A 61,625-nucleotide genomic window follows, 5' to 3' on the forward strand; every position below is an offset into this window, starting at 1 on the left:
TATTACCACCTGGTATCTCGAGATTATCTTGGAACTGCATAATTTCTTATGAGTTCTTCATCAAGTACTACATACTCACCGATTACAATTTTTCATGGGCTCGGAGTTATTGAACACTCAAAGACGCCGATAACTGAACCGAGTCCGCTCTACGGTTCAACAACTCTTCAGTAAGCTTCTATAAGTACGAGTTTGTACCCGATCACGCCATTCCTAGCCTGTTTGGCTATATCATTGTCGTGATGATTTTAACTGTGCTACCCGGTCCTTCTTCTCGGAGCACAATTTTCGACGATGAACTAACCTTACGTCGGTCCTCATCGTCATATCATTTCGCCTTGAACAACAAGCTTGGTTTCGAGTTTGTGTCGTACCCTTGGTTCCAATAACCTTTCACTTCATCATTACTTTGACTTGATGTCGTCGCCGATCGATTACATCTTCATGAACTCTCGCGACAAAGGTGTCGTGATCATCAACATTCTGAGCTCATCCATGATATCAATTGACCATCCTTGCCCTTGATGAATTGTATTATCATCGACCACCTTATGGCCTTCCCACCAACACAAGCTTGTTCATGCTTGGTGTTGTACCTTGAGTTCCTTGCTACCCAGCATTTAATCTTCCTTACCTCGGAAGTATTACCATCTCTTTTTGTCAAGAATGTGGTGGGAATTTCACCACCTCTTAAGAATTCTTGATAACAAAATGCTTCTTGCCATCTTCGTTCATTTCTTGGTCCCCGTGTTAATTCCAACAAGTGAACGGTGTTGTTTGGATTCTTTCCTTCTAGCAACCCTAAATTTTTTTGAAGTTAATGGTCGAAAGTTCATTCTTAGGCTATTGACTATTGAATCACCATTCTGACGTTGGTTGTGCAACCCAACCCATATTTCGGGTGCACCTTTCAACCAATGTTTAAATGTGTATGTTTTCCTCAAGCATACATCATTATACCATTTGATCTGACAAATGTTATCTCCTTGTTCACATAATTGTGGAAATCCATCTTTTGTTAATCTCGATGAATTGTCGCTGATTCCACCAGCCACCTCCTCATCCTCTCATTGGTTTACCGATGAACTCTTGTTTCGGAACTGGCTTCCATGGTTCATCTCCCGAGAATCTTCGATGTCATCTCGTCAATTTGTATCGCACCTTTTCTCCTCAAGCATCGTGAGCTTGAGGTATCATGACACCAATCGGATCTGAATCTCGGTCAGATATGATGGTAGGGACAACTTTCCAAGAGTTATGATGTTGGTCCTTTGATGACCTGGTAACATGATGTCATGCCTAGCACCCCCCCCCCCTGGGTGGAGGACCTATTGTTGTAGTATCCTTTTTAGCAAGTTTAGCCATTCTTCCATGAGGAAATTGTAAGACTTATTCTACAAGTTATTCCTGATGGATCCTTCGTGTTTCCAAAGTCTGATCTTCACCTGAAGACCATGTCAATGCTATCTCGAAGCATGTCAATGGTACTCCGATTTTCAACAGGAACATTTGAAGCACGATGCTAAATTTTATTTATCACTTATCCTAACACCGTTGTATGGGTAATATCATGAGATTCCTTCCCCCTTACCTAAATGGTTTTCTACTTTATATCCTGTCATGGATATCTTGCTCTGCTTGTCCTTGGGAAGGATATACCCTTGAAAAATATGTTTAAACATATTTTCCTTTCCATTGTTCTGTTTAATCTGATGATCATATTTTCCTTCCATTGGTTTGTTTAAACCTTTTCTATGATCTATATGATATAAGCAGTAATAATCCACTGCTTGTGCAAACGCCTCGATGTACAACTCTGTCGGTAAGACCTTGTTACTATTGTTGATGACATTCCGGTAACCACCGATGGACGGGAACCTTGCCTATTGGTCCGCCTCGTTTCAACGAGCAGAAAAATGGTTCTCTTCGTCCCTCGCCCTTGGTACCTATGTTGTTGCCGACATGACCCATAGACTCTCCTCTGACATGCCTTGCTTACATGATTGTGCAAGACGTCACCGCCTTTCCTACTTTTAACCCACATGGTGGGCCCATAACCCACAGTTCCACAGGATCGAAACCTGACTCTCCTGTACACCCTGTTGTCAGAGTTATTCCTCGTGCTTGACTATGTATGTAATTCACGGGCCACTTACCTGTTGATCTATTCTGGTATCGGACACAATACTTATTCCCGTTGCTCTGAACCCCTTTCGCACTCTGCTTCAGGCAATGAACGATTGCCTATCCGCTTGAAACTTCTTATCGCACTGTCTTACTTTGCTCTCGATGTGTGTCATTTGTTCAACTCGAGAGATACTCATATGTTCATTCTTGGGATACCCCCAGATGAATTTCCCTTATAACATCCTATCATTGTAGAGCTGCCCCGTACCTATTCGTAAGTACGATGGAGTTCCTGAAGAAAGCACGCCGACTTCATCATGTTGACCTAAAGCAGAGAAACAAAGACATCAATATATTGGACCGGCCTCTTCGAGAAGAGCAACCAAGACTGAGAAGAACCGTTAGAATTTCGTAACCTGAATTTTCCCGTTAGTCCCCCTCTTAAATCTCGGGACGAGATTTCTTGTAGTGGAGGAGAATTGTGACGCCCGGATGATTAGGCTACAATAATTCCATGCTAATGATGCCACATCACCTCGTTTACTGTTACTAATCTCGCGATGGTTCAGAAACGGTTCGAATTCAAATTTAAAATCGAGTCAAACAATTAAAGTTTTCAAAAGTCAAAACTAAAATGTGCTTAATGTGGCAAATAAATCATGGATATTATTGGTGGAGTAACAACATCTTTATAAAATATTTAAATACCCTAAAGTGATTAAAACAGCATCAAAACAATTAGTTATACTCCTAATATATTTTACCAAATATTAACTATTTTTTTATTCTGAGGTAAAACTTCTTAGAATAGTGGATTAATTTGACACACTATTTTTAGAGCTATTTTCATATTTTACTAAACCAAAAATATAGTGCAACTAAAATAAAACAGAAAGAAAATGAGAAAACAACAACAAAAGGAAAATAAAAGCCCCACCCCTCGCTGGGCCTCGGCCCAGCTGGCCACGGGGCTAGCCAGGCCGCCCAGCCGGCCCACTGTTACTGCTGCTCATGCTTAGCTACTGCTGCTCCTGCCGTTGCGTTGCCGTTGTCGCTGCGTCGTCCCCTTGTTGCTGGTGCGCCACCGCGCCCCGGCTCCCCTGCCGCCCGCGGGCCTGCTCGTTGCGGCCCCGCACTCCGTTTCCCTCCCACGCCGGCCGGCCACTGGCCTCGCCACGCCCGTGGCTGCCCCCCCTGCCTGCCGATCTGGGCGCTCGCCCAGTCGGGCGCCGATGCCCAGCGCCCACACCCGCGGCAACCGCACGCCCGTTAGCCCCCAGGGCCCTATGACAAAGGGGGCCCGCCCCCAGAACGTAAAAAAAAGTATATAAAAATAAATAAAACAATAATTAAAATAAAAATAATTTTAATTAATTAATTAACTAAATTAATTAAGTTAATTAACCTTAATTAATTAATCTAATTAACCTGTTAGCTTAATTAAACAGTAATTAGTTTAACTAAATCCTAATTAACCTAACAGAGTATGACAGGTGGGTCCCATTGGACCCACGCGTCAGTTTGACCCAGTCAACCCCTGTTGACTGCTGATGTCAGCATGACGTCATGCTGACGTCATAAATCCATTTTCCGAATTAATTAAATAATTAAATAAATTCCAGAAATTAATAAAATCTTTAGAAAATCATATCTTTTAATCCGTAACTCGGATTAAAATATTTTCAACATGAAAGTTGCTCAGAACGACGAGACGAACCCGGATACGTAGCCCGTTCGTCCACCACACACCCCTAACATATCAAACCCGCAACTTTCCCCCTCCGGTTCATCTATCAGAAAACACGAAACACCGGGAATACTTTCCCGGAGGTTTTCCCCCCTTCACCGGTATCACCTACTACCGCGTTAGGGCACACCGAACACCGCGTATTGCCTTGATATATTTTGTGGTGCTTTGTTTGCTCTGTATTCATTATTTCTTCCCCCTCTTCTCTCCGGTAGACTACGAGACCGACGCTGCTGCTGACCAGTTCGACTACGGAGTTGACGACCCCTCTCTCTTGCCAGAGCAACCAGGCAAGCCCCCCCCCCTTGATCACCAGATATCGCCTATTCTACTCTATACTGCTTGCATTAGAGTAGTGTAGCATGTTACTGCTTTCCGTTGATCCTATTCTGATGCATAGCCTGACATTGTTGCTACACCTGTTGATACCTTACCTGCAATCCTAAATGCTTAGTATAGGATGCTAGTTTATCATCATTGGCCCTACATTCTTGTCAGTCTGCCTTGCTATACTATCGGGCCGTGATCACCTGGGAGGTGATCACGGGTATATACTATACATACATACATACTATACAGATGGTGACTAAAGTCGGGTCAGCTCATTGAGTACCCGCAAGTGATTCTGACGAGGGGGCTGAAAGGACAGGTGGCTCCATCCCGGTAGAGGTGGGCCTGGGTTCCCGACGGCCCTCGACTGTTACTTTGTGGCGGAGCGACAGGGCAGGTTGAGACCACCTAGGAGATAGGTGGGCCTGGCCCTGTTCGGCGTTCGCGGATACTTAACACGCTTAACGAGATCTTGGTATTTGATCTGAGTCTGGCTACGAGCCTATACGCACTAACCATCTACGTGGGAGTAGTTATGGGTATCCCGACGTCGTGGTATCAGCCGAAGCACTTCAGACGTCAGCGACGGAGCGGCGCGCGCCGGATTGGAACGTAAGCCTGCTCTTGTATTAAGGGGGCTAGTTCCGCTTTCGGCCGCGTACGCAACGTGCAGGTGTGCTATGGGCGATGGGCCCAGACCCCTGTGCGCTTAGGTTTAGACCGGCGTGCTGGCCTCTCTGTTTTGCCTAGGTGGGGCTGCGACGTGTTGATCTTCCGAGGCCGGGCATGACCCAGGAAAGTGTGTCCGGCCAAATGGGATCGAGCGTGTTGGGCTATGTGGTGCACCCCTGCAGGGAAGTTAATCTATTCGAATAGCCGTGATCTTCGGTAACAGGACGACTTGGAGTTGTACCTTGACCTTATGACAACTAGAACCGGATACTTAATAAAACACACCCTTCCAAGTGCCAGATACAACCGGTGGTCGCTCTCTCTCAGGGATACGAGGAGAGGATCGCCGGGTAGGATTATGCTACTTGGAGATGCTACTTGGAGGACTTCGACCTACCCTCTTCTGCCTGTTGCAAGACGAAGGTGACCAGAAGCGTAGTCTTCGATAGGACTAGCTATCCCCCTCTTATTCTGGCATTCTGCAGTTCAGTCCACTGATATGGCCCTTTACACATATACCCATGCATATGTAGTGTAGTTCCTTGCTTGCGAGTACTTTGGATGAGTACTCACGGTTGCTTTCTCCCCCTTTTTCCCCCCTTTCTTTCGTTCTGGTTGTCGCGACCAGATACTGGAGTCCAGGAGCCAGACGCCACCGTCGACAACGACCCCTACTGCACCGGAGGTGCCTACTACTACGTGTTGCCCGCTGATGACGACCTGGAGTAGTTTAGGAGGATCCCAGGCAGGAGGCCTGCGCCTCTTTCGATCTGTATCCCAGTTTGTGCTAGCCTTCTTAAGGCAAACTTGTTTAACTTATGTCTGTACTCAGATATTGTTGCTTCCGCTGACTCGTCTATGATCGAGCACTTGTATTCGAGCCCTCGAGGCCCCTGGCTTGTATTATGATGCTTGTATGACTTATTTTATTTGTAGAGTTGTGTTGTGATATCTTCCCGTGAGTCCCTGATCTTGATCGTACACATTTGCGTGCATGAATAGTGTACGATTGAACCGGGGGCGTCACAAATAGGTAAGAATCATCTTTAGTTCACTGACCGAATATTCCCTTAAGAACGCTAGCTTTCGGCTTCACCTAGTCTGAGGTACACGTCCGGAGTACCCGGCAGTAACGATCGCAGAGGTGCTCCCCTTATTCCCTAGCCGAACTAACGGGAACGTAGGGCATAAACACAGGAGCCAGGCAACCTAGCTTGGCCAAAACTTAAGTCATATCGATGCATATAATGGTGAAGAAAAGGTACATATGGAAAAGCGACACATATGCAGTGGGCATGATGCCCGGAAGGTAATTATATTAAGCTTCTATATAAGAAGCCCCCAGGTATAGTGAGCGCGCATACTTGAGGATTTAGCGCGTCAAGAGTGTGTAGCCGAGTCACACTTAAAGCCTTAGGGCCATAAAAATAAAGAGAGAGCAAAAGGCGGAGGGAAGGGGACGAACACAAAGTTTGGCGCTAGGCGTAGAATCTTCGGAGTCTGGCCGCGTTCCATGGGTTCGGCTCGAGTCGATTATCTGATGCATCATGCAGACGGTATGCTCCTCCGGTGAGAACTTTATCAATGATGAAGGGACCCTCCCACTTGGGCTTGAGCTTGTCCTTTTTCTTCTCCGGTAGGCGTAGAATGAGTTCGCCAACGTTATAAGTTTTGGCCCGTACTTCTCTGCTTTGATACCTGCGAGCCAGTTGCTGATAGAATGCAGAACGGGCTTTTGCAACATCGCGCTCCTCCTCCAGGGCATCTAAGCTGTCCTGCCGATCAAGCTCGGCTTCTCTCTCTTCGTACATGCGCACTCGAGGTGAGTCATGAATGATATCACAGGGCAATACCGCCTCTGCGTCGTACACCATGAAGAATGGTGTGTATCCGGTAGTGCGATTTGGCGTGGTCCGCAGCCTCCATAGTATGGAGTCGAGCTCCTCGACCCAGTGCGTGTCTGATTCCTTCAGGGATCGCACTAGTCTGGGTTTGATGCCGCTCATAATAAGACCATTTGCTCGTTTGACTTGACCATTTGTTTGGGGGTGATAGACGGAGGCGTAATCGAGCTTAATGCCCATGTTGTCGCACCAAGTTTTCACCTCGTAGGGCTGTGAAGTTGGAGCCATTATCGGTGATGATGCTGTGGGGGACACCGTAACGGTGCATGACCCCTGATATGAAGTCTATCACTGGTTCGGATTCGGCCGTTTTAACTGGTTTGGCCTCTATCCATTTGGTGAATTTATCCACCATGACCAACAGGTATTTTTTCTTATGGCTTCCTTCTTTAATGGGTCCTACCATATCAAGCCCCCAGACCGCAAAGGGCCAAGTTATGGGGATTGTTTGGAGAGCAGTGGGCGGCATATGGCTTTGGTTGGCGAAGAGCTGGCAACCGACATAGTGTTGGATGAGGTCCTTTGCGTCTCCTCGGGCTGTCGGCCAGTAGAAACCTGCACGAAAGGCCTTGCTTACAAGGGCCCGAGCTGCGGCGTGGTGGCCGCCGAGTCCAGCATTTATTTCGGCCAAGAGCTGCCGCCCTTCTTCTTTGGAGATACATCTTTGAAGTACTCCGGTAGCGCTTTTCTTATAAAGCTCTCCCTCGTGGACCTTGTAGGCTTTAGAGTGCCGCATAATGCAACATGCCTCATTTTGGTCCTCGGGGAGTTCTTGCCTATTTAGGTAGGCTAAGAAGGATTCGGTCCATGGGGCGATGACAACCATGATTAGATGGGCCGAAGGTGTTATTTCGGTGGCGGAGCCTCCGATTATGTCAATGTGTTCGGGGTCTAGGGTTGTGGTCGGATCCGGACTAGTATTGCTGGTCTCCCCTTGCCACACCACGGATGGCTTGAATAGCCTTTCCAAGAAGATGTTGGGTGGGGCGGGGTCGCACTTAGCACCGATGAGGGCAAGGATGTCCGCCGCTTGATTGTTTTCTCGAACCACATGATGAAATTCAAGCCCCTCGAACCGAGCTGACATTTTGAGGACGGCATTACGGTAAGCCGCCATTTTTGGGTCCTTGGCATCGAAGTCTCCATTTATTTGAGATATTTCAAGGTTCGAATCCCCACGCACTTCTAGGCATTGGATGCCCATGGAGACTGCCATCCGAAGACCATGCAACAGAGCCTCGTATTCGCTGCATTGTTGGAGTCTGAGTATAGTATTTGGAGTATGTATTGGACTGTATCTCCGGTGGGGATGTCAGGACGACGCCCGCTCCTAGACCAGCTAGCATCTTAGAGCCATCAAAGTGCATGATCCAATTGGAGTATGCGCCGTACTCTTTAGGGAGTTTGGCCTCTGTCCATTCGGCGACGAAGTCAGCCAGTACTTGCGATTTAATGGCTTGCCGTGGTTTATATATAATGTCGAACGGGAGGAGCTCGATGGCCCACTTAGCAATCCGTCCCGTGGCATCACGGTTATTTATTATATCGTTGAGTGGTACTTCAGAGGCCACCGTGATTGAACACTCTTGAAAGTAGTGTCGTAGTTTTCGGGATGCCATGAAGACCGCGTATGCTATCTTTTGATAATGTGGGTACCGTGACTTGCATGGTGTTAGGACCTTGGATACGTGGTATACTGGCTTTTGAAGCGGGAACTTATGACCGTCCTCCTCTCGTTCGACGACAAGCACTACGCTTACAACTTGGTGTGTTGCAGCTATATATAACAGCATGGGTTCGCCAATGTTCAGTGCGGCCAAGATTGGGTTGCTGGCCAATAGGGCCTTTATCTCTTCCAGTCCGACCGTAGCCACATCCGTCCACTCGAAGTGTTCGGTGAGTGGAAGAAGGCGATAAAGAGGTAATGCCTTTTCTACCAATCGGGAGATAAAGCGGCTTAAGGCAGCCACGCATCCAGTTAATTTCTGGATTTGCTTGAGGTCTGTTGGGATAGCCAACTGTGACAAAGCTCGGATTTTAGCCGGGTTTGCTTCAATTCCTCTGTTGGAAACGATGAAGCCCAGGAGCTTTCCGGCGGGAATGCCGAAAACACATTTTTCCGGATTGAGCTTGATGTCATATGTTCGGAGGTTGTCGAACGTGAGCCTCAGGTCATCTATTAAAGATTCGACGTGGCTGGTCTTAATGACCACATCGTCCACGTATGCCTCAACTATTTTGCCGATTTGTTTTTCCAGGCATGTCTGAATCATGCGTTGGTAGGTTGCACCGGTGTTTTTGAGCCCGAAAGGCATGGTGTTGAAACAGAAAGGGTCGTATGGGGTGATGAATGCCGTTGCGGCTTGATCGGACTCCGCCATCTTGATTTGATGGTATCCGGAGTATGCGTCGAGGAAGCACAATGAGTCATGTCCTGCGGTAGCGTCCATGTTTTGATCGATGCGGGGGATGGGAAAGGGATCCTTGGGGCAAGCCTTACTGAGGTCCTTGAAATCGACACATAGGCGCCAGAATTTATCCTTTTTTGGTACCATCACCAGGTTTGCTAGCCAGTCCGGTTGTTTATTTCTCTGATGAATCTGGCTTCAAGTAACTTGGCTAGCTCCTCTCCCATAGCCTGTCGTTTAGGCCCTGAAAAGCGTTGTAGTGTCTGCTTGACCGGCTTGTATCCCTTCAATATGTTGAGGCTAGGCTCGGCCAGCCTACGTGGGATTCCTGGCATATCTGAAGGGTGCCAGGCGAAGATGTTCTAATTCTCGCGTAAGAATGCCCGCAGTGCGGTGTCGATTGTGGGGTTCAGCTGTGCCCCGATGGCTGCTGTTTTTGTAGAGTCCGTTGGGTAGACTTAGAATTTGATGATTTTGTCCGCAGGTTTGAAAAAGGTGGAGTTGGATCGCTTATCGAGTATCACGTCGTCCCTGTCCACTGTGGAGCGTAATGCAGTTAATTCTTTGACCGCGAGGACTTCAGATAATGCCTCAAGGGCCAGAGCAGCGGTTTTATTTTTGGCTCGAAGTGCTATGTCCGAATCACTTGCTAGAGTGATGATTCCGTTGGGCCCGGGCATCTTAAGCTTCATGTACCCATAATGGGGTATAGCTTGGAAGCTCACGAATGCGTCCTGCCCTAAAAGGGCGTGGTATCCACTACTGAACGGGGCCACTGGAATGTTATCTCTTTGGACCTGTAATTTTCCGGCATGCCGAATACCACATGGAGTGTGATTTTTCCCGCACATCGTGCCTCCTGACTAGGGATAATCCCTCGGAAGGTCGTGCTGCTTTGCTCAATGCGGCTCTTGTCTATTTCCATTTTGTTGAGAGTTTCCTCGTAGATGAGGTTTAATCCGCTGCCGCCGTCCATGAGCACTTTAGTAAGCCGGAACCGTCCACAATTGGACTAAGGACCAAAGCGGCTAGTGCTCGGACTGTTCGGAATTGAGGTTCGTCACTGGCATTGAAGGTTATAGCCGTGTCATTCCAGGGATTTATTGCTGCAACATGGCAGACTTCAGCAAGGCTGCGGAGTGCTCTCTTGCACCTGTTATTCGAGGCGAAAGTCTCGAAGACTATCAACACTGTATTGTTGTTTTCTGCGGGATGATGCTCTGCGGTATTGTTAATGAGGAGATCCTCGCCGCTCTTGGCCACCTGCCGAAGTATCCAACATGCTCTAAGGTTGTGTGTTGGTACGGTATCCGGTGTGGTGTGAATTTTGCATGGCCCATTGAGCCATCCCTCCAATACGGTTCCATGCCCTGTAGTGGGCTTTGGTTTCTTTGTGATTGGATCAGGTGACTTGCGAGAGTGCACCCTTTTGGTTTGGACGAGGGGTTTAGTGAGAGCCGGAGGATCCCAGAATTTTGCCTGGGTTTTCCAGGCGCTTTCCATCGCACAGTACTTCTGTACTATGGCTGCCAAGTCAGCGAAGTGTGATATGTCACGCGACTTATGGCATTAAGGATTCCTTGTCTGTGCAATTTTTGCAAAAGAATGAGATTGCATCTTCCTCGCGACAATCCTTGACCTTGCTCATTGCAAGGAGGAATCTGGCCCAAAAGTGATGTACTATCTCTTGGGATTGTTGTCTAATGTGGGAAAGATCGCTTGTATCTGGGTGGGTGGGTGGATTTACGTCCGGACCTTGACCCGATCCGAGACCCAGGGGCAGAGGAACTTCTGAATTGGCAGTTCGGGTTCGGGATGTTGTCCAATTTTTCTGGCCCGCAGTCCGATTCTAAGTTCAGAGTTTGGGTCATGTCCTCCCGCGAACGGGTATCCGGCTCGGAGAGCTCGGGAATGCGGACATAGTTCGTCCTCAAAATAGAGGAAGAATCGCTGCATTGCTCCTCCACCACCGCTATTTGATGGGTAACCGGCGGAGATTTAATCTCTCTTTGATCGGGTTTAAGCCCAATACAATCATAGTCCATAGCGACTCCCAGGGCGATGATGCGACCCAAGAGCTCGTTCAAGGATGAGAGTTCCATCAGATCCATCCGTTCGGCGTATTCCGAGCTGACGTGGAGGCTGCTTTCGATGACCCGAGAAGTCATCGTCGGCACGGCGGCCGAACGGGTGGTCATGATGAAGCCGCCCAGTTGGATAGTTTGGCCTAAAGCCAGGGCTCCCCCAGAGGCGATGTTGTTCTTCATAACAAGGCGAGCCATCAAACCTTTTTTTGACGTCACAGTGAAACTCTCAATGAAAGCACCAACGTCGGTGTCAAAACCGGCGGATCTCGGGTAGGGGGTCCCGAACTGTGCGTCTAAGGCTAATGGTAACAGGAGGTGGGAGACACGATGTTTACCCAGGTCCGAGCCCTCTCTATGGAGGTAATACCCTACTTCCTGCTTGATTGATCTTGATGATATGAGTATTACAAGAGTTGATCTACCATGAGATCGTAGAGACTAAACCCTAGAAGCTAGCCTATGATTCTGATTGTTGTCGTCCTACGGACTAAACCCTCCGGTTTATATAGACACCGGAGGGGGCTAGGGTTACACAAAGCCGGTTTCAGAGAAGCGGATCTACATATCCGAACTGCCAAGCTTGCCTTCCACGCAAAGGAGAGTCCCACCAGGACACGGGACAAAGTTTTCAATCTTGTATCTTCATAGTCCAACAGTCTGGCATAAGCATATAGTCCGGCTGTCCAAGGACCCCCTAATCCAGGACTCCATCACCGGCCTCCTCCCCCTCCTCCACTCCTTTATATACGGGGAGGGGGGCACCCCATAGACACACAAGTTGATCATTTATCTTTTAGCCGTGTGCGGTGCCCCCCTCCACCATAATCCACCTCGGTCATATCGTAGCGATGCTCAGGCGAAGCCCTGCATCGGTAACATCATCATCACTGTCATCACGCCATCGTGCTGACGATACTCTCCCTCGAAGCTCTACTGTATCATGAGTTCGTGGGACGTCACCGAGCTAAACGTGTGTAGGTCGCGGAGGTGTCGTACGTTCGGTACTAGGATCGGTCGATCGTGAAGACGTACGACTACATCAACCGCGTTGTCATAACACTTCCGCTTACGGTCTACGAGGGTACATGGACGACACTCTCCCCTCTCGTTGCTATGCATCAACATGATCTTGCATGTGCGTAGGAAAATTTTGAAATTACTACGTTCCCCAACATAGCCAACATCTCCAAGGTAGAACTTGCCGTCGGGGATGTTGATCCCATCAGGTCGACTCATGCTGTCAGTGAGAATGTTAGCATCATGCGCTGACCCCTCCCAGCCAGCCAACACATATGTGAACTTCAGACCAAAGTCAATAGCAGCAAGCACATTATGGCTTGTGTAGTGCTTCCTCCCCCTGTATGCTGCAGACTGTGACCTAGGAACTCTGGCAGTGACATGAGTACCATCTATTACCCCAATGCAATCCTGAAAATGGCATCACAAGCCTGTGTTAGTGCTCAACTTGAACAATACAAGCATATCAAGCCATGAATATCCTAAAAATTGTCAATGCTCACCTTGAAGTATGGATACCATCTTGGGCTTCCACGATCTTGGGTGGAGTCTGACCAGATGGTCTCCTAATCATCTCTCCTCTAAGCTCCCCAATAGCAAAAAACACTTGCTTGAAGTACCTAGAGATGGTCTCCTTTGATCTCCTGAACGTGTTGTGAATGACCATGAACCTCTGGTTATGGCCAACAACATGAAGGAACATGAGCACTTGCTCTTCCACACTGGTGTTGATGCTATCTTGTAGCAGCCCCCTACTCCTGAAGGTCTCGACAAGCCTGGCAAATGGTGATATTTTCATTCGAAGTATCCATAGAGCCTCGACGTCATTGCAGTTGTAGATGTAGTTCAGATTTTGGATCCTCTCTTGTTCCCGGGGAAACAATGGACCATAGCGGATCAAAGGTCCCTCAGCATGACGAACAACTCTCTGGTGCATGAACATGACCCATGCCTGAATCACACTAATCAGTGCCGCTGCCTGGATTATCACCCTCATCCGTGCGTCCATAACCTACTCGACATCGACGATTCGTTTAGTGGGAAATCGATCCTACACCTAGCTTAGCAGCCTAACTACTGAGCTAACAAAAGGGAGGGGGGTGCTGCTTACCGGCATTGGAGACAAGGACGGCGTAGGGGGGGCCATGGCACGGACTAGGTCGACCAGACGGTGGCCAATAGCAAGGGGAGCACCAGTTCCGCCGCAAACGCCGCCCCCTCTTCCGCCGCTGCCGCCGCCACCTCTATCGCAGTTCTGAAATCGCAGCTGCCGCCGGTGGTGAGGCAGTAGAGAAGAAAGGGGGGCAGTGGCTATGGGTGAGCAAGTGAAAGGGGGGTGAGGCTATCTAGATTTCCATCTCCCGCCATCCCCACTCGCCCTCGCCTCGCTCCCGCCCGTGCGAGCTCGCGCCGCACTCAGCCTGGCTCGCGAGAAACTGCCGATCCGAGCGTTTCCAGCGAGCCAGGCTCTGGGCTGCTTTGAGAAGCGTGCGATGCAGGCCCAATAGAAAAACCAGGCAACCAAACAGGCCTCTCCCTTCTCGTGCGGGTCTGGTTGGGCTCGATGCAGGCAACCAAACACGCCTCATACGTACTATTGCTCCGTTTTGTTTTCGACGAAAGTTCGCCGCCAGATCCGGCCGCTCACATTCATTAATCTGACTCCGCAGATGATTCATCCAAGATGCATTACCAAATTTATTGCGATGCAACGATTGTTACCTTAGGTGATTATTAGTATGAAGTCTCTTGCTTTTCTAGAAGTGTTTAATCCTTCATTATCAAATTACGTTTGTTGAAACTCACATGGTGTCTAAGTTTCGTGTCATTTTCCTAACGTAACCATGTACAATAGCTCAAAGAACATTATGCAGCCTACTGCCACTACTGATCTGTTTGGGCGACTAAACCCGAGCTCCCATGAGCTCGGTTGAACAATACAAAAAATAAAAATAAAATCTGATTTTTTTTGTGAAACATTGAGAAATGTTTTGATAGCTTGCAAAATTTCATCACTACATGACATTCGTGGAAAATGTGCCACATGGTGATGAAATTTTGCAGTCTAGAAAAAAATTATCTCAATATTTGACACAAAAAAAGGAATTTTCTGGATTTCTTTTATTTATTTTTTGATTTTTACTGTTTACCCAGCTCGGGGATCAGAACAGCCGCTTCCTCTGTTTGGGGCTGTTTGTGATATCAATTCTTTCCCATGTGAACTTCCAGTCTTCTATGCTTTGAGTCCTATTGTCTCTGCAACTTATACTGATATACCTCTTTCAGTTACTAACGAGTACTACAGATTGTCTGAAGAATTTAGTCGGGTGCGCATTTTTTGCCGGGCTATGGATACACCAATTTCTTTCTCTGTCTCATTTAAGAACGCTCATGTACGTTACCTCTTAATTCTACCAACTTTCTTTTTAAATTGCAAGATAGTGTCAATTATACGAGTTAAATGCACAAAACCACCACATTCGTGTTATGATTAGTGGAAAACCATCACTTTACGATCCGTGGCAAACTGCACCGCTCCGAAATTCTGATAGTGGCAAAAAACATTGAGCAAAAGATTGAGCTCATTTTGACGTGGCAAATCGGCCTCGTGGCGAGTCTGGAGACGGTGCAGGAGTAACGAGGTAAGAGGTCAATACGAGACATATACTCCCTCCGTTCCTAAATACTTGTCTTTCTAAAGATTTCAACAAATGACTACAACGAAGCAAAATAAGTGAATCTATACTCTAAAATATGTCTATATACATCTATATGTGTAGTCCATTTGAAATCTCTAGAAAGACACATATTTAGGAACGGAGGGAGTACTACTTATATATACAGGCACGTATAACATAATCATTGATACACATACACTGTCACATACAAGCATGCATAGTACATATGATATTTTCGAAAATGTATAACATAATCACTAATGCATTGGCATATACCAATTATTATGTAGCAACAAAATTAAATGTATTACGGAAATAAAATCAGGAAATTTCGGTCAACATAACATTGAAAGCATCTGAATCATCCATAACATGCCTAGCTTAAATGAAATTGCTAGTATTTTCTTTTTACAAAGAAGGGATCTCACCATCATGCATGACGGGTGTCGCGACCGAAAAACTGGGCAACACATGCCAGGTCGCGACATCGACATGCGAAGGGGACCTGGCTGTAGGGTAGATCAACCCCGTCACCACCCTAACCATGACAGCCCGGCATATAGTCGTGCACGATGGCGCGAGGGGTCCGACGTCCGATGACAAGGAGGACTACACTACACCAGAAACGGCTAGACAAAGGCGACCATGAGCGATCTGATGACTCTATTTTTTTGACTCATTTTAAAGCTCATTTATTGAATCATAACTCCTTATATCATGTCTCATCGAGTCATTCATACCATTTGTATGTCCATATGCATGATTGTCGATTTGCATTCATTTTAACATGAGCATTTTAGTTTTTGTTAATTTGAGCTATATTAAAGAGCTAGTTCGACAAGGCGGTCCATGTAACGGTTGTTTCTGTTTTTCTTCTCAGATTTTGGTCTTTATTCTGTTTTTTGCATATTTGTTTTTATATATTTTTTGCATTATACGATGAACAATTTTTAATATATGGTGATTTTTTTACATAAACTGAACTTGTTTATAAAACACATACTGGTCAATTTTATAAAATATTCTTCTTTTTTAATAGATTTTCAAAATATGTAGCTCCTAAAAAGTATTGGCCAGTTTTTTTGGGTGAAACAATGACTAAAAACGAAGAGAGAAAAACATAATTCCGCTCGCAGGGAATGGGCCACCCTATTTGCCCTGGCTTTCACCAAGACCTCATCTATAGGCTCGTTGGCTACTTGGTTCTGTTCTTTTTACGAGCTCCTCCGTTGGCATAAAAGAAAATGCACACAGATTCGAAGACAGTTCGTGAAATCAAAAAATATGCACAATTTTTTTTAAATATTGCGGATTTTTAAATATCCTGTGACCTATTACAGTATTTGCAAATTTAGAAAATGTGTGTGAACGATTTTTTAATGATTTTTTTAAATGTGAATTTAGGAAATTTTCATGATTTTTTTTGTGAATTTAAAAAATGTTCATTGGTTTTAAAAAATGTCCGCACCTTTTAAAAGATTCATTCATATGATAAAAATGTTTGTGAAGTATAAAAATGTTCATGAATTTTAAAAATAAGTACAACTTTTAGTAAAATCATGAATTTTAAAAATATCATGAATTTTTTAAAATGTCCACAAATACGAAAAAAATGTTCAAAAAATAAAAACAATTCATGGATTTAAAAGTGATCACAATTTTGGTGATCTTAAATTTAGAAAAAGAAGAAGAAGAGAAAAATAAACAAAATAGAAAAACAGAAAATAGAAAATAGAAAAACAAATATAAAAATGGAATACATCAAAGAGAAACAACAAAACCGGTGTGGAATGTCTAGAGCTTCCTAAAATAGGTGATGTTCCTGAAATAAGAAAAGAAGCACCGGGGTACACAGACCAAACCATTAGAGGAACAACACTTGCTACATGTGTGCATTTTGTATCAGAACACCTATATTGTACATGGAGAGTGTAAAATAGCATATCCCGTGAGTTGCCACATACATATTTGGTGATTTAAGTGTCATTGGTTGAGTTAACTTCCCTTAGAACAACTCTTATCCATCCCCAAAGTTAACTTTTTAAGAGGTGCGCCATGAAGAGGTGTACGCTCGAGTACTCTCAATTCTCAAGGTGTGCTCGACCAAGCTGTAGGCGTGCGTGCTCAAGACGAAGGTGTTGGGTGTCATGGCGCGACTTATGGGTGTGAAGCATGTGTCGATTTTGGGGCCACAATTACCATCTCTACCTCCATTGACATCGATGCTTGATGATTTGGAAAGCTTGTAACCTACCGCTACATGGGAGGAAACCACCAGACTTAAAGGAGATGAGAGCATTGGGTTTAGATATCTTAAGGTCTTCAATCAAGCGTCGTTTACAAGGCAGGCATAACGCCTACTTCAATTTCCAAACGGTTTGTGTGCTAGAATTATGAAGGCTAAATATTTCCCTTGTGGGTGTGTGCTAGACACAACCTTCCATCAAAATATGTTGCCAACTTGGCAAGGCATTCTGCATGGCTTGTACCTGTTGAAGGATGGTATCATTTGGAGGGAAAAAATTCCTATGAGATGGTTCATATTTTCATAGATAAGTTGGACCCCCATGTGTCCTCTTTATTTTAGGTAAAAGGAAGAAAACTATATTGATGTGGGTATCTGAATTGTTATTGTGTCATCCCATGTGATGGAATGAAAACTTTATTGGACACACCTTCTACCCTCATGATGTGGAGGCACACCTAAATATTCATTTGTCATCCACTGGAGGGGGTCACTGTGTCTTGGAATGAGTTTTTCACTGTAAGAAGCGTGTACGAAATGGCAATGCAACACAGTAATGGCATGCAATAGAGGTCAATCTAGATAGTATGACGCCACAAGGAGATAGAAATATCTGGAAGTTAATTTGGCAATCTCACACGCTTCAGAAACTGGAAGCTTTTTCTTGGAGAGGGATGAAGAATGGTCTTGAGGTGTATACTGATAGAGTTCGTCGTCATTTGGTGTTATTCTTAGATGTGGCATATGTGGTTGTGAAGATAAGGATGCTTTCCACACGTCTGTCAATGCCCCAAGGTACACGCCCTTAATTAGGTCTGATCTTCGAGAAGTTTGGCTTCTTCCTAGTGAGGATTTGTTTGCTAATACTAGACCAGAGTGGTTGCTCCTTTTGCTAGACATTCTGAATATTGATCATAGAGCTAAGGTTTTGTTCATGCTCCAAAGACTGTGGCCTCTAAGAAACAACCTAATATTCGGTGAAGGTAAGGCACCTGTCGTAGATTTTGTCACCTTTCTCCAAAATTATGTGGCTAGTTTCTTGGATGTGGTAATGGCAAAGGTAAAGAATCTATGGTAACAAAATAGTTTTCATACGTAAGCATGAACAACTATAGTTTGGAAAAGCCATCAAGCTGGATGTAGTATGATTAATGTTGACATTGGCTTCGATCCTTGCTCAGCTTCAGGAACTATTTGCTAGGTGCTGACAGAGATATATCGCGTCTTGAAATCAACAGGGATATTGTCCCAAGTTGTTCCACCACGGAAGAGGCGGAGCTTCAGGCGTGCATCATGGGGATCCATATGGGTATTGATTCCTATGTACCCTACATTTTCAAAGCTCACTGCCTTTACATATATTAAGAATTGCCTTAACTCCTCACATATGGGAAAATCATCTTACATGAATTTTGAACATGATGATGTTGGATCCGTTGAAGAAGTCACTGAATTTCAAGACTATTCATATTTAACAGAGATGCTAATGTTATGGCTCATGGTTTAGCTCAGTTTAGCAAGAGTGGTTCTTGTATGGGTGTGTGTGTTGGCACGGTTCCTTCTTGCATGTTGGAATTGGCCAAGAACGATTTTAAAACCTTATCCAAAAAGATGCATTGAATGTCATGATGGTTGACATGACAACCTTCATCATTGCATATCGGCTTTCAACCATGAAGGAGCCGGTAATGATTATAATTTTGAAAGATGACGCAATTGTGGGGAAAGGAACACATGAGAACCTTATGGGCATCACCCTTAGAGTGTAAGCTTCTATTGTAGAACATAACTTCACCCATTGCAAGTTTTTACTAGAAAAGACCATATGTCTGACTTCAGTAAATTTAAGCCCTTAGAGGTTTACAGCGTAGGTTCATGATGGCGAGATCTCCATGTGGTAGGCCAACACAAGGATTCGGCCCAGCAGGCCTGAATGGACCGAGTCCATGCCAGGAGATCACTCGGCTAGGCCGGTATCATGAAGCCCATCCGGCTGATTTGCACCATAGTGTCCATCCGACTGTATAGGTAGTGGGCAATCAAAGCAGGCATCTCTTACGATGCACTCAAGGCATCTTCATTACTATGTAGTAATTCATGCAGTGATCATCATCATGGCATCAATACTACAACATGGCTACAACCACTATACTCTTCATCCTCATCAGTTCCATATAAGGCGAAGACAAAATAAGATTTAAACAAGTTTTGTTGGGTAGATTGACAAGTCCAGATGGACACATAAGCACACTGGTGCTATAAATCATTGTAACCATTGTTCATACGGTATCAAAGCATAACCTGGGTAAAACCTCTCTCGAGTGAAATATCATAACTAGATCATCCACGTGCACCTTGCCTTACCAAAATTCCCCAAATCATGTGTATTGCAATGAAATCCCCACAACAGTTCAAATGCAAAAAACACAAATCCGGCTCAAAGGCCACGAAAGAACACATACCTCGATACAAACTCTGAGCAGGGTCCTCGGCTCGATAGCTGTAGTACACACACCCCAACACCAAATGAGCCTTGACTGCGACGCGCTTCGGTCTCCAGACCGCTCCTCGCCGAGCGCCACAGCATGGAGCCTAAGTCGCCGAGAAAGAGCCTCAAGGGTCAATGAGTCTTGGGGCTTGCTCGGCGGCCTCCAAAGCTGTAGAAAAAATAGCCTTTTGTATAGGCAGTCATTGAAGTGTATTCTAATCCCCTAGGTGAATTTTGGTAATCTGTGCCAACATATCTTAAGGTGCTAATGATTCATCAAGTATCTTTCATATTAGCTCCCAAATGATGCATCAAAATAAGATGATTGGTGCCCACTCAAAATCCTGTTAAGACAAGTGTTAGCCAAACTAAGGACTTAAATTTTTATTTTAGTGATCCAAGATCATATTGAGTCCATAGATACGACAATGCTATCAAAAAGGATAGAAATTGTTAAGCTGAGTTTCTTTCTCTATGTGTTGAAAGATCGAACTCAAAAGCCCTAAAAATAGCCTTTGGTTTCTCCACTGTATATCTACCACTTTTTGTAGTTTTTAGATATAGTCATTGCAAACGATAGATGAGCTCCCGAACACCTCCATCCGAAACCTCTGGAGCGCTTGTGCACTCCTTTGCACACAGTTCGGATTTTCGAGCGGACTTGCTTGAAATTGCCGAACGACATCCAGTAGTGTGTGCTAAGTGAGTCATTGGTCAGTCAAAGCCTCTAAACGACTTTAAGTTGGACCTTTCGAGCTTTTGAAAGTTTCTGCCTTTAGCGTTATTTGGAGATTACGAACTAAACCTCCGGAGCTTTCTAACTATGTTAAAAAGGTGTGTAAGGGTCATATTTCCGTTTCCGCCAATTTATACTTTCACCTGTCCCATGAATTGATGCAGAGGTCGGGGTCTTCCCCTTTCTCGAAAGAAAAAGAAAACTATCCTATCAGTTCACTGGAAGCAACACTCTTTCAAATCATATTTTCTAATATACTCCCTCCGTCCCGAAATACTTTTGGTCTATGAGTGTACTCCCTCCGTCCCGAAATACTTGTCACCAAAATGAATAAAAGGAGATGTATCTAGATGTATATTAGTTCTAGATACATTCATTTGTATCCATTTTGATGACAAGTATTTTCGGATGGAGGGAGTATATACTTATGTGGGAAAATTAGTAATTAAAAAAAGTCAAATTCTGAACATACTTTTGAAATAAAGTTGACCTTCCATTGTACTTGTAAGAAAAATTCCATACAAAAAAAGTTGTTGACTTCTTCTTGAAAAAACAAAAATTCTGGCTAAAATAGTGTGAATAGCGACCTATAAATAATAGCAAATAAATTTTATTTTTTGCCCAAGTCAACACTGGATTTTTGTTCAAGAAAATTTATATACTAGTGCAAAAGAAAGTCAGGTTTATTTCAGAAAAACTTATAAACTTTTTTCACTTTTTTGTAATTATTATTTTTTCTCATATAGGGTGTATATGCACCAGGAACCAAAGGTATTTCCCAGATCATTCACCGCTATTGTTGGTCCATTCTGCAGCAGCAGTGTAACGTTCATGAAAGGATCCAAAGCACCCTGCAAAAACAAATGATTGGATGTAAAAATAAAAACCAGGATTAGAAAAGTCGCAACCTGCTCTCCAATCTCCATGACAGCTCCTTCGGCAGATGGGAGAAAGAATATCACCAGATACTCACTCCTCACCGCAATCCACACCTAATTTTTTTTTTTTAAAAAAAAAACATCTGCCCCCCTTCTCCTTCTTCCACACTTTGAATCCGCGCTGCGCCTCGCTTCCTCACCCCCACCTTCGCCCATGCATGCGAAGCAGCAGTGCTCCATTACTTCCCAATTACTCCTCTCGCTCCCACCCTCTTCCACCTTCTTCCCTTCAATTGTCATTCTCAGTCCATCACTCGAGCCTAGCACTAGCACTAGCACTAGCATCATTTTCACCAACCTTCTACCCGTGCTCGGTAATCTTCTCCCCGCGTTTCTTGGCTCGCCGCGGAATTTTCATCGCGCCAACCACCGGCGGCACCATACCTTTCTTTTTCTCTCGTCTCACCGTAATCCTGAATTTTCATCACGCCGACACCGACACCGAGCGAGCCATCCACCGTGACCGCCCTCCACTTTCCCAGCGAGCAAATCCAATCTTTGCAACCACATTGTTGCACCCGATCACCCACCCGGATCAACTTCCTCCCCCCTCTCATCTCTTTCCAGCGCTGCCGTGTCCAGCATCTGGCTGTTTGCGCGGGAGAGTCCGATGATCTTTGCGGCCTGATTGCTCCGGGCCCGGCCAGAGATCCACCAATTCGAGAGGAGCAAGAAGCTGCAGAGTGGTGGTGCCTTTGCTCGGGCAGCTCCAGTAAATGTCGGACTCGGAGCTGTCCCGGAGCACGGTGGTGTTCGGGCTCCGCTTGTGGGTGCTCCTCGCCATCGCCGTCGGCGCCGCCTCCGTGCTGCTCCTTGTCCTCCTCTCCGTCCTCTGCTTCCTCGGTTCACGGCGGCGCCGGCCAACCACCCCCGCCCACCACCTCCCCACGTCCGCGCCTCCGAGCAAGGATGCCAGGAAGGTCAACGCGCCCGAGGGCATCCAAGAAGCCCCCTCCCACGCCGCCGCCGCCGCCGCCGCGAAGATGCCGCTGGCGCGGGTGCTCCAGTCCCCCATAACGCCGCCGCCGTCGGTCAAGGAGCAGCGCATGACGTACCCGGAGCAGCCCCCGCAGCACAGCCACCGGAGCAGCGGGATGCCGTCGTCGCAGGGCAGCACCTGCGAGAGCGGGGAAGGCGCGGCCCCGGCGCACCACGCGCCCAAGGCGGCGCCGGAGGTGTCCCGCCTCGGGTGGGGCCACTGGTACACGCTCGAGGAGCTGGAGGCGGCGACGGAGATGTTCGCCGACGAGAACGTGATCGGCGAGGGCGGGTACGGGATCGTGTACCACGGCGTGCTCGAGGACGGCACGCAGGTCGGCGTCAAGAACTTGCTTAACAACAGGTACTTCTAATTACGTTTACTATTCATGGAACTCGCTCTGAAAAATTTACGGTAACTTGACATTGTCATCTCGGATGAAAGCGTTGTCAACGTGGAAAATATCATATTCTGTCACTGTTTGTGAATTGCATTGGCTATGGATCACCCCGAGAACACCCTCACCGATTTGAATTTGAATTTGAATTTGTGGGTGCTCCAAAATGAATAGCCTCTATATGTGCCGGATGCTGCATGAGCTGCAGGTTGGGTTCAGTAATTAGTGTACTGGTTTTCCCTTATATTTCAGGTATGTTCGTAGCCAGTAGCTTCCGTGAGTTTTAATTGAGGTACACTTCATCAATCGCCTGGCTCAGGGTGCTCTACGCCGGAGCTGCCCTCGCCGCTCCGTGCCACCGGCCGGATCGTGCTCTTTAGCTCGCCGGTGAGACACCGAGCAACTTCCGAAGCTCGCCGGCCCTGGAGGCCACACGGCTGGTGGCGCTGCGCGCGGCCGTTGCCCACGTGATCAGTGTCGTCTGCTGGATTGCGTTCATCTTCTGGTCGGCTCTGGTGCCGGTGGCACCACCACGGCTTGTGGACAGGGTACACGTCAGGGAAATCGGCTGGGAGGAGTAAGTGCAGATGACGAGGTGGTGGAAGTGAGAGACGCACCGCAACTGCTCGATGAAATGCCCATGAGAGAGATATGATGACAAGGGCAGGAGAGAGAGAGAGAGAGAGAGAGAGAGAGAGAGAGAGAGAGAGAGAGAGAGAGAGAGAGAGAGAGAGAGAGAGATTGCCAGGTGTGCGATGACCTGTCGAACCCAGTCAGCACAGATACCGCTTTGGCCAGGTCGAGGGACAAAAAATGTCTGGTTTGATAAGTTGAAGTGCAAGTTTCCCGGATTGGGGGTAAAGGGACAAAACATTAACTTGTCGATTAGTTGACGACTAAAAATAGGTTTCTCTTCAATATATATGTTCGAATTTTTAGGACCGGCTTGGATTGGTTAATGTGTGGATTTTTGTTTTCATGACTTGTTAGGGGGCAGGCGGAGAAAGAATTCAAGGTTGAGGTCGAAGCAATTGGCCGTGTTCGGCACAAGAACCTTGTGCGCCTTCTAGGATATTGTGCCAAGGGGAATCAGAGGTATTGTCTCGTATGTGTGTGCGCATTATTCGATTACCTTGCTGAGTTATAGAATCAACAATTGTTGTGGTGATGTAAATGTTGCTCATATGGTTGGTATTCTTAGGATGCTTGTGTACGAGTATGTTGATAACGGCAACTTGGAACAATGGCTCCATGGGGATGTTGGACCTGTAAGCCCCCTTACATGGGAAGATAGGATGAAGATCATACTAGGGACAGCAAAAGGGTGGGTGTTGCTCAGCTTGGATAACTCTTATTATTACTGACGTTTTGCCTAGTCATGTAAACATCTCACACTTTGTAGTGTAGGTTAATGTATTTGCATGAGGGGCTTGAGCCGAAGGTGGTTCACCGGGACGTCAAGGCAAGCAACATCCTTCTTGATAAGCACTGGAATGCTAAGCTCTCAGATTTCGGACTTGCGAAACTCTTAGGCCCAGAGCGAAGTTACGTAACTACACGAGTTATGGGAACTTTCGGGTTAGTTTCTCTGCATTGCCTGCACCTATGGTGATATTGTAATGTGGGATGAATTAGTGGTTACTAATTTGTTGTTGATCATTGCAGGTACGTTGCTCCAGAGTATGCGGGGACTGGGATGTTAAATGAAACAAGCGATGTATATAGTTTTGGGATCCTTGTCATGGAAATAATATCTGGTAGAGTACCAGTGGATTATAACAGGCCACCTGGAGAGGTTAGCTATTGATGTGTCTTTGTATAGCCTTATGAGCTTGTTAATGCACTTTTTACTGGAACTTGTTAGCTGCATTTATTTCTATAATTAAACATTTTCAGGCAAATTTAGTTGATTGGCTAAAGACAATGGTGAGCACCCGAAACTCTGAGGGGGTTGTGGATCCAAAGATGCCCCAGAAGCCTGCCTCTAGAGCAGTGAAGAAAGCTTTGCTCGTGGCGTTGCGATGTGTGGACCCTGATGCTTCCAAGAGGCCAAAGATTGGGCAGATCATTCACATGCTTGAAGTTGAGGATTTTCCCTACAACAGAGATGTAGGTCAATAAAGGCATACATTCCTAATCTGGATTTCCATTTTATCTGGACATTCACGATCGTAAAGACATTGAAACATATGAATAAGAAGACATCATCTTATTGCTAATTTCAGGAACGTCGAGGCGGTAGAGCTCCAACGAAGGCAAGGTTGCCCGGGAAACCGACTAACGGAATAGATGATGGCGAAATTGATAACATTGGGGACCATGACCAACCTTTCAGATGGAAAAATACAATGGCCTAGCCATTTGTTCAGTTACCAAATCATGTGGAACCCCATGTTGTAAATAGGGGCAATACCTGGTGAAGCCGCAAACTGTCATTATTTTAGTGTCAGCCATGGAGAACATCACATCATATGTATATGTCATCAAAGGAACGCGGCAGCGGTAGTAGTAATCCTTGATTATTTACCCAATTGGAGATGTTTTTACATGATAATGTCGTGATCCTTTTAAGTTAACAACAGAATGATTAAGCCCTCAGACGGCCTTTGGTTAAAAACTGGCCAGCGTTTGTGACTTGCACTGACGCCGACACCATTTAAAGAAGCTTCACATTTGAAGAAGTTTGACTTAAGACAATACCAAACCTTCACTTAATTTGGAACTGTGGGGGTACTTGGTACTGGAGATCAAAGAAGAACGACCAAAATGTGAAGCTGGTTGTTCAGTGATGGCGTCTACATCTAATCCGGGTTTCTTTTTCCTTTTGTTGCCTTCTTGTTCGAACATGTGAGGAACTTTGGCCAATGTGGTTAAAAAATGTGATTATTCATGTGCCCGTGTACAAATAACCTTAAGATATTTCTCGTTTGAAGGGCATGATCATTTCTAGAGTTACTTCTAAATTAGTTCATTTCTAGAATTTCATATTTTTGGAGTTTATAAAGTCAGTACACCCACTGTTCTAAATTGATTGGAGTTGTAGATATGTCAGAAGTCAAACTTGTTTAACTTTGACCAACGGTACATGAAAATATCCTGAAATCTACAAATCTAATATAAAAAATACGAAAATATATTTTATAAAGAACCTAATGAAACAAATCTGATTTTGTAGATGTTAATTTTTCTGTAAACTTGATCACATTTAAAGAAGTTTGAATTAAGACAAAACCAAACCTTCAATTAATGTGGAAATGGGGGAGTACTTGGTACTGGAGATAAAAAACGAAGACCGAAATGTGAAGCTAGTTGTTCAGGGATGACATCTACATCTAATCCGGTATTTTCCTTTTGTTGCCTTCTTGTTGGCACATGTGAGGAACTTTGACCAATATGGTTAAGACGTCGATGTACAAAATTAAAAGAAATAGATGGTGCCTGCCTGGCATCCATGTCAGGGCTATAATTCCCAGAACACAAAAGCTCTTTCCAGCTGAAACAAAATGTCAGCTGATATGTCGTGACCGAGACTGGAGCTTTTCTTAATGCAGCACGCATGAAGCATTGCACATGCAGTCTAGAATCATCGTTTGACAAACCTGCAAACTGCCAACAGCAACATGTTCAGATGTTGAAGCTTAAGAAAGAATATGAAACCAATGATGCAGAGAGCCTAGCCAGCACGATGAGTACAGCTTGGCCAAGATGCAAACGAGAGAGGGAGAGAGAGATGCAATGCTACAGTGAATACAACAATAAGAATGAAAAAGATCTTCTTCCACTATGTTGCACAAGCTGTACATCTGTACCGACTTTTTGTTACAAGTTTTCTTTTGCAGAAAGGATCAAATCTATTGTAAAAGTTCATCGGAAGTACAACTCAAACATAATAAAAATTACATCGAGATTCTGAGACCACCGAACGATCACTACTGCCGTCAGAACGAGCCGCCGATGAGCCGCTATCCTACCTGAGCCGACTTGACCTTCTCGATGACAACCGGAAAGTCTTCGTGCACGTGCCCCTAAGGTCCAGCACCCTGGAGCCGTAGTCGTCGTCGATGAAACCTTGCATAGATCTAAATCACCTAACATCAAATCTCGCCACATGATGAGAAACCCTAACCTCGCCGTCCTAAGGACTCGGCGGGAATCTATGCTGAAGCTTCGTTGACTACGTCCAAACGGATGAACTCGAGGAGGATCGAAACCCGAAAGACAAACTCAAAGAAGAAGCGCGCCGAGCGCCGCACCTGCGAGGACTAAAAAAACTAACCTAAACTACTAACTGGAACTAAGGCAGCGAGATTGCCCTACCGGCCACCGACGTGGCAAGCAGAGGGGAGGCAAATCCACGGGCTCGCCGGTGAAGTTTGGAGGGGAAGTTTGCCCTAGCCACCTACGGTAGGGGAGGAAATAAGAGGAAGTCACGTTTATGCGCAAAGAAATACTTTTCTGTTACAAGATTATGTCGAGAGTGCAAGAAACTTTAAGATTGTATTTAATCTGTTTGAGAGACTCTCTTGACTAGATTTTTGTTTAAAAAATGTTTTCGTTCCACTTTATAGATAAAGCACCAACCATGTTCGTACACCTTTTTTTAATACTTTTTTCGATCCTCTTTATAGATAAAGCACCCACCACTAGGAAATACCTTATAATAGATGCTTAGCAGTAGTGAGGGGAGGGGTATAAAACCCTCACTACTACTAAGTTAATAGTAGTAGCGCGGGCTACAAACTCGCGCTGCTACTAAGTGGTCTCCTCGGGACATGCCATAGTAGTAGCAAGTGGTATAAGACCCTCGCTACTACTAAGTTAGTAGTAGTAACACAGGCTATAAACCCACGCTGCTACTAAGTGGTCTTCACCGTGCCCCCCCCCCGGGACAGGTCATAGTAGTAGCGAGGGGTATAAACCCCGCGCTGCTACTAAGTATAGGGTTTTTTTAACAGCCCTAAAATCCCCATCTCCTCCCACGAGTCCCTTCTCTCTCCTGCCCCTCTCTCCCCTCTCTCCATATGCTCTCCCATGCCGCTCCTGCCCATGCGCGCCTCCTCCTCCATGGCGCCCAACGAGGCTGCCGCCTCGCACTGCTGGCCTCCAGGAGCTCGCCGGTCCTCCCCCATGCCTCCATTCCACCATACCGGAGCACCTCACCACCGACAACTAGCCCCGGTGCCCCATCCATCTCCTTCCTCTCCCTCATTTCTCCTTTTTCCCTCTCCCCTCTGGTTTGACTCACCCTCCCATCTCCATCCCCGTGTAGGTCTTCACCATAGACGACCAGGAGCTCTTTGCCTTGGCCGCGAAGAGGAGTCCCACACTGCCACCTTACTCTGCCCTTGATCCGGTCCTCTCCATCGACGTTGCCAGATCTGGCCTGCCACTGCCTATCCGTGCCTTCGGCGACCTCTGTCATCGCTGGATCGAACCATTGCCGCCATTGACAGCACGCATGGGATCGAGAATTCTTTTGTTTTTGAAATTAATAGTAGTAGCGTGGGTCACAGCCACGCGCTACAGATAATGAGTAGTAGCGCGGGTGGCACCCGCGCTACTACTACCAGTTAGTTGTAGCGAGCTAGTAGTAGCACGGGCACCTAACCCGCGCTACTAGTAGGCTTTTCCCTAGTAGTGACCAACCATGTCCGTACACCAAGTTAGCCAAGTACAGAAAAAAAACATTATCTTTAAAATAATATCAAGTTCAATAATATCAGTAATAACAAATTTGATTCAACAATATCAATAATATCAGTTTCAACAGAGAATTTGTAAGCATTATCTTTAAAAATATATGGTAGAAGCGCACAATTTATTATCAGGGATAAAAGTTTCCCATAAAGCTCTCCTTCTAAATAGGCCAATTCTAGCATCAAGATCACTATTAATTTCACAATTTACAGAAGCTATAACGAAGTTTAATCCTACACAATGGGTGTACGTGGAGTGTTTGATTCCCTAAGTTGTGAAATCGATGCATTAGCAGCAGCATCAAGTTCATTTGCTCTATAAATTTGTCTATCAAGATATTATCCAAAGAAGGCATATAAGCAATATCAAGTATAAGATCATCGGTAACATGTGACATGTTGGACTGCGTATCAGGTGCACGTAGATGTGCGGGTGGTGCGACTAGTTGATTTAAAACTGATGAAGAATCAAGAACATGTTCTGGTTTCCGGAGGCACAATTTTTACCTTCAAGTAATGAGTTGTTCCCATGATGGAAAATAAATTCAGTAAACAAGTAATTCCCAGGTTGGCTTATACATAGATCTATGCTCCCTGACAACAATGCCAGAGAAGTGCTTGATATCCCCCAAGTGCAAAGGATAACATTATTCTTCATTAAGAAGCATTACAACCCTAAATTATATTCGACATGGTGGGAGCGAGAGAACACTTACAGGTATTAGCGGTTGAGTTGTCAATTCAACAATCATTCGGAAACAATATCTGATCATGAATTTATTAGTATACAATCCCTGAAGTAATTGTGATTGTTGCATGTTTTACACAAGTAAATGAAAGCAGCAAATACCCACCACTTGAGTATCAAGTATCTTAAAGAGAAAACCATTATATGAACAAATGGGCATATGGTTGGATAATGGGAGGTTGCGTGTATACAATGTAAAAAAACTGTTTCGTACCGTTAAAAAAATGTACGTGACATTTTATGGAAACATTCTCACGTTGTTTAAAGAAAATGTCATGACATTTAAAAAAATACAATGTAAAAAATGTTTGTGTTGGTAAAAAAGTATATTTCCACTATAAAAATGTATGTGACATCTTAAAGAAATAATCACATGTTTGCAAAAAAAATGTGAGTGAACTTTTTCCAAAATGTTTATACAATGCAAAAAATGTTTGCATGGTTTGGAAAAATGTTGATTGCCATTAAAAATTGTACAACGTGTATTAGGAAAAATTGGTACCATGAATTCAAAAAAGTTTTCAAAACATGTATTTTTAAAAGTGTACATCATGTATTTGAAAAATGTCCAATGTGTATCATAAAAAATGTTTCGTGGGTGCTCTAAAAATGTATATTATGTACTGAGAAATAAGTAGACATGTGTTAAAAAATGATAAAAACCTTAAAAGAAACAAAAAAAGAAAAAAATCAAAGTAAACAAGAAAACCAAGAAAGAAAAAAAAGAAAATCCAAAGTATATACAATGAAAAAAAGAAAACCAAAAACCTATGAGAAAACAAAGAAAACCAAAGCAAAATGAAGAGAAAACCCATAAGAAAACCGATGAAAACCAAAGAAAATAAATAAAAGAAAGCAAAAAACATAGAAAACTGGACCTACAAACCTACAACGCACATCGAACAATCTGTACTGCTGGGCCGGCCCAATAGACGTCGCCCATGGGCGATTTCTATTAGGAATCGATAGAGACGACATATAGCCTTGAAGGTAATAAACCACTCGGGGAACTAGGAAAACCAACGACAACAACGAAGACGCCAACAAAGGGGAGCTCCGAGCGGCAGATTGTCGAAAAAACGCACAGGCTAGTACTTTAGCAATGTAAGGTAGAGCGAGCGAGGCTTTAAGCGAAGCAAAAAAGAAAAAGATCGCAGCCCCGACGGATCGAACCTACAACTTCTGGCTAAAGACGACGACTTGCCTGCCAGTTGAACTTGTGCACATAGAGCAACGGAAAGCCTTAATGATCAACTAAAAGGTAGATCCGATTTTTTTGAAAGTTCGGAGGCAAAACATTTTTTTTAACAATAACATGAATGTTGCATGAAACGCGAACACTTTTCATATTCGTGAACAATTTTTTTAGAAAAATCAAAACATTTTGAGAACACGATCATTTTTCTAAAATCAAAACAATTTTTGTGGACAAGAACATTTTTTTTAAATCACGATTTTTTCGAAAACGTGAATATTTTTGTAATCAAGAAAACAATTCAGAGCGCAAACATTCTTTTCAAAACAGGGACATTTTTTGAAAATTCAAAACAAAATTTGGAAACACGAACAAATTTTTGGAACGCGAACATTTTTTGGAAACCCTGAACAAAAAAAAATGCAAACAATTTTTGAAACTACCGAACAAAATTTGAGACACGACCAGTTTTTTTAAAAATGAACATTTTTAAAAAGTTATGAACATTTTAAAATTTCAAAACAAATTTTTTTTTGAACGCTAATATTTTTTGGAAATCTAGAACAAAATTTGAAAACACGAACAGAAATTAGAAATAAAAAATCAAAACTGCCAAATTTTTATTTGAAACATGAACAAATTTTGAAGAATGGGTAACATTTTTTAAATTTCCGAACATCCGTTGATAGTCAAACTTGAAAAATAGAAATAACCAATTAGAGAAAATAAAAAAGGAAAGAAAAGGAAATAAAAAATGAAAAATCGAAAAATGAAATAAACTAAAAGGAACAAAGATAAATTGACCAAAAAGAAAAAGGAAGTTAAAAACCGGTTCCGGAACCTTCTAGAAGGTTCTCAAAACCAGAAAGAAACGGCTAGGTCCCAAAACCGAAAAACATTGCAACACGTTAACAGGCTGGCCATATCACCCGCTCGGTCGCCAGCTCGCAGAAAAGTTGAGTCCAAGAAGAGTGTCCGAATTTCGAAGCCCAACAGCATGGATATATTCCGCGAAATCACTAATTAAGGAGTACTCCTTGCGGAGATCACTCCAACTCCCCCAGGTTGCGACAAGTGGCGCGCTGCATGTGCGCCACTTGTTGCAACCAGGGAGTTTTCCCTTTTTTCGTAGATCCATTTATTCAAAACGTTTTATCTCTTAAACCGTGCGTCCAAATCTTGAACTGCTTTCATCATTGGATTCCTCGCGTAGAGATCTTCAAAACTAGATCCCATGTTGATAGGTTTTGACGAACTTTTTTTTCACAGAAAAACCGGACGAAAAAATCGGGTATTTTCCCTTTTCGAAAGAGGCACGCCCGTGCCTCTGACGAAATCACAACCGTGTCTCTCGCGAAAAAAAAACGGAAAACGCGTTTTTTTCCTTCCGAAAGAGGCACGCTCGTGCCTCTCGCGAAAGCACAACCGTGCCTCTTGCGGAAGCAAAACCGTGCCTCTCGCGAAATAAAAAAACAGAAAACACGTTTTTTCCCCTTTCAAAAGAGGCACGCCCGTGCCTCTCGCGAAAGCACAACCATGCCTCTCGCGGAAGAAAAAAAACAAAAAAAAACATTTTTTTACTTTCCGAAAGAGGCACGCCCGTGCCTCTCGCGAAAACACAACCGTGCCTCTCGCGGAAGCAAAACCGTGCCTCTCGCGAAAGAAAAAAAAACAGAAAACACGTTTTTTTTCCCGTTTCCAAGAGGCACGGTGCCTCTCGCGAAAGCACAACCGTGCATCTCGCGAAAACAAAACCGTGACTCTCGCGAAAAAAAATGTATTTTTTGCGCAAAAAAATTATTTTTTTTCGAAAAAAAATTTGGTTGAAAAGTTAGGGAAGACCGGTAGAAAACCAAAACGTCAAAACCCCCCGGAAAAAACCGTTTAAAAAGCCGAAAACCCGTGCGTAAAAATAAAAAAAATCCGAAGGGAGCGCCCAGAGTGCGACATGTGACGAATGGCTGTGAGCGCGCCAAGTGGCGCTGATCGTTGCGAGGCTCCCGAAGGAGCTCTCGTTAATTAGTTGCTCCCTAAATTCCGGGCCGTATTTTTGCATTAGTTTTGGGCCACCAAAGCAGGCCCTTAGACATCCTCTCCTGGCCTCATGTTCCAAGCCCACGTCTCTTCACCAAGAGAAAAAAAAAGGCTCCAAGCCGCCCCAATGCGGCTCTAAAAACCTCCTCTTCTGTACCCTAGAGCTGCCGCCGCGCCGTAGCTTACCGTGACCGCCGACGCCTCAACCCCCCAACCCTCAACCGGCCAACCCCTCCGCCTCTCGCTCGCGGGCGCCGCCGCCATCGCCGTTGCCGCTCAAGCTCGTCGCCTCCCTGCTATCCCAACGCCGCCCGCAATTTTTGCCGTTGGTCTCTGAGGTATGAGCTCGTGTCATCCATGGTTAGTTAAACCCCACTGACCTCGAGAAATGTAGGGTGTGCGGGCGCACACCCGCGCGCCATCTAGATCCGCTCCTGCCCCTGCTTAGCTTATCTTGCTGGAATTGATTCATTTCGCTTTTATGTTCCCAGTCCGTTTGTTCTGGCAATTTTCTGTGTATTTTTATAAATACTTGATGTGGTGAAGTAGTAATTTCTGTATATGCCCGGGGGAATTGAATTGAGAACTGTCTGAGACACTCCACGCATAGGAAAGCATCCACCGTTCACTGTTGGGATATAATCTGTTTTTGGCACTGTGATTGTTTAGAGTTTTAGTCTTGTTCTTACTGGTACCGTGGTATTGTGAATCTTGCAACTTGGCTATCGTTTGCCAAATCCTCAGCATTCTTGACATGTTAAGCGGTAACTGCTCCTAGTAATGTTTCCTTTCCTCTTAAGGGGTGCAATTAAAATGTTTCTGATGTTATCCTGCTGCAATTGACTCATGTTCCTGATCTGACAAGGTAGGTTGTATCGAAGAAATGGAAGAGGTGGAGAATTCCAGCAAGCGTAAAGCACCCGAGCTGAGCTCGGAGGACAATTCCTCCGCTGCTGTTCTGGACGAGCAGCAGTCGCTGCCTGGCTCGACTGCCAAGCGTCCGAACCTCGCCCGGTCGTGCATCCATGAGGTCGCTGTCCCCAATGGCTACGATTTGTCCAAGGATGAGGCCGTACATGGGACCCTTTCAAACCCTGCGTTTAATGGGGAGATGGCCAAGACATACCCGTTTCAGCTCGACCCCTTCCAGAGCATCTCCATTGCGTGCCTGGAGCGGAACGAATCTGTCTTGGTCTCGGCTCACACCTCTGCGGGGAAGACGGCCATCGCTGAGTACGCCATTGCAATGTCGTTCAGAGACAAGCAGAGGGTGATATACACCTCTCCGTTGAAGGCTCTTAGTAATCAGAAGTACAGGGAGCTTAGTCAGGAGTTCTCTGATGTTGGATTGATGACTGGTGATGTTACGCTTCAGCCAAATGCTACTTGCCTGGTCATGACAACAGAAATCCTGAGGGCGATGCTTTATAGGGGCTCCGAGGTGATCAAGGAAGTTGGTTGGGTTATATTTGATGAGATCCACTACATGAAGGATCGTGAGAGAGGCGTTGTGTGGGAAGAGAGTATAGTTTTCCTGCCCCCTGCCATCAAGATGGTCTTTCTTTCTGCTACCATGTCAAATGCAACCGAGTTCGCTGAGTGGATATGCAATCTGCACAAGCAGCCTTGTCATGTGGTGTACACAGACTTCAGGCCAACACCGCTACAGCACTATGTGTTCCCAATAGGTGGGTCTGGTCTCTACCTTGTAGTGGATGAAAATGGTCAGTTCAGGGAGGATAATTTTCTAAAGCTGCAAGACACATTTGCAAAGCAACCTAGTCAACCAGATGGGAGGAAGGGCGGTGGGCCTAAAGCCAGTGGCCGAATCGCAAAAGGTGGAAATGCTTCTGGAACATCTGACATATACAGAATTGTCAAGGTAGGCAGTCACTGACATACTGTATGCAAGATAATTTCTGGACTTATTGTGCTTTCTAAATTTATCAACAATAGATGGTTACACTTTCTTCAGCTTGCATGGATATTTTGTAATTCACCACTCACTGGGTTAGGAAACTAGGCCGCAGTTCACGTCTCACTTTTCAGTATTCACTGTTTAGTTGTTGATGTTTTATACCTAGTTTAATTCTTTCCAATCATATCCTCGCTAATTTCGATTGAATTACAATTCTGCAGATGATTATGGACCGCAAGTTTCAACCAGTCATAATTTTCAGCTTTAGTAGAAGAGAATGTGAGCATCATGCCATGTCAATGTCAAAACTTGATTTCAACACTCAGGAAGAAAAGGATAACATTGAGCAGGTTTTCCGTAGTGCTATTTTCTGTTTAAGTGAGGAAGATAGAGGGTTACCTGCTATAGAGTTGATGTTGCCTCTTCTTAAACGAGGTATTGCAGTACACCATTCTGGACTGCTTCCATTAATTAAAGAGCTGGTGGAATTGCTCTTCCAAGAAGGTCTTGTTAAAGCTCTTTTTGCTACTGAGACGGTGTGCCCTTTAACCCTGATTACCCGCTTGGCCTTGTACTTATTTTGTCCCTTTACGTGTAGTATAATTGGGAATTACATTCCTCAAATGGGCTTCTATTTTTTGTTTTAGAACTACGGAAAGTCAGAGAACTATTGTCTTATACTTTCTGGAATGCATATTACACTCTTTAGGGGAACCATTTGATTGATAATGATTGTTATTTCCTCAGTTTGCCATGGGCCTGAACATGCCTGCAAAAACAGTTGTCTTCACATCTGTCAAGAAATGGGACGGTGATAGTAACCGCTATATTGCTTCTGGAGAATATATACAGGTAAATATTTTGTATATGAAGAGAAGTCAGGCATATGGATAGATTTATTAGGTCGATTGAATTTTGTACAAGCCCTTCTTACTATAATTTTGTATGCATTTGTAGATGAGTGGAAGAGCTGGTCGACGTGGCATGGATGCACGTGGTATTTGTGTTATAATGATTGATGAGAAGGTAAGGCTGTGCAGTCTTCTGTTGCAACTATCTTTGTTTTATTTAATAAGTTTTATAAAGCACTATGATCATGCAAGAAGCTTTGCTTTCTCTTTGTTGACTGAACAAGCCTAATGGTCTCTTCATTTAATACAATGATTTGATCAAATGCATCCCTATACAGATCCTGCAGTTGTCTTTTTGGGTTGAATAAGCATAATGAAATGTGACAACTGATAACTGCTTTATTTTTGTCTGATGCAAATGGTTTCTATTTCACTTCTAGTCATGGTTCTCATTGCAATAGATTTTTATCAGTTTTGGTATTTAAAGTTTTAACTATAACACTGCGTTTGGATGTCTGCATTGACCCATATGAATTGGATTTGGTATTAGCTAGGTATCAATTCAGCTGTTTGGATGCGCACTGAAACGTCCAGACTGAAACGAGTCCAATACAGACTGAAATCGCTCTCACCCGCACAGCCCTCCCTCAATACAGAGCTCCCTGCCTCCGATTTCGGTTGAATCGGCAACTCCCGCAAAAGAAAACGATTGGAGACAGAAGCCCCGCGAGAGACCTGGCTCCATCCCCCGCGCGACCAAAAGCTTCAGGAGGCGTCGGCGGCCGGCGGCCGGCGGCGCGGATATGCATCCCGACTCCCGGGCCCTCCTCCTCTCTCCGGCGGCGGCTCACCTTCAAGCTCCCTCGGCAGCCGCCCCTTTCCCTCCTCCTGCAGCGTTCCTCCTCTCTATCCCTGACCTGGACAGCCGCCGTCGGATCTCTCTGGCCGGCGGAGGCCTTCCATCTTGCCCATCTCCGGCCACGGCAGGCCATTTCATCCCATGCCTGCAGCGGCCCTAACGTGCCTCCCCGTCTATTCTGGCCGCCAGAACCTATCTCCTCGTCCATCTTCTCCTTCTCCTTCCTTGGATCCCCTTCTTCCCCTTCCCTGTCTCGTAGGTCCAGTGGCCTCAAAACAGCATCGCTATCCACAAACGAGCCAGATGTATCGGAACCAAGCTCCTGGAGGCAGACGTTACCCTGCTCCCTCGGTGGTACAGCTCTCCGGCGTGCTCAGGATCGAGCCGCAGCTGACACCGCATTTTACACGGAGCGACAGTGAGCCTACAGGAGCGCCTGCCGGTGCGACGCCGACGCGGGCCGGTTGCATGCGCGCGTCAAGGCCTTCACCAGCGATGGGTAGCAAGCTGGACTCTACTGGCGTGTTTCCGTATGAGTTAGCATCAATCAAGGCGAGCAAAGGGACCGTGAACCAGCTCACCTGTAACCTCTAGCCATGGAGTTTCCAAACAGCATTTTGCGATTGTATAATGTCACAGTGGTTTCCATCCGGGGCTGGTAATATACAGCCGGAAAATGATGACGTTTGTAAAAAAAATCTAGCCGTATGGTGCCGTCATGCATTTCTGGAACATTATTTAATTTGTATTGCTATATAATCATTCCATTATAGTCACGAACTTTACAAATTTTGATTTGATGCATTTGGAACAAAACACTATCTACTTCCATAGTTTGCCATCCAAACATGATTTGGTGTTGAAATTTCACTGAGTTTCCATGAGCTAATTCAATGGGCATCCAAACAAGCGAATTCGTATTCGTGTAAATTACAGTTTCCTCACTGAATTGGAATTGAAACCAATTCAATACGGAGGCCTCCAATACAAACATCCAAACACAGGGTAACAGTTTCATCGTTATTCCTATGCAGTGACATGCAGGACTACCTGATGTCACTATCAGTTAAGATGTGTTTTAAGACTTTACATTTGAAAGATATATGACCTGTACCAACCTCTCACCTCTGAGTAGTTGTGTTGAGTCTCATTTTGTGCTGTTGAAGTCGTGCACCCAAGAGATGGCGTTCCATGTTCATATTTGAATTTAATTCTCATATCGATATTCACTTAGCTTGCAGTTGCAGTAGTTATGCATTTAATTTGTTCTGACTTCTTAGTAGTTGTGTTAACATTCACTTTGCGCTATTGGAGCTGTCCTTCAAGACACTTATTTCATTCCATATTCATGCTTGAATTGCCTTCCATATCAAGACACTATATCAAGATTTGTTTTGTAAGCCGTGGTTCTTATGCAACTTAAATACACTGAGCTTTTGTGGTGTGCTCATGTGCTTCCTTTAGTCTGACTTTTGCTTGGTCTTAATATGAGTTAAATTTACAGATGGAAATGAGTGTTATCAAGGACATGGTGTTAGGTAAACCAGCGCCTCTCATCAGTACTTTTCGACTGAGCTACTACACTATTCTGAATTTACTGAGTCGTGCGGAGGGCCAATTTACTGCTGAACATGTGATCCGGAATTCATTCCACCAGTTTCAGTATGAAAAGGTTTGTCTCAGGACCTCTTATAGATGCCTCTCCTGACATTTCCTTGGCAATGTCAAATATTAGCTTCCCTTGCTCTTCAGGCATTACCTGAAGTCATTCAGAAGATTACAAAGTTGGAAAATGAAGCTACATTGCTGGACTCTTCTGGAGAGGTATGCTATTTTAATTATAATAATGCATAACTGTTCTTCTGCTTGACTAACGTCTTAACACTTCTCTGTACAGAATGATCTTGCCGAGTATCACAAGTTAGGGCTTGATATATCTGAACTTGAAAAGAAAATCATGTCTGAGATGATTAGACCAGAGAGAGCTTTGTTATATTTGGTCCCTGGAAGGCTGGTACGCAACTCTATTTCTCATAGATTCTGTTCTTTCTTGAGGATGAGACATACATGTTCATTAATGCTTGATATATTTGAACTTGACAGCACTACAGCAGGAATGCTGTATCTAGTTATGTTCACCATTTTATTTTATTTGTTGAACTGCTGCTTTGTTTTGACTTGTGATGTTGGTTTTATAAAATTTGCACAAATTCCCTTGCACTCAGCAATTTTTGCTTCATGGCAGGTTAAAGTCAGAGATGGCTCAACAGACTGGGGGTGGGGTGTGGTCGTAAATGTTGTGAAGAAACCTCCAGCATCTAGTACTCTCCCCCCTGCATTAAGTGCACCTCGCAATAACTATATAGTGGATACCTTGCTTCATTGTTCTTCAAGTTCAAGTGAGAATGGAGCCAATGGACCACGTTCAAAGCCATGCCCACCTCGCCAAGGGGAGAAGGGAGAAATGCATGTGGTAAGTTGAAGCACATGATTAAGGGTTTTAATTGGTGGCATATCTTTTCAGTTCACTGGACTAACGTTATGATGGTCATCTAAGTATACCCCAAAACTATTTTTGACTAATGCTGAGGTTTATGCAGGTGCCTGTACCATTACCTTTATTATCTGGTCTAAGCAGTGTTAGAATCAGCATTCCAACTGATCTACGACCACCTGAAGCGAGACAAAACATACTCTTTGCAGTTCAAGAACTAGGAAAACGTTACCCCCAAGGGCTTCCAAAGCTACATCCAATTACGGTGAAAATTCTTCTTACATGATGCCGCTTTTTAATCTTATTAATGTTTCACTGCAAGTGACATTTCTGTCTAGAGAGCGGAAATTCCGGAAAAAGAAACACTGCAAAATATCTCATCAGGATTTAGATGGGCATTTTTTTGGCACTTAGCATGCCACTCACCCACACATGATACACAGGCAGAGAACACAGATGCAATAGCTCAAATAACAATATCCTTTGATGTCCTCTTGTGCTCTACCTTCTGTTGTCCTTTTTTTTTCTGTCGTATTTAGCTGGTCCAGTTCCTGGGAGCATATTTTCTTATCATCTGGCATTGTAAAGTGATCTCTTTGATATTCTGATATAATCTGATACAATTAATAGGACATGGGTATTGAAGAACCTGAATTAGTTGACTTGGTTCATAAACTTGATGGTCTCGAGCAGAAATTATGTTCTCATCCACTTAATAAGGTATGCCTTGTCATCACCTTTCAATTAAGAAATGTCCAGTCCTTTTGTACTGTGACCCGCTTATTTTTTGCTATTTTTGTGTCTTAGTCTGATCAAAGTGAGCAGCAACTGTCATGGTACCAAAGAAAGGCTGAACTGAATCATGAAATTCAACAACTAAAGTCAAAGATGCGGGATTCACAGGTTGGTTAATTCTTTGTATACTTGATCGTTCGTACAGAGCTAAATGTGTTCTTACGTTTTTCTCCATTCAGCTGCAAAAATTTAGGGATGAACTAAAGAACCGGTCTCGCGTTCTAAAGATGCTTGGTCACATTGACACGGATGGTGTTCTCCAGCTAAAGGGACGTGCTGCCTGTTTAATAGACACTGGGGATGAGCTGCTTATCACTGAACTTATGTTCAACGGTACCTGCTTAATACGATACCATGTTCAGTTTCTTTTTTGTACTTTATATTCAGGATTGCATTAATATGCTGTACGTGACTAGGTACATTTAATGAACTTGATCACCATCAAGTTGCTTCTGTTGTTAGCTGCTTTGTACCGTGTGAGAAGTCAAGTGAGCAAATACGCCTGAGAAATGAGCTTTCTAAGCCAATGATGCAACTCTCGGAGGCTGCAAGAAAAATAGCTGAGGTGCATACTTGTTGTATCACCACTATTTACTATCTCACTAGTCCTTGTACTTGTAGTGGGATCTCTGATTTCTCATTCTTGTTTTAGGTACAACGAGAATGCAAATTGGACGTAAATGTGGAGGAATACGTTGAATCAACTTGTAAACCCTATCTGATGGATGTCATATACTGCTGGTCAAAGGTTGGTCAGACTATGCATGTGCAGTTTGTGATGCCATACATTTTTCGTCTTTTCGGAAATTTCCATCCATTGATGAAATCTTATTTCCAATTGTGATATTTGATCATTATCATGCCTAATCACCCCATCAGATGCAATGTTACTCTACATGGTTAATTCTGTTGCAATTTCTTTAGCTCTATATCGATTCCTGATTATCATGTTCACACAGGGCGCGACCTTTGGAGAGGTGATAGAAATGACTGACATTTTTGAAGGAAGCATCATACGGCTAGTTAGGAGGCTGGATGAATTTCTAAATCAGGTACGTGTTGCGTATGCTACGCCCTATCAGTACCTGCTCTCTCCATTCGCAGATACATGTCATTTGGGATATTGATATGGTCTCCAACATACATCTATGACTGTTACTTTATACATGTATATGCTTGTAAAAAATATGGAAATTTTCATTTTGTGAAGTTATTTTTCATGAAAAATCTAAAAGTATTATTTTCCCTACCAATGTGAATATTTATAATTATTTTAACAGTCAAAGCTATACAGTTTGACTGCATGCTTTGTAAGACGACACATACTCTATTTAGGAAAGGAAGCAGTAAATCACTTGGACAATCGGAATGTCTGGCATTGAATGTCCTGTTTGGATCAATGTGCAAGTAAATCAAATTGTCTGCCTTTGAATATCCCCTTCGGATCAATGTGCATCCGTGTCGAGGAAGTTTACTTTCACTGTGACACGGCCGAATATGACGTACAAGTTGAAGTCTAGGCGAAATCATTGCATGGCTCAATTACTCACAAAAAAAGCTAAACCAACTTCAATTGTCGTACTGCCTGATTTCATAGCTTGCTTGGCGTAGCAAGTAGCTGGCATTTATTCGGATGTAGAGGTTGACTTGTGCTGCCTCTGTACAAAGAAATGTAGCTACATGCCTATGTTGCTTCTGTAGAGATTGACTATGTTTCCCTAGTTCTTGTTATGTCACGTAGTAATTGTGACTGACATCCACTTTCTTCTATGCCCTTTTCTGCATGCCTACCACTTCATTTTCCTGCTCCCAAGTCTGTACACAGTCAATAGAGGTAGACGTTTATTGTTTTACTTCTCGAACCAACTGACCATGTGAATCTGTTTATACCAGCTAAAAGCTGCTGCTGAAGCCGTTGGGGAGGTAAACCTTGAGAAGAAGTTTGGGTTGGCGAGCGAAAGCTTGCGTCGGGGTATCATGTTTGCCAACTCATTGTACCTGTGATCTGTGGAGCTCCAGCAGTTGTACCATACGGGGTATATGTTAGCAGAGCAAATGTAGCAGTCTTATATTTTGTCTTTGACATGGCATTGGGATGTAGCCCTCATATGTTGCAGCGTAGGATGGAGATGTAACCTTCAACTTTAGTAAACCCTTAGGCCGCAACTGTTTCATCAGAAGATTAGAAGCAATCTGCTATACATCAACATTTTTTTGTAAGTGGTCCGATGTCTGAAATGGCACAAAATAGTATTATACCTGTCTCGTTTTTCCCATTACTATGTGTGATGATGTGGTTATCAGGTTTTGGATGCGTTTTCATCAAGCTACTCTTTACATTTCCACGGCCTGTGTTATGGAGTCTAGTTGGTTACTGAAAGGTCATGCCCATGAAGATGCTTTGGGGAGAAATGACTGCAATGCTGAACGAACGTGATATATCAGTCCATGGCGTTATGTTTCTAACAGGAGCTATTGTATATTGAGATGGTGATCATTTAAGTTGGAGATCGCCATATTTTTCCGTGAGAACTGGACGTCAAAGTTTTCGGAAAGTTATGGCAGAATTGTTGAATTATGGGTCTTTATGCATGGAGTTTACAATGTCAAACTCAATTTTACTCCCTCTGTCTTAAAATAAGTGTCTCAACTTTGTACTCCCTTCGTCCCAAAATAAGTGTCCCTAAGGTCAAGATAAGTGTCCCTACGGTCAAGACACTTATTTTGGGACGGAGGAAGTACTAACGTACAAAGGTGTACTAAAGTTCAAGTGTTTGCGAGTTTAAGAAGTGTGTGATCAAACTGTGACCTTACCATTACAAAACCAGTAATTTTGGCCGCCAAACTCTCCCAAGCCGGCGAGCCCTTTATTCAAACATTCCAAGCTGAACTGGCCTTCAGAGGTGAAGGCATTAAAGCAGTTTAAGAAACAATAGCAAGCAAATGTTCTATGCCAGGAAATCCATACATAGCCAAACAGCTCAAATTATCGCCTCCAGAATTAAGAACAGGCTACATAATCTAGTTTCTGACAATGTCCAATTCCATCATCATGCTACCAATATCTGGAGCATTTACATATTGCCATGACACAGTACAGTTCAACCAGAGACACAACACTAGTTCATCCACTGGATTTAAGAAACATCTACAGAGTACGCCGTGCAGCTCCTAGAATTCCAGCAGCATCTTGATTCCTTGAAGCACTGCAGTTCATACCAAGTTAGAACATGGACAGATTAGCGCACGGGCTCTGCTACACAAACCACATGACAGCATATCTTCATCATAAAATTCAGTATCTAGCCAAGAAGATGCTATGCACGGAAACTAATAGACTTCATATGGAAAATGCTTATGAAAAACATGATAGTGAATAATGATCACTCTATCGACAAGCACAAGGTTTATCCTAACAGCATTTTTTGGGTGTATGTATGCTGCGTTAATGTATCATTGTACCATGTCAGCTTGCACTTAAACCAGCAATGTTCTTACCTTGTAGATCATAAGCAGTTAGATATTCTCCAAGGCAAAATCCCTCCATACGTCCCCTTGTGCTGGCTGGCTTTCCTGATCTGTTGGGTATAAAATAATTCCTATCAAGAATTGCAATATTATACCAGCTGTTAAGACCATATGGATAAGAAAGATTTTACATTCAAATTTCTAAACGATGGCATAACAGTGTAAAGCATTCGACTTCAACCATTTGTATTGCTCAGAAATGCAGTGGAGTGTTACTTATGCCTAGCAATCAAGCAGACACTCATATTAAAATGAAATTGAGTTCAAGGTGTTTTTACGGTCCAAGTTTCCTCAAAGAGTAAAGATGCAAGTATGCAGTGAAAATTTTATGACCGGGAGACAATTTGAAATTGCATTAGGAACCACTTTCAATACTAGTTTCTGAAACTGGAAATAATATTAGTTGACCAATTGAAATAAGTTATATGGAAAATTTGCTAACAGAAATCATGTACTCCAGTCGGACTTGGGCTAAGCATTTGATTGTGGTTAATAGTTTACTGCTAAATAAATCAACAAACTTAGACATCCATGTTAAACACCAAAGTGAGTGCAATGACAGCCAAGAAAATCCTGGTATGAGAGTAGATGGTTACAAGAGCACTAGAAATAACAGAATTTCATGATGTGGCTCTAGTGAAAAATGGCAGCTCACTTTTGTTATATGCTATAAACAATCATGCTATTGGGATTTGGTAATCTAAGGGCGCACACCAGCAAGAGCAGAAAAGTAGCATATCACTGGTGTAATGGAAGTTTATGGCCTAATGCCTCGCAACCAGGCACATTTCCATAACTAGCAGCCACAGCATATAATCAGTAAGATGCCCTACAACAGACGCATTTCCCTAACTAGCAGCGCAGCATGATGCAGCCCTGTAGCCTAATGCCTTCATTTTGTTTGGGAAGTTATTGGCTAATGGCAGTTCTAAGTAGCAGTTTAGTTGCACAAATTAACCTAGCATCCCAATCTACGAGCTCTGTGGCTGTGCCTATTACCTAACTGTCCAAGCGCAAGCGGGGTTCGCATCCCGGTGAAGGCCGGATGCAGATCGGAATTGATCTCAAACTCATCACCACAAGTCACGGACTGCGCAAGAGAAGGTGATAGAAAGGGAGGCGGAGCGCGGGCGTACTTGCGGGTGCCGGGTCCTCGGTGTCCTCGGTCTTCACGGCCATCGCCGGTGGCACGGGGATATCTGCAGGAGGAAACCATTGCGTGAGCGGATCGGCTCGGGCTACTCGGCTAGGTCGCCGGGCGCGGAAAGGGAGGGGGAGGAGGGGAGGGCGTGCGTACCGTCGGCGGGGAGGGTGTCGCGCATCCACTGCTCGTCGACGATGTCGATGAGGATGCCCAGGCTCAGGCTCTGGTCGCCCATCTTCTCCTCCGCCGCGTCGTCTCCTCTGCTCTCCCGTCGGCCGCCGCTACCTGGCTACCGGAGTCGTGTCCTTCGGTCGGAATGGGGCCTGCAGTTTGGACGAAACGAAGGGGCTTTATTTAGCCGGCCCGTGTGGTTTTGGGCCGGAATTCGGCTCAGACTGGGAACTGGCTAGTGACCTGGCCCCGTATTTTCGCGATCCCCACTTGTGAAAAATAAAGAAAAACCCTTATGAATACGCCCCTTTGATTCATAGGATTTGTTTTCATATTATGGTTTGCATGACTGGTTTTTTTTAATCCTTATGATTCTTTGTACTCTATTTTGGAGAAAACTTTCCATCCACTCAAGCTATGGTAAGATTTCTTTATTTTTTGTGTGCGACAAAACACTCTTTGGTCATTACTCATGTAGTTTTCTAATCATGTAGAATTCCACTTCAATCATAGAGTACGTTTTTTATCTATGTATTTCGGGAATCATTTGATTCAAAAGGTCATAAATGTTTGCTCTCTAATAAGAGGAATGCATGATACCCATCCAATATGGAGGAGGAGTTGTGGGAGGGAAGCCGGGCCAGGGCGGGGAGAAAGAGAGGTCAAAAAGAAGCGGGAAAGGGAAGAATTGGAGGAAGGTACCCGACTATAACAAGATCAAGAATACTTATAGCTAGGGAAATTAATCCAAGTAGCAACAAGACACTTGGTGGATGATCTGAGGCTGGCCGGGGTAACACTTTTGACTTTGGACTTAAAAAGGGGATGTTTGATCAAGGCTATGACACCCGCCTCAAGAAATGTTCATGGTAGCTACGACGATGAGACCAGGAAGCCTACAATGGGGTGAAAATAAAACACAATATAAGGAGAGCTTGAGAGTAGCAAAATGGGAAATGATAGTGGTGGAGGCAACTATTCAGTGGGATTGAAGTAGGGGGACAAGGCTAACATACCACAGACGGCAGAGTGGTTGTTCGGAAGCACCGAGTGAAGGTATCACCTAGCTTCAGCTTCAAGAAAGAAAAGAAAAAAAAGGAAGGAAAAACAACACTCCGGGAGGATTTGAAATGTTTGATTAAATTCATGGTCTTTTTTTTTGCGAAAACAAAACTTGTATTACTCAACCGAGGTGTTCTTACAATCGAGGTTAACAATGCTCATCACCTCATCCGGGCCAGCCCCAAGCCAGGTCATGGTCCTACCTTGAGATCTAGCAAACAATGCTAATCTATCACTAGCTTTATTCTGATTTCTAACAACATGAGTAATACAAGTTTGTCTAAGTGACAATAAGTACTTTATCTCCCTGACGATGGATGCATAGATTGATCGATCAACAGCTTCACATGAAATCATAGTAGCAGCCTCTAGTGAATCCAGCTCCACCACTATAGAAAGATCACTGCGTTGAAGTGCCAATGAAATGCCTTCCATACATGCACATAGTTCGGTCTCCAGGGCATCTCTACATGAGTACAGGGCCCTGCAAGAAGAGAAGATAACACCTCCACGATGATCCCGTAGAATCATTCCAACTCCTGCTAGCTCAGTCGCAACAAAAGAGCCATCTGTGTTCAGCTTAATCCACCCCCTAGCCGGGGGGCACCATCCCTTCTCTTCTGGGGCATTAGAGCTGGTATGATCTACCCTCGGTTTTTCATATACTATAGGAGACTTGCCTTTTGTTGGGTCCGCCCGAGGGTTCAGCTTGATCCCAATTAAAGTATCCAAGTAGCTTCGGAGAAAACATACTGAAACTTCCATGGGCGAAGCAGGCTTGCAATGCACCAACTCATTCCGGACAAACCAGTTCCTCCAAAAAATCATCATGATCATCATTCGCCCCACATCATTCAGCGGCGCTAGTACATGGAGAAGCCATTCCTTTCCGTTGTTTTGTATAGACTCAATCTCCGGAATCATCCATATCTTGCTCAAGGCGATGTACAAGTCCCGGCCGAGCTGGCAGTTAACAAAAGGATGGAAATTGTCCTCCTCTTCCACCCCGCGAACTGGGCATCTGCTAACTACCTCGAGGCCAATCTTATGCTTCTTATGCCAAGTTGGAAGTGAGTTGGTGGCAAGCCTCCAAGCAAAGTTCTTTACCGCCGGTGGCGCCCAGCTTTTCCATATGAAATCCCAGCATTTTCTCTGGCCTGAAGGAGACGAACTTGATGATACATCAGTGTCGCAGTGTGCTTCCTCAAAAGCCATAGTATAAGCCGATTTTACAGTGAACACACCATATTTCCCAGGGCCCCAAGCTAACACATCATCATCCAGCCTCGGTGACGCCCTGATCTTTGTTATCTCTTGTACATGCGCTTCAACGAAATTTAGGAGCCCATAGTTCCACGATCCATTCTGGTTTAGGAAACCCGAGACAAACCGAATCCGGCACCTACCCTGGGGGGATATAGGTTTATAAGAATAAGGTCTGGGGATCCAGTTATCCCTCCAGACACGAATACTTCTGCCGTTGCCAACTCTCCAAACAAGACCCCTTTTCAACAATTCCAACCCATAACTGATAGCTTGCCACGACGAGGATGCATTTCCAGTGAAGACTGTATCCTCTAATTTGCCCAGAGGGTAGTTGTTGGGGAACGTAGTAATTTCAAAAAAATTCCTACGCACACGCAAGATCATGGTGATGGTATAACAACGAGAGGGGAGAGTGTATGTCCACGTACCCTCGTAGACCGTAAGCGGAAGCGTTAGCACAACGCGGTTGATGTAGTCGTACGTCTTCACGATCCGACCGATCCAAGCACCGAACGCACGGGGCCTCCGAGTTCAGCATACGTTCAGCTCGATGACGATCTCCGGCCTTCGATCCAGCGAAGCTCCGGAGATGAGTTCCGTCAGCACGACGGCGTGGTGGCGATGATGATGTTCTACCGGCGCAGGGCTTCGCCTAAACTCTGCGACAATATGACCGAGGTGGAATATGGTGGAGGGGGGCACCGCACACGGCTAAGGAACGATCTGTAGATCAACTTGTGTTGTTGTGCCTAGAGGTGCCCCCCTGCCCCCATATATAAAGGAGCAAGGGAGGAGGGGGCGGCCGGCCTAGGAGGGGCGTGCCAAGGGGAGTCCTACTCCCACCGGGAGTAGGACTCCCTCCTTCCTTGTTGGAGTAGGAGAAGGGGGAAAGAGGGGGAGAGGAGGAAGGAAAAGGGGGCCGCACCCCTTGTCCGATTCGAACCAGAGGGGGGCTGCGCGCCTCCTTCCTTTCGGCCTCTCTCCTCTATTCCCGTATGGCCCAATAAGGCCCATATACTCCCCGGCGAATTCCCGTAACTCTCCGGTACTTCGAAAAATACCCGAATCATTCGGAACCTTTCCGAACTCCGAATATAGTCGTCCAATATATCGATCTGTATGTCTCGACCATTTTGAGACTCCTCGTCATGTCCCTGATCTCATCCGGGACTCCGAACTCCTTCGGTACATCAAAACTCATAAACTCATATATAACTGTCATCAAAACCTTAAGCGTGCGGACCCTACGGGTTCGAGAACAATGTAGACATGACCTAGAACTATTCTTGGTCAATAACCAATAGCGGAACCTGGATGCTCATATTGGCTCCCACATATTCTACGAAGATCTTTATCAGTCAAACCGCATAACAACATACGTTGTTCCCTTTGTCATCGGTATGTTACTTGCCCGAGATTCGATCGTCGGTATCCCAATACCTAGTTCAATCTCGTTACCGGCAAGTCTCTTTACTCGTTATGTAATGCATCATTCTGTAACTAACTCATTAGCTACATTGCTTGCAAGGCTTATAGTGATGTGCATTACCGAGAGGGCCCAGAGATACCTCTCCGACAATCGGAGTGACAAAACCTAATCTCGAAATACGCCAACTCAACATGTACCTTCGGAGACACCTGTAGTACTCCTTTATAATCACCCAGTTACGTTGTGACGTTTGGTAGCACCCAAAGTGTTCCTCCGGTAAACGGGAGTTGCATAATCTCATAGTTACAGGAACATGTATAAGTCATGAAGAAAGCAATAGCAGTATACTAAACGATTAAGTGCTAGGCTAACGGAATGGGTCATGTCAATCACATCATTCTTCTAATGATGTGATCCCACTAATCAAATGACAACACATGTCTATGGTTAGGAAACATAACCATCTTTGATTAATGAGCTAGTCAAGTAGAGGCATACTAGTGACTATAGTTTGTCTATGTATTCACACATGTATTATGTTTCCGGTTAATACAATTCTAGCATGAATAATAAACATTTATCATGATATAAGGAAATAAATAATAACTTTATTATTGCCTCTAGGGCATATTTCCTTCAGTCTCCCACTTGCACTAGAGTCAATAATCTAGTTCACATCGCCATGTGATTTAACACCAATATTCATATCTGTATATGATTAACACCCATAGTTCACATCGTCATGTGATCAACACCCAAAGGGTTTACTAGAGTCAACAATCTAGTTCACATCGCTTATGTGATTAACACCCAAAAGAGTATTAAGGTGTGATTATGTTTTGCTCGTGAGAGAAGCTTAGTCAACGGGTCTGTCACATTCAGAGCCGTATGTATTTTGCAAATATTCTATGTTCACAATGCTCTGCACGGAGCTATTCTAGCTAATTGCTCCCACTTTCAATATGTATCCAGATCGAGACTTAGAGTTCATCTGGATCGGTGTAAAAGCTTGCAGCGATGTAACTTTTACGGCGGGCTCTTTTATCACCTCCATAATCGAGAAATATTTCCTTAGTCCTCACTAAGGATATTCTTGACCAATGTTCAGTGATCTACTCCTAGATCACTATTGTACTCCCTTGCCAAATTCAGAGCAAGGTATACAATAGGTCTGATACATTGCATAACATACTTTATAGAACCTATGACTGAGGCATAGGGAATGACTTTCATTCTCTTTTCTATTTTCTGCTGTGGTCGGGATTTGAGTCTTACTCAATTTCATACCTTTGCAACACAGGCAAGAACTCTTTCTTTGACTGTTCCATTTTGAACTACTTCAAAATCTTGTCAAGGTATGTACTCATTGAAAATCTTATCAAGCGTCTTGATCTATCTCAATAGATCTTGATGCTCAATATGTAAGTAGCTTTGTCGAGGTCTTTCTTTGAAAAAACTCCTTTCAAACACTCCTTTATGCTTTGCAGAATAATTCTACATTATTTCCGATCAACAATATGTCATTCACATATACTTATCAGAAATGTTGTAGTGCTCCCACTCACTTTCTTGTAAATACAGGCTTCACCGCAAGTCTGTATAAAACTATATGCTTTGATCAACTTATCAAAGCGTATATTCCAACTCTGAGATGCTTGCACCAGTCCATAGATGGATTGCTGGAGCTTGCACATTTTGTTAGCACCTTTAGGATTGACAAAACCTTCTGATTGTATCATATACAACTCTTCTTTAAGAAAACCATTAAGGAATGCAGTTTTGACATCTATTTGCCAGATTTCATAAAATGTGGCAATTGCTAACATGATTCGGACAGACTTAAGCATCGCTACAGTTGAGAAAATCTCATTGTAGTCAACACCTTGAACTTGTCAAAAACCTTTTTGTGACAAGTCGAGCTATGTAGATAGTAACACTATTATCAACGTCCGTCTTCCTCTTGAAGATCCATTTATTTTCTATGGCTTGTCGATCATTGGGCAAGTCCACCAAAGTCCACACTTTGTTCTCATACATGGATCCTATCTCAGATTTCATGGCCTCCAGCCATTTCGCGGAATCTGGGCTCATCATCGCTTCCTCATAGTTCATAGGTTTATTATGGTCTAGTAACATGACTTTCAGAACAGGATTACCTACCACTCTGGTGCGGACCGTACTCTGGAAGACCTACGAGGTTCTGTAGTAACTTGATCTGAAGTTTCATGATCATCATCATTAGCTTCCTCACTAATTGGTGTAGGAATCACTGGAACTGATTTCAGTGATGAACTACTTTCCAATTCGGGAGAAGGTACAAATTACCTTATCAAGCTCTACTTTCCTCCCACTCACTTCTTTCGAGAGAAACTCCTTCTCTAGAAAGGATCCATTTTGAGCAACGAATATCTTGCCTTCGGATCTGTGATAGAAGGTGTACCCAACAGTTTCCTTTGGGTATTCTATGAAGACGCACTTCTCCGATTTGGGTTCGAGCTTATCAAGTTGAAAACCTTTTTCATATAAGCATCACAACTCCAAACTTTAAGAAACAACAGCTTAGGTTTACTACTAAACCATAGTTCATACGGTGTCGTCTCAACGGATTTAGATGGTGCCCTATTAAACGTGAATGCAGCTGTCTCTAATGCATAACCCCAAAACAATAGTGGTAAATCAGTAGGAGACATCATAGATCGCACTATATCCAATAAAGTGCGGTTACGACGTTCGGACACACCATAACGTTGTGGTGTTCCAGGTGGCGTGAGCTGTGAAACTATTCCATATTATTTTAATTAAAGACCAAACTCGTAACTCAAATATTCGTCTCCGCGATCAGATCGCAGAAACTTTATTTTCTTGTTACGATGATTTTCCACTTCACTCTGAAATTCTTTGAACCTTTCAACTATTTCAGACTTATGTTTCATCAAGTAGATATACCCATATCTGCTCAAATCATCTTGTGAAGGTCAGAAAATAACGATACTTGCCACGAGCATCAACACTCATTGGATCGCATACATCGGTATGTATTATTTCCAATAAGTCAGTAGCTTGTTCCATTGTTTCGGAGAACGGAGTTTTAGTCATCTTGCCCAAAAGGCACGGTTCGCAAGTATCAAATGATTCATAACCAAGTGATTCCGAAAATCCATCTTTATGGAGTTTCTTCATGCGCTTTACACCGATATGACCCAAACGGCAGTGCCACAAATAAGTTGCACTATCATTATTAACTTTGCATCTTTTGGCATCAATATTATGAATATGTGCATCACTATGATCGAGAGCCAACAAACTATTTTCGTTGGGTGTATGACCATTGAAGGTTTTACTCATTTAAATAGAACAACAATTATTCTCTGACTTTAAATGAATAACCGTATTGCAATAAACATGATCAAATCATATTCATGCTCAACGCAAACGCTAAATAACATTTATTTAGGTTTAACACTTATCCCGAAAGTTTAGGGAGTGTGCGATGATGATCATATCTGAAGGAAATATGCCCTAGAGGCAATAATAAAGTTATTATTTATTTCCTTATAATCATGATAAATGTTTATTATTCATGCTAGAATTGTATTTTCCGGAAACATAATACATGTGTGAATACATAGACAAACAGAGTGTCACTAGTATGCCTCTACTTGACTAGCTCGTTAATCAAAGATGGTTATGTTTCCTAACCATGAACAATGAGTTGTTATTTGATTAACGAGGTCACATCATTAGTAGAATGATCTGATTGACATGACCCATTCCATTAGCTTAGCACCTGATCGTTTAGTATGTTGCTATTGCTTTCTTCATGACTTATACATGTTCCTACGACTATGAGATTATGCAACTCCCGTTTACCGGAGGAACACTTTGGGTACTTCCAAACGTCACAACGTAAATGGGTGATTATAAAGGAGTACTACAGGTGTCTCCAATGGTCGATGTTGGGTTGGCGTATTTCGAGATTAGGATTTGTCACTCCGATTGTCGGAGAGGTATCTCTGGGCCCTCTCGGTAATACACATCACATAAGCCTTGCAAGCATTACAACTAATATGTTAGTTGTGAGATGATGTATTACGGAACGAGTAAAGAGACTTACCGGTAACGAGATTGAACTAGGTATTGGATACCGACGATCGAATCTCGGGCAAGTAACATACCGATGACAAAGGGAACAACGTATGTTGTTATGCGGTCTGACCGATAAAGATCTTCGTAGAATATGTAGGAGCCAATATGGGCATCTAGGTCCCGCTATTGGTTATTGACCAGAGACATGTCTCGGTCATGTCTACATTGTTCTCGAACCCGTAGGGTCCGCACGCTTAAGGTTACGATGACAGTTATATTATGAGTTTATGCATTTTGATGTACCGAAGGTTGTTCGGAGTCCCGGATGTGATCACGGACATGACGAGGAGTCTCGAAATGGTCGAGACATAAAGATTGATATATTGGAAGCCTATGTTTGGACATCGGAAGTGTTCCGGGTGAAATCGGGATTTTACCGGGTTACCGGGAGGTTACCGGAACCCCCCGGGAGCCATATGGGCCTTCATGGGCCTTAGTGGAAAGGAGAAAGGGGCAGCCCAAGGTGGCTGCGCCTCTTCCCCCTCCCCTAGTCCTATTAGGACTAGGAGAAGGTGGCCGGCCCCCCTCTCTCCCTTCCCCTCCGAGGAATCCTAGTTGGACTAGGATTGGGGGAAGGAATCCTACTCCCAGAGGGAGTAGGACTCTCCTGCGCCTCCCTCTTTGGCCGGCCAGCCTCCCCTCCTCTCCTCCTTTATATATGGAGGCAGGGGCACCTCTAAACACACAAGTTGACACAAGTTGATCCACGTGATCGATTCCTTAGCCGTGTGCGGTGCCCCCTGCCACCATATTCCTCGATAATACTGTAGCGGAGTTTAGGCGAAGCCCTGCTGCTGTAGTTCATCAAGATCGTCACCACGCCGTCGTGCTGACGAAACTCTTCCCCGACACTTTGCTGGATCGGAGTCCGGGGATCGTCATCGAGCTGAACGTGTGCTCGAACTCGGAGGTGCCGTAGTTTCGGTGCTTGATCGGTTGGATCGTGAAGACGTACGACTACTTCCTCTACGTCGTGTCATTGCTTCCGCAGTCGGTCTGCGCTGGGTACGTAGACAACACTCTCCTCTCGTTGCTATGCATCACATGATCCTGTGTGCGCGTAGGAAAATTTTTGAAATTACTACGAAACCCAACACGACCCGCATCTCCATAACACTCGACCCAAAATAGGAAGAAGCGCTCATCCAGTTCCTCCGTGAGAACTGGGACATTTTTGCATGGAAGCCCGCTGACATGCCAGGTGTTCCCAGGGGACTGGCTGAGCATCGCCTAAGAGTCGACTCGTCTGCAAAACCAGTCAAAGAGCATCTTCGGCGGTCCGCCGTCCAGAAGAGAAAGGCCATCGGTGAAGAAGTGGCTCGACTGTTGGCGGCAGGATTTATCCGAGAGATATACCACTCCGAGTGGCTCGCTAATGTCGTCATGGTTCCTAAGAAGGACAAGTCGCTCCGAATGTGCATTGATTTCAAGCACATCAACCGGGCCTGCCCGAAAGATCACTTTCCTCTCCCTCGCATAGATCAAATTGTTGACTCGACCGCGGGATGCGAGAGGTTGTCTTTTTTAGATGCTTACTCCGGGTACCACCAGATCCGTCTGTACGGGCCCGATGAGGTAAAAACAGCTTTCATCACTCCATTCGGGTGCTTCTGCTATATCACCATGCCATTCGGCCTCAAGAATGCCGGAGCCACTTTTATGCGAATGATTCAGAAGTGTCTACTCACCCAAATCAGTCGGAATGTGGAAGCTTATATGGATGATATGAAGGAAATATGCCCTAGAGGCAATAATAAAGTTATTATTTATTTCCTTATAATCATGATAAATGTTTATTATTCATGCTAGAATTGTATTTTCCGGAAACATAATACATGTGTGAATACATAGACAAACAGAGTGTCACTAGTATGCCTCTACTTGACTAGCTCGTTAATCAAAGATGGTTATGTTTCCTAACCATGAACAATGAGTTGTTATTTGATTAACGAGGTCACATCATTAGTAGAATGATCTGATTGACATGACCCATTCCATTAGCTTAGCACCTGATCGTTTAGTATGTTGCTATTGCTTTCTTCATGACTTATACATGTTCCTACGACTATGAGATTATGCAACTCCCGTTTACCGGAGGAACACTTTGGGTACTACCAAACGTCACAACGTAAATGGGTGATTATAAAGGAGTACTACAGGTGTCTCCAATGGTCGATGTTGGGTTGGCGTATTTCGAGATTAGGATTTGTCACTCCGATTGTCGGAGAGGTATCTCTGGGCCCTCTCGGTAATACACATCACATAAGCCTTGCAAGCATTACAACTAATATGTTAGTTGTGAGATGATGTATTACGGAACGAGTAAAGAGACTTGCCGTTAACGAGATTGAACTAGGTATTGGATACCGACGATCGAATCTCGGGCAAGTAACATACCGATGACAAAGGGAACGACGTATGTTGTTATGCGGTCTGACCGATAAAGATCTTCGTAGAATATGTAGGAGCCAATATGGGCATCCAGGTCCCGCTATTGGTTATTGACCAGAGACATGTCTCGGTCATGTCTACATTGTTCTCGAACCCGTAGGGTCCGCACGCTTAAGGTTACGATGACAGTTATATTATGAGTTTATGCATTTTGATGTACCGAAGGTTGTTCGGAGTCCCGGATGTGATCACGGACATGACGAGGAGTCTCGAAATGGTCGAGACGTAAAGATTGATATATTGGAAGCCTATGTTTGGACATCGGAAGTGTTCCGGGTGAAATCGGGATTTTACCGGGTTACCGGGAGGTTACCGGAACCCCCCGGGAGCCATATGGGCCATCATGGGCCTTAGTGGAAAGGAGAAAGGGGCAGCCCAAGGTGGCTGCGCCTCTTTCCCCTCCCCTAGTCCTATTAGGACTAGGAGAAGGTGGCCGGCCCCCCTTCTCCCTTCCCCTCCGAGGAATCCTAGTTGGACTAGGATTGGGGGGAGGAATCCTACTCCCAGAGGGAGTAGGACTCTCCTGCGCCTCCCTCTTTGGCCGGCCAGCCTCCCCTCCTCTCCTCCTTTATATACGGAGGCAGGGGCACCTCTAAACACACAAGTTGACACAAGTTGATCCACGTGATCGATTCCTTAGCCGTGTGCGGTGCCCCCTGCCACCATATTCCTCGATAATACTGTAGCGGAGTTTAGGCGAAGCCCTGCTGCTGTAGTTCATCAAGATCGTCACCACGCCGTCGTGCTGACGAAACTCTTCCCCGACACTTTGCTGGATCGGAGTCCGGGGATCGTCATCGAGCTGAACGTGTGCTCGAACTCGGAGGTGCCGTAGTTTCGGTGCTTGATCGGTTGGATCGTGAAGACGTACGACTACTTCCTCTACGTCGTGTCATTGCTTCCGCAGTCGGTCTGTGTTGGGTACGTAGACAACACTCTCCTCTCGTTGCTATGCATCACATGATCCTGTGTGCGCGTAGGAAATTTTTTGAAATTACTACGAAACCCAACAATATCAATCTTGGAACTACTTCCAACACTCATCGTCACTTCCCCTTCAACTAGTCTCTGTTTATTCTGTAACTCCTGTTTCGAGTTACTTATCTTAGCAACCGAACAAGTATCAAATACTCAGGGGCTACTATAAACACTAGTAAGGCACACATTAATAACCTGTATATCAAATATACCCTTGTTCACTTTGCCATCCTTCTTATCTACCAAATATTCAAGGCATTCCGCTTCCAGTGACCATTTACTTTGCAGTGTAAGCACTCAGTTTCAAGCTTTGGTCCAGCTTTGGTCTTCTTCACGGGAGTGACAACTTGTTTGCCATTCTACTTGAAGTTTCCCTTTCTTTCCCTTTGCCCTTTTCTTGAAACTAGTGGTCTTGTCAATCATCAACACTTGATGCTCTTTCTTGATCTCTACCTTCGTTGATTTCAACATCACGAAGAGCTCGGGAATCGTTTTCGTCATCCCTTGCATACTATAGTTCATCTCAAACTTCTAGTAACTTAGTGATGGTGACTAGAGAATTCTGTCAATCACTATCTTATCTGGAAGATTAACTCCCACTTGATTCAAGCGATTGAAGTATCCAGACAATCTGAGCACATGCTCACTAGTTGAGCGATTCTCCTCCATCTTTTAGCTATAGAACTTGTTGGAGACTTCATATCTCTCAACTCGGGTATTTGCTTGAAATATTAACTTCAATTCCTGGAACATCTCATATGGTCCATGATGTTCAAAACATCTTTGAAGTCTCGATTCTAAGCCATAAAGCATGCTACACAAAACTATCAAGTAGTCATCATATTGAGCTAGCCAAACGTTCATAACATCTGCATCTGCTCCTGCAATAGGTCTGTCACCTAGCGGTGCATTAAGGACATAATTTTTCTGTGCAGCAATGAGGATAAACCTCAGATCGCGGATCCAATCCGCATCATTGCTACTAACATTTTTCAACACAATTTTCTCTAGGAACATATCAAAATAAACATATGAAAGCAACAACGCAAGCTATTGATCTTACAACATAATTTGCAAAATACTACCAGGACTAAGTTCATGATAAATTTAAGTTCAATTAATCATATTACCTAAGAACTCCCACTTAGACAGACATCTCTCTAGTCATCTAAGTGATCACGTGATCCAAATCAACTAAACCATAACCGATCATCACGTGAGATGGAGTAGTTTTCAATGGTGAACATCACTATGTTGATCATATCTACTATATGATTCACGCTCGACCTTTCGGTCTCCGTGTTCCGAGGCCATATCTGCATATGCTAGGCTCGTCAAGTTTAACCTGAGTATTCCGCGTGTGCAAAACTGGCTTGCACCCGTTGTAGATGGACGTATAGCTTATCACACCCGATCATCACGTGGTGTCTGGGCACGACGAACTTTGGCAATGGTGCATACTCAGGGAGAACACTTCTTGATAATTTTAGTGAGAGATCATCTTAAAATGCTACCGTCAATCAAAGCAAGATAAGATGCATAAAGGATAAACATCACATGCAATCAATATAAGTGATATGATATGGCCATCATCATCTTGTGCTTGTGATCTCCATCTCCGAAGCACCGTCGTGATCACCATCGTCACCGGCGCGACACCTTGATCTCCATCGTAGCATCATTGTCGTTACGCCATCTATTGCTTCTACGACTATCGCTACCGCTTAGTGATAAAGTAAAGCAATTACAGGGTGTTTGCATTTTATACAATAAAACGACAACCATATGGCTCCTGCCAGTTGCCGATAACTTCGGTTACAAAACATGATCATCTCATACAATAATATAGCATCACGTCTTGATCATATCACATCACAACATGCCCTGCAAAAACAAGTTAGATGTCCTCTACTTTGTTGTTGCAAATTTTACGTGGCTGATACGGGCTTAGCAAGAACCGTTCTTACCTACGCATCAAAAACCACAACGATAGTTCGTCAAGTTGGTGTTGTTTTAACCTTCACAAGGACCGGGCGTAGCCATACTCGATTCAGCTAAAGTGAGAGAGACAGACACCCGCCAGCCACCTTTAAGCACGAGTGCTCGTACGGTGAAACCAGTCTCGCGTAAGCGTACGCGTAATGCCGGTCCGGGCCGCTTCATCTCACAATACCGCCGAACCAAAGTATGACATGCTGGTAAGCAGTATGACTTGTATCGCCCACAACTCACTTGTGTTCTACTCGTGCATATAACATCAACGCATAAAACCTAGGCTCGGATGCCACTGTTGGGGAACGTAATAATTTCAAAAAATTTCCTACGCACACGCAAGATCATGGTGATGGTATAGCAACGAGAGGGGAGAGTGTATGTCCACGTACCCTCGTAGACCGTAAGCGGAAGCGTTAGCACAACACGGTTGATGTAGTCGTACGTCTTCACGATCCGACCGATCCAAGCACCGAACGTACGGGGCCTCCGAGTTCGGCACACGTTCAGCTCGATGACGATCTCCGGCCTCCGATCCAGCGAAGCTCCGGAGATGAGTTCCGTCAGCACGACGGCGTGGTGATGATGATGATGTTCTACCGGCGCAGGGCTTCACCTAAACTCTGCGACAATATGACCGAGGTGGAATATGGTGGAGGGGGGCACCGCACACGGCTAAGGAACGATCCGTAGATCAACTTGTGTTGTTGTGCCTAGAGGTGCCCCCCTGCCCCCATATATAAAGGAGCAAGGGAGGAGGGGGCGGCCGGCCTAGGAGGGGCGCGCCAAGGGGAGTCCTACTCCCACCGGGAGTAGGACTCCCTCCATCCTTGTTGGAGTAGGAGAAGGGGGAAAGAAGGGGAGAGGAGGAAGGAAAAGGGGGCCGCACCGCTTGTCCAATTCGGACCAGAGGGGGCTGTGCACCTCCTTCCTTTCGGCCTCTCTCCTCTATTCCCGTATGGCCCAATAAGGCCCATATACTCCCCGGCGAATTCCCGTAACTCTCCGGTACTCCAAAAAATACCCGAATCATTCGGAACCTTTCCGAACTCCGAATATAGTCGTCCAATATATCGATCTTTATGTCTTGACCATTTCGAGACTCCTCGTCATGTCCCTGATCTCATCCGGGACTCCGAACTCCTTCGGTACATCAAAACTCATAAACTCATAATATAACTGTCATCGAAACCTTAAGCGTGCGGACCCTACGGGTTCGAGAACAATGTAGACATGACCTAGAAATATTCTTGGTCAATAACCAATAGCGGAACCTGGATGCTCATATTGGCTCCCACATATTTTACGAAGATCTTTATCGGTCAAACCACATAACAACATACGTTGTTCCCTTTGTCATCGGTATGTTACTTGCCCGAGATTCGATCGTTGGTATCCCAATACCTAGTTCAATCTCGTTACCGGCAAGTCTCTTTACTCGTTATGTAATGCATCATTCCGTAACTAACTCATTAGCTACATTGCTTGCAAGGCTTATAGTGATGTGCATTACCGAGAGGGCCCAGAGATACCTCTCCGACAATCGGAGTGACAAAACCTAATCTCAAAATACGCCAACTCAACATGTACCTTCGGAGACACCTGTAGTACTCCTTTATAATCACCCAGTTACGTTGTGACGTTTGGTAGCACCCAAAGTGTTCCTCCGGTAAACGGGAGTTGCATAATCTCATAGTTACAGGAACATGTATAAGTCATGAAGAAAGCAATAGCAGTATACTAAACGATCAAGTGCTAGGCTAACGGAATGAGTCATGTCAATCACATCATTCTTCTAATGATGTGATCCCACTAATCAAATGACAACACATGTCTATGGTTAGGAAACATAACCATCTTTGATTAATGAGCTAGTCAAGTAGAGGCATACTAGTGACTATAGTTTGTCTATGTATTCACACATGTATTATGTTTCCGGTTAATACAATTCTAGCATTAATAATAAACATTTATCATGATATAAGGAAATAAATAATAACTTTATTATTGCCTCTAGGGCATATTTCCTTCAGTAGTACCTTGCCTTCAAAACTCGAGCACACAAACTATCCGGTTTAGTTAACAACCTCCAAGCTTGTCTTGCTAACAACGCTTGGTTGAACAAACAGAAATCACGAAAACCCGCGCCCTCCTTAGCTTTGGGCTGTAGTAGATGATCCCAACCGCGCCAGTGTACCTTCCTTTTACCTTCGGCCGAGCCCCAATAAAAATTCCGCACCATCCGGGTAAGATCGTCGCAGACCGAGAATGGCACTTTGAAGACGCCCATGATGTAGGTAGGAAGCGCCTGAGCTACAGACTTGATTAGCACCTCCCGTCCTCGCTGAGCCAGAAACCCATCCCCCCATTGCAAAAGTCGTTTTGTAAGGCTGGCTTGCAGGTTTTGAAACCGGCCCTTCGACATCTGTCCCTCCGGCGTTGGCAACCCCAAGTACTTGTCCTCAAATTCATCAGTGATGACGTGCAAAACTGATCGCACCTCCTCCTGTATTGATTCTGGACATGCACTCCCAAAAAGCGCAGAACACTTGTCATAGTTGAGAGTTTGGCCTGTGGCCATACTATAAGCATCCAGGACTTGCTTCACCTTCTCAGCCTGGTTTTTGGACGCCTCAAAAAACAGGAGTGTATCATCAGCGAACAACAAATGTGATATACCGGGTGCATTCCTGTACACTGTCACCGGAGTAATATCTCCTGACTCCACCTTCTTTCTCAGTAAAGATGATAGCCCATCTGCCACAAACAAAAATAAGAGTGGTGATAAAGGATCTCCTTGCCGTAGTCCACGCGACGGCGCAAACGAATCCAAGAGGGTTCCGTTAAAATTCACAGAGTATCTCACCGACGTGACACATGCCATAATCCAGTCAACCCATCGTTGAGAGAAACCCATCTTTTGCATCACTTGCCCCAAAAAGATCCAATCCACCCTATCATAAGCTTTGGACAGATCCAACTTATATGCACAGAAACTCCTAGTTGGATCCTTTTCTTGCTTTATGTGGTGGATGCATTCAAAAGCTACGAGAGCATTGTCCGCAATCATCCTCCCTAGGATGAATGCACTCTGTTCCGGAGAAATAAGATCATCCATGAGGGGTCTCAATCTGTTAACCAAGCACTTCGAGATCACTTTATATACCACATTACAGAGGCTTATAGGCCTATACTCCGAAAGCTTAGTAGGATTTGAAACTTTTGGAATTAGCACAATCGAAGTAGCATTAAACCCTTCTGGCATAAACCCCGTGAGAAAAAAATCCTTCACCACTGCCACGACCCCCTCCTTAAGTGTACTCCAGTTACGCTGAAAGAACCTTGCCGGCAGTCCATCCGGACCAGGCGCCTTAAGCGGACCTATTTGAAAAAGTGCATCGGAAATCTCCTTGTCAGTAAAAGACTTACAAAGCTTGATGTTATCCTCAGCCGTCACCTTTGTTTCCACATGATCCAGCACCGGTGATGCATCCAAAGAAGGGTCAGCCGAGAAGATGGGTTGAAAATATTCATTTGCCAAACGCTCCATGGATTCAAAATCCGAGTGCACAACCCCAATACTATCCGTCTGGCGTACTATATACACCGTCGACGTGCACTCCTCTCTCCTTCCTCGCCGGTGAACTCGTCCGCCGTGCACGGCGGTGAGGACGAGGTCACAGAGAAGGAAGACGGAGAGATCGCACGCACCACTCAGCAGTGACAGTGACTGACACGTCTATACCCACCTCTCGGCAAGAGCAGGGAAGACGACTGACCAGCGCCGTGCGTGCGTGTGCCTCCTAAAAAACGCAAAGCGCCATCTTCCTTCCTCCTAAAACTAAAAAATTACTCCGGCGCCGACACACACCACGCACCGCAAAGGAAGGAAGACAGCCGAGCACGACAGCGCCACCCCACCGCACTCCCCTCTTTCTCTCCCCTGCTCCACCTGCAACATCCCATCCCCATTCCCACCTCTCCCACTCTCACTCCCCCTCCGCGCTCCACCCAAATCTCGCCCCCGCTCCCCCCCAGATCCAGCCCGCCCGCCCGCCATGTCCTCCTCCGACCAGGAGGACCACGACGAGGACGCCCCCCTCGTCCGCGACCCG

The 61,625-nt window shown here is 44.6% G+C and overlaps 3 protein-coding genes across 5 annotated transcripts; 2 read left to right on the forward strand and 1 right to left on the reverse strand.

Annotated features, from left to right (window-relative positions):
- The first annotated feature begins 21,491 nt into the window (after nucleotides 1-21,491).
- On the forward strand, nucleotides 21,492-25,301 carry LOC119362855 (probable serine/threonine-protein kinase At1g01540). Its single transcript, XM_037628124.1, has 7 exons — nucleotides 21,492-22,719; nucleotides 23,744-23,848; nucleotides 23,955-24,077; nucleotides 24,161-24,331; nucleotides 24,419-24,548; nucleotides 24,650-24,862; nucleotides 24,979-25,301. Exons 1-7 carry the CDS (start codon nucleotides 22,094-22,096, stop codon nucleotides 25,108-25,110), a joined length of 1,500 nt encoding a protein of 499 aa, XP_037484021.1. The 5' UTR covers nucleotides 21,492-22,093; the 3' UTR covers nucleotides 25,111-25,301.
- A 7,273-nt stretch (nucleotides 25,302-32,574) lies between these two features.
- On the forward strand, nucleotides 32,575-41,622 carry LOC119362856 (DExH-box ATP-dependent RNA helicase DExH10-like). Of its 2 annotated transcripts, none has more exons than XM_037628127.1 (17): nucleotides 32,575-32,764; nucleotides 33,292-34,308; nucleotides 34,566-34,880; nucleotides 35,092-35,196; nucleotides 35,302-35,370; nucleotides 37,559-37,726; nucleotides 37,807-37,878; nucleotides 37,952-38,068; nucleotides 38,300-38,527; nucleotides 38,655-38,813; nucleotides 39,179-39,268; nucleotides 39,356-39,451; nucleotides 39,523-39,676; nucleotides 39,760-39,908; nucleotides 39,996-40,091; nucleotides 40,303-40,395; nucleotides 41,237-41,622. In XM_037628127.1, the coding sequence occupies exons 2-17, from the start codon at nucleotides 33,310-33,312 to the stop codon at nucleotides 41,345-41,347; spliced, it is 3,021 nt and encodes a 1,006-aa protein (XP_037484024.1). In that variant the 5' UTR covers nucleotides 32,575-32,764; nucleotides 33,292-33,309; the 3' UTR covers nucleotides 41,348-41,622. The 2 variants fall into 2 exon arrangements, with proteins under 2 accessions (XP_037484024.1, XP_037484022.1); XM_037628125.1 differs by having other exon boundaries at nucleotides 33,296-34,308.
- Nucleotides 41,623-42,229: 607 nt separating this feature from the next.
- On the reverse strand, nucleotides 42,230-44,343 carry LOC119362857 (anaphase-promoting complex subunit 13-like). 2 transcript variants are annotated; one of them, XM_037628129.1, is made up of 4 exons: nucleotides 44,169-44,343; nucleotides 44,008-44,070; nucleotides 42,842-42,921; nucleotides 42,230-42,549 (listed from the first exon to the last, which is right to left on the reverse strand). In XM_037628129.1, exons 1-3 carry the CDS (start codon nucleotides 44,248-44,250, stop codon nucleotides 42,860-42,862), a joined length of 207 nt encoding a protein of 68 aa, XP_037484026.1. In that variant the 5' UTR covers nucleotides 44,251-44,343; the 3' UTR covers nucleotides 42,230-42,549; nucleotides 42,842-42,859. The 2 variants fall into 2 exon arrangements, with proteins under 2 accessions (XP_037484026.1, XP_037484025.1); XM_037628128.1 differs by having other exon boundaries at nucleotides 42,842-42,942.
- Nucleotides 44,344-61,625: the final 17,282 nt, after the last annotated feature.

Source organism: Triticum dicoccoides, chromosome 2B (genome assembly GCF_002162155.2).
Source record: "Triticum dicoccoides isolate Atlit2015 ecotype Zavitan chromosome 2B, WEW_v2.0, whole genome shotgun sequence".
Classification (NCBI taxonomy): Eukaryota; Viridiplantae; Streptophyta; class Magnoliopsida; order Poales; family Poaceae; genus Triticum; species Triticum dicoccoides.

Coding starts and splice junctions, on each gene's coding strand:
- LOC119362855 (XM_037628124.1), top strand. CDS start 22,094: ATGTCGGACTCGGAGCTGTCCCGGAGCACGGTGGTGTTCGGGCTCCGC. Junction 24,549..24,649: donor ATAACAGGCCACCTGGAGAG/GTTAGCTATTGA, acceptor AAACATTTTCAG/GCAAATTTAGTTGATTGGCT. Junction 24,863..24,978: donor ATTTTCCCTACAACAGAGAT/GTAGGTCAATAA, acceptor TGCTAATTTCAG/GAACGTCGAGGCGGTAGAGC.
- LOC119362856 (XM_037628127.1), top strand. CDS start 33,310: ATGGAAGAGGTGGAGAATTCCAGCAAGCGTAAAGCACCCGAGCTGAGC. Junction 38,069..38,299: donor ATTTGGTCCCTGGAAGGCTG/GTACGCAACTCT, acceptor GCTTCATGGCAG/GTTAAAGTCAGAGATGGCTC. Junction 38,528..38,654: donor AGAAGGGAGAAATGCATGTG/GTAAGTTGAAGC, acceptor AGGTTTATGCAG/GTGCCTGTACCATTACCTTT.
- LOC119362857 (XM_037628128.1), bottom strand. CDS start 44,250: ATGGGCGACCAGAGCCTGAGCCTGGGCATCCTCATCGACATCGTCGAC. Junction 44,071..44,168: donor CGACACCCTCCCCGCCGACG/GTACGCACGCCC, acceptor TTCCTCCTGCAG/ATATCCCCGTGCCACCGGCG. Junction 42,943..44,007: donor CGAGGACCCGGCACCCGCAA/GTACGCCCGCGC, acceptor AATTCTTGATAG/GAATTATTTTATACCCAACA.